Source organism: Gracilinanus agilis, chromosome 3, assembly GCF_016433145.1.
Source record: "Gracilinanus agilis isolate LMUSP501 chromosome 3, AgileGrace, whole genome shotgun sequence".
Taxonomy (NCBI): domain Eukaryota; kingdom Metazoa; phylum Chordata; class Mammalia; order Didelphimorphia; family Didelphidae; genus Gracilinanus; species Gracilinanus agilis.
In genome coordinates, this window is record NC_058132.1 from 520,265,115 (window position 1) to 520,337,203 (window position 72,089).

The 72,089-nt window shown below is 35.2% G+C and overlaps 1 protein-coding gene and 1 pseudogene across 1 annotated transcript; one reads left to right on the plus strand and one right to left on the minus strand.

The window, feature by feature from the left end:
- Nucleotides 1-13,369: 13,369 nt before the first annotated feature.
- On the minus strand, nucleotides 13,370-22,081 carry LOC123241801 (annotated as a pseudogene).
- An 839-nt stretch (nucleotides 22,082-22,920) lies between these two features.
- SLC10A2 (solute carrier family 10 member 2) lies at nucleotides 22,921-45,507 on the plus strand. Its single transcript, XM_044667180.1, has 6 exons — nucleotides 22,921-23,294; nucleotides 32,708-32,826; nucleotides 37,329-37,417; nucleotides 40,216-40,391; nucleotides 41,792-41,949; nucleotides 45,380-45,507. Exons 1-6 carry the CDS (start codon nucleotides 22,921-22,923, stop codon nucleotides 45,505-45,507), a joined length of 1,044 nt encoding a protein of 347 aa, XP_044523115.1.
- The last annotated feature ends 26,582 nt before the right edge of the window (nucleotides 45,508-72,089 follow it).

The window sequence follows — 72,089 nt, forward strand, 5'->3', positions numbered from 1 at the left end:
GAAGATGAATGGGATGAACTCATCCATAAAATGGAAGCAACTAGCAGAAAGGATTAAAAATTAGAAACCAACAATATTCTGTTTGCAAGAAATACACTTGAAACAGAGAGACACAGAGCTTAAAGGTAAGGGATTAGAGCAGATTCTAATATGTTTCAGCTGAAGTAAAAACAAATGGAGATAGCAATAATGATCTCAGACAAAATTAAAGCAAAAATAGATGCAATTAAAAGAGATAAGCAGGAAAACTACATTTTACTAGAAGGTACCACAGACAATGAAGCAATCTGAATACTAAACATATATGCACAAAATGGTTTAGGATCCAAATTCTTAAAGGAACCATTAAATAAGTTGCAGGAGAAAATAGAATAATAATACTAGTGGGGGAACCTCAACTTTCCCCTCTCAGGAATAAGTAAATCTAATTGAAAAAATTAAGAAGAAAGAAATTAAGGAAATGAATAGATTTTTGGGAAATTTAGATATGATAGACATATAAAGTAAATTGAATGAGAATAGAAAAGAATGTACCTAAAGTGATCAGAGGAAAACGGAAAGAATTATTGCATTGATGGCAAACCTTTTAAAAGCCAAATGCCTGAACTGCAACTCTCATGCCACATGTAAGCCACCCTGACCCCATCCTGCCTTACCCCAGACAGAGAGAGGAAGGAAGAAGCTATAGAGCTCCTGGGCAGAGGGGTGGGTCATGTGAGAAATGTCCTCAGGCACAAGTAGAGAAACAGAAGAGAGCAGCCCCCTCCAGCATGTATATCATAGGTTCACCAACAAAGAACTATCAGTTGTAAAATATTTCTAACAGCTCTCTTAGTGGTGGCAAAAAGACTGGACATTAAAGGGAATCAATTGAGGAATGACTAAACAAGTTGCAGCATATAACTGTGATTGAACACTAACTGAGCCATAAGAAATGATGAGCAGATTAATTTGGAAAAAACAAGGAAAGACCTCCTTGAAATTATGAAGAGTAAAATGAGCCAGACCAAGAGAACATTATATACAGCAACAGCAATATTGTTTGAGGAATGACTTCTGTATGTCCACCTTGGAAAAGGTGATACTGAGAATGAGGAATAAATAATAAACTGAGGACTCACTCACTCTTCACAATGGAAGGACAGACAGGGGAACACAGGTAAACCAAATGGGGATATGAGTTTCAGGAATATCAGTTGACTTGTAACTGACAAACTGCCAACCAGGGAAAAACCAATGTAGTAGGTTCTTATAACTAAGAGGAGACAGGAAGAGCTAACAAAATTGTGTTTAATGGTAATGACTGAGGGAAGTAGGGAGAGAGGTGTTTCTATGCTAACAGACTAACCTAAAAGTTAACTAAAGTTTTGACTAACTGAGCAATTCACTACCTAGACTAAGAGGGCTGAAGAGAGTTTCTCACAGTACAAGTTCAGAGATGCTCCAAGCTGGTCACAGATGTAACAGGAACAAGTTGAAAAGTAGCCAGTTAATCCAAAACAGACTCCAGAGGGTAAGGTAGATTGACCTGTTGTCCACCAACAGATAACCCAGTCCTATCCTCAACCTAGGTCACGATGTTTCCTTGCAGAATCTCCTTCTCAGTGGTATCCCACACTGACAGCTCCTTGGGTATATGGCAAAACCTGGACCACACAGCCAACACACCTCCTTTCCTCCAGCTTGGTCAAACTCCCACTCCTTCTTTTCAAAATCCCAGCTTCATTCCATTATGGAACCCTCAGGTCTTTAGACACAGCCTGGGTGCTACTGCTTAATCTCCCCATTACAACCTCCGGAGAAAAAACTGATGAATAGAAATATGACATAGTTTAATACATAAATGTAACATTGTCAAATGATGTCTTCTCTAAATGAGGGAGGGGAGAGAAAGAGGGAGTTAATTGGGCATTTTAATGAAACAAATACATAAATTTTCATTAAAAATAAAAATAAAATAATCATTAATTAATAAAAGCATTAGTAAAATGGATTTTAAAGACATTTGATTATACTATAAAAAGAAAACAATACACCCTTTCATTAGCAGTACATAGCACCTACACAAAAATTGACCAAGTATTAAGGTATTAAAACCTCATAACCAACTGCAGAAGGGAGAAATAGTAAATGTATCTTTTTCTATTAATAATGCAATAAATATTATATTTAATAAAGGAACATGGAAACATAGATTTTTAAAAACTGGAAACTAAATGATTTCACCTTAAAGAATGAGTGGGCCAAAGAACAAATCACAGAAACAATCATTAATTTCAGTAAAAATAATAACAGCAATGAGACGACATACCAAAATTTATTATATTAAAATTAAAGCTGTACTTAGGGAAAATTTTCTGTCTCTAAATGCTTACATCAATAAAATAAAGGAAAGATAAATGAATTGAACATGTAACTAAAAAAAGAAATAGAAAAAAGAACAAATCAAAAACTGCCAGTTACACATCAAATTGGAAATCCTGAAAATCAATAAAAGAGATTAACTACACTGAAAGTAAATAAATCATGACACTAATAACTAAAATTAGGAGCTGGTTTTGTGAGGGGAAACAATATAATTGATAAAGGGGAAAACAATAGAATTGATGAAGGATTGGTTAGTTTGATTTTTAAAAAAGAAATTTAAAAAAACCAAATTACCAGAATCAAAAATGTATAAGGTAAATTCACTACCAATGAATAGGAAATTAAAGCAGTTATTAGGAGCTATTTTGCCTAATTATATGCCAATAAATATAACAACTTGAGTAAAATTAATAAATATTTACAAAAGTATAAATAGCCCAGATTAATAGAAGAGACTACTTCAAGAATCTTATCTTAGAAAAAGAAATTGAACAAGCCATCAATGAGGGCCCTAAGAAAAAAATCCCCAAGACCAGAAGCATTCATAAGTGATTTCTACCAAAATTTTAAAAAACAATTAATTCTAATACTATATAAGCTATTTGGGAAAATACAGAAAGAAGCAGTCCTTCCTAATTCTTTTTTTCACGCAAATATGGTGCTAATACCTAAACCAGGAAGAGCAAAATCAGAGAAAGAAAACTATGAACCAATTTTGCTAATGAATACGGATACAAAAAATTTTAACAAAATGCTATGAAGTTGGTTATAGCAATATATCACAATGATCACACTATCACCTGGAGGGATTTATACCAGGAACACAAGGCTGATTCAGTATTAAGAAAATTATCAGCATGATTGACTATATCAATAATAAAATAGTCATATGATTGCCTCAATATATGGACAAAAATCTCTTAACAACATACAATACTCATTCCTATTAAAAACACTAGAAATCATGGGAATAAATCAAGCTTTTCTTTAAAATGATAAATAATATCTATCTAAAACTATCAGTAAACATTATATATAATGGAGGTAAGCTAGAAACCTTCTTATAAGATCAGAAGTGAAGCAAGAATACCCATTATGAACATTATTATTTAATATTGTTCTAGAAATGCTAGCTAGAGCAATGAGAAGAAAAAGAAATTAAAGGATTTAGAATAGGCAATGGGGGAAACTATTATTCTTTGCAGAAAATATGTTGGTATACTTAGAGAATCCTAGAAAAATTGACTAAAAGACTAATTGAAATAATAACGAGCAATGTGGCAAGATATAAAATAAATCTCCATAATTCACCAGCATTTTTATTTAATAACAAAAAAGTCCAGCAAAATGTAACTAAAAAGGGAAATTCCATTTAAAATAATTTTAGAAAATATAAAATACTTGGGATCTATCTGCCAAAGCAAATTCAGTAACTATAGCAACAAAATTGTAAAACACTTTTCACACAAATAAAATCAGATCTAAACAATTAGAGAAATAGTAATTGCTTATCGGTAAGCCAAGCCAATATAATAAAAATTACAGTTCTTACCTAAATTAATTCACATATTAAGGGCCATTCCAAACTGCTTTGGCAGTTTTTGGAAATTTTCCATAAATGTAGGAAAAATATAATAACAGAATTCATCTAGAAGAACAAAAGATTAAGAATATCAAGAGAAGCAATTTTTAAAATCTGAAGGAAAGTAACCTAGCAGAACCAGAGTTCAAACCACAGTACAAACTGGTAATCATCAAAACAGTCTGGTACTGGCTAAGAAGTGGAGTGGTGAATCAGTGGAATAGTTTAGATACACAATGCATGGTAGCAAATGATCACAGCAATGTAGTATTGATCAACCCAAATTTCCAAGATTTTGAGATAAGAAATCACTCTTTGAAAAAATTGCTGGAAAAAAATGGAGAGTAGTTTGGCAGAAACTAGATAAACACCATCATCTTATATCATATACCAAGAAGAGGTCAAAATGAAGTGCATAATTTAGATATAAACAATGATATCATAAGCAAATTAAGGGAGCATGGAATATTTTACTTCTGACATCAATAGATAAAAGAAGAATTTATGACCAAAAAAGAGGTAGGGAAAACTACTGAATTTAAAATTGATAATTTTCATTATGTCAAATTATTAAAATTTTGCACAAACTAAGCTAATTTATTCTGAGATTAGAAAAGCAGCAAAAAATTGGAGACTAACATTTACAACTTTCTATGATGAAGGTCTCATTTCTTAAATATAGAGAGAACTGACAAATTTATAAGAGTATTAGTCATTGATACATGGTAAAAGGATAGGAACAAGCAGTTTTCAAATGAAGAAATCAAAGCTATCTATCTATACTCATGGAAAAATGCTCAAAGTTGCTACATATTAGAGAAATGTATATTAAAATCACTCCAAAGTACCACCTCACATCTATTAAACTGGCTAACGTGAAAAAAAAAAAAGAAGAAAAACAATAAATGTTGGAGGGGATATGAGAAAATTGGTACACAAAGGCACTACTGGGAGCAGGGGTTGTAACAAAGTTCAACCTAAGTGATTCTGGATAGAAATTTGGAACAATGCCCAATGGCCTATGAAACTATATATATCCTTTGATCCAATAATTCCACTACTATGTTTGTATTCCAAAAAGATCAAAGAAAAAGGAACAAGACCTATATGTACAACAATATTTATAGCATCTCTTTCTATGGTGGCAAAGAAATGCAAATTTAGGAGATGACCATCATTTTGGGAATGGCTGAACAAGTTGTGGCATGTGATTATGATGGAATATTACTATAGCAATAAAAATAATGAATAGGATGATTGCAGAGAACCTCAGAATGCTTATATGAATTGATGCAAAGTGAAGTGAGCAAAACCTGGAGAACATTGTACACAGTAACAGCAATGTTGTACAGCAATCTCTTGTGAATGACAGCTCTTCTGTGTTGTTTGGAACCCTTGGGGTCCCATTTAAAGTATTTTACAAACTTCCTGTGGACATGTGGGGGACTTTGAGACTACATTTTCCATGATCCAATGGGTTTCCGGTTTCTGATGTGATTATGTCAAACAACAGGAACCAAAGTAGAGTGTGACTTAAATTTAGGGGTGGAGCTGAGGCTCACTCTCTCTGGTGTATGAGACTGACAAGATGGGAGAAGGTACTGGAGGCAGGATTTTTTAAATAGCCAGGCACATGGTCCGATTTATTCTATCAAAATAGGCCCAAATAAAATATTAGTTTTCCTCATAATATCAGCCTTTATCATTTTTAATCCTTACACTTCTCAGCAACAAAATGAATCAAGACAATTCTGAAGAACTTACAATGAAAATTCTTATCTAGCTCCAGAGAAGAAACTGATGGGGTCTGAATGTGGATAAAAGTATACTTTTATTTTACTTTATTTTTCTTGGTGGTTTTTTTTTGGTCTGTGATTTTTGAGGTTTTTTTTTTAAATGGCTGCTATAGAAATATGTTTTGCTTGACTGAACATATATAATGTATAACAAATTGTATTTCAAGGAAAGGGAGGACAGGAAAGGGGGAGAGAGAATTTGAAACAATTTTTAAATGAATATTTTTATATTATGTGTTTTATATGTAATTGGAAAAAAAATAAAATTAAAAAAAAATTTAAGTCCTAAACTCCCTATTACTTCCAGAATCCAATCCAAAATGTTTTGTCAAAGTCCTTAACCTAATCTCCTATCTTTCAAGTCTTCTTACATCTTCAGATCACTCTTCCTCCTCAGCTCTATGTATGTACTTCCCTGACTTCCTTTAAATTCTGACTAAAATCTGATCTTTTAGTGAAATCCTTCTCCAACCCCTCTTAATTCTAGTTCCTTCCTTCTATGCATTATTTCCATGTATACTGTATATAGCTTACTTTGTATATATTTGTGTACTGTCTACCTCATTAGATTGTAAGCTCCTTGGTAACAGGGACTATATTTTGCTTCTTTATGTATCCCTTCCCCCGCCCCAAGTGCTTAGCATAGTGCCTAACACATAGTAAGCACTTTATAAATGTTTCTTGATTGATTGGTTGACTGATTGATTGACAGAATCAGTGTGTCTGGAAAACAGATTAAATTTGTATGTATAAACAAAATGATTGAACTTGTTTGGATGAATATTGCCTTGAGGACACCCAAAGTGAAATATGTTGTCAAACATAATCTATACTAACTCACTTGATCACTCAAATACATATTCCAAAGATCAACAATTTCAATGGCATAGCTACTATCTCTGTCAGTGCAGCCTGTGACCCCTTCATGACTTGGTTAATAAATGGCCTGCTAGAGTTGCCACGGCCCAAAATATTTGACACTCTGGTGATGAAACCCTTCAAACTTATGTAGACATATAGTCTCTTAATGATCCATACTTGAAGTGTCTGTAGAGTGGTTAGATTTTCCAGAATTCACACTATCCTTTGAGAACTCAAGAACACTTTCATGCCATATTTAACACCAGAGATAAGCTTTAGTGGGGGGTGGTAGACATATGTCTGAAGAAAAATGAAATAAATAATTTATATGAAAAACTACCACAGATGAATCAGACTTGTCATGAGTTGTGACCTTTTTTTAATTCTTTCCATAAGAAAGGAGAAAACCTGAGGCAGCAAATGGAGAGGCATTCAGGAGAGATCGTTGCCAGGAGCCCCTCAGAGAAATAAGGGTCACCATCAGGGTCCATCGAGTCAATGTAAATGGCAAAGCCTTACATTGATCCCTATTGTCTGAAAATCAGGCCACAGGATTGATGGATACCCAATCAGACCCCTCTGGGTGACTCTCCTGATTAATACTTTTTATTATTAAAATTACTACAATCTATATTTTTAGGATAGCCTCAAGTTTTGTAGTATAGGTAGGAAATCATTTTATAGAGATCTATTTATAGAATTCCCATTATAAAATTCTCCTTAATACTCTATAATAAACAAGCATTTAATGAGTTAATAATTCATACCCTCAAAGATGCTTTAATGTTTTCCTCTCTTTCTCTGTCTCGAGAGTAGGAAGGACACAGCATGGCAAAATCAAAACGTAATACACTCTCACTTCATTTTCTCACACTGAATTTAACCCTATGAAATCAAAACATTCTTATACTTTACTACTTTCCCACGTTAGAGTTGTCCCCCTGAATTTGGGAGTTCTCACGCTCTAATCCACTTTTGAAATATGTTGAAGGTTCTTTTATAAAAATAAAACTTAGATAAGGTAGCGTTTTGGTAGCCTTGGGGCATGTTTAGTCTCAGTGTAATCTACACATAGGATTTTGTAGAAATTTGTTAGATGTGCCAGTTTAACCAGTATAACCTTTAGTTTTTCTCTGTTTTGAATCTGAAATGTAAATTTTCCCAGCATTTGTGTGACTGTGAGAGAAAGGTATAAAAATAAAGATTTCATTAAAGAGAACAGCTTCTGGAAAACCCCCTGTCACCAACTCTCTTTCTTCCTCCCTCTTGACTAAACCATCATACCTCTCAAGATAACTGGAAACTGCTGGCTGGCTTCCAGCAGATCGTAGTCTTAGACAAGGAAAGATGTAAAGAATCTTGGACTAGGATGTCTGGTGATCTTGAGATAAATAACAAAGCACAATTCCAAACAAGGTAGGCTGATTTAGGCTAAAACTGTGCAGCTAGGTAAGTTCTTCTTGTTGCCCTGTTTCTCTGACCATGGCCACCATTGCTCAGATGCCTCCTGGCTCTGCTCTCGGAGACCCCTTCTCCCACTGGCAAGCTCTTCCTGGAACCTCCATTTCCAGAGAAAGATTCCAGACAATCTATTCCCTCGTTCCCTAGAAATTGCCCCAATTCCTTTGCTTGAGTATCTTCTTCCTTCCCTCCAACCCACCCTAGTTTCATCTCTACTTTTATTAGAATATAAGTTCCTTGAGAGCAAGAACTGCCTTTCTTTTTATTTGTATTTTTCTCTAATGCTTGGCATAGTGCCTGTAAGGCATAAGTAAGACACATAGTAACTTAACTGATTGACTGTTGCCTCAAGCTTCTTTTTCTACATTCTCCCTTTATATGGAGTCTATTCCTACCTTTTGCTTTATATTTTTTCTCCCAGAAAAAGCTCTGAAGTCAATAATAATCTATATTCTAGTAGGAATTTAGGCCCTGTTCCCTCTATCAATTACATTTTTTAAAACAATATCCCTAAAGACTTTGTATATTAAAGTTTATTTTATTTATTATTATTAAATATTTTATTTAATATATTAAACATTTTATTATTTATTTTATTACTTATTTTGTTTTTATTGAATTTTATTTATCTATTGTTATTGAATATTTTATTGAATGTTACTAAATATTTTTGTTATTTATTGTTTGTATTCTTTAATTATTTATTAATTTATATTATGTTTTACATTTATATACATTATATAAATAAATTTTATTTATTATTAAATAATTTCAATGGATGATAAAAGAACTTTTTTCATGTAAAAATGAGCCATTCTCTGACAATCCTCAATTCCTACAAGCAACTGTAAGCTAAGATCTATACCTGGAGTCAGAATTGGAAACAGCAAAATTTAACAACTTTAATGAATAATGCAGAACTCAAATTCTGGAGATACAATGATAGACTAAACAAGAATCTAAAATCCCAAAATAGGTACTCAAAATCTCAAAAGTTATTCTCAGAAGTCCATAACTGTTACAAGTATTTCAAAAATTCCAACAAACAATATAGAATGTTAAAGAAGCATGAAAAGGGTTGTACCTTTATAGTAAAATCATGTTTAAAAGTTTCAAATTAACCATAAAAATAATAGTCTTTATGTTTCATAGGAAAGTTATGTCCAGGAAGTGATCCAAGATTGGCAAATGAAGAAAAAAAACACTTGATTAAAAAATTTAATATCGGCTTATCTCTGAGAGTCTTCAGAAACTTTGGAGTTAATTTCTGGATAATAAAAAAAAATCTACTGAGACATAGGCTAGCCTCAGGCAAAATAGTGAAATAAGCAAAGTTTGCCTTTCACTTTCTGCTTCTATTCTATTTTTCATTTATTAAGGGCTTTGGAAGATAACTGATATGCATGCCAATATCTTATTTTTAACAAATGGATAATGTGATATTTCTCTCAGTTATATTCGCATTTATACTTTTTTTAAAAGAATGCTCAATAAAACAAATTCCTTGTTTTGCATTAACATCCCCACACCTATTCCTTAAAAAAAAAGGAAAAATGAATCCTTAATAGTGGAGATTTCAGAAATTTCTCGATATGACACGACAATTCTAAGCTATAATCATGAAAAATTCAGTACAAGCTACCATGGCAGCACAGTGGGAAAAATAATTTTAGTTAGAATGCTCTCTAACAGAGTACTTCTAATGATATTAATGTAGACAATTGCCTAATGAAGATAATTTCTAATGTGGATTGACAGAAAAAAGTCAAATTGTTTTTATTTCATTTAACCTTAATAATCAGTTCATTTTTTTAGATAGCAAATATCTACTCTCCAAATTGATATGGAAGGACAAGATCTCTAAATTTCCATTTTCAAATGGAGGATGTCTAGCCCAACTTGGACCTTAATATAAATAAAAGGTAGTCATTCAACCTCTATTTAAGGATATACAATGATAGAATACTCATGACTTCCCAAGGCAGTCCTTTCTACTATTAAAAGATAATTTAGACGGGTGACTGGGATTTGACTGAACCCATTCTAGGGTGGTGATGATCTCAGGCTGTCACTGGTAATTTCCTCTTGAGACTTCAACAGATGTTATATCAGAGTCTAGGACCACAGATGTTTATCAGGAACTGGCTGGTTTCTCACAGGAACAGATTGAAGATCAATAGTAGGAGAGAGCTTGGGTTTAGGAACTGTTTACTATTCCCAAGTCCAAACCCAACTCCTTGATGAGTTACCTTCTTCAGAATCCTAACCCAGGATTCTGAGAACTTGTACTTCCTGGTTTCTTCCATTCCATCAACTTCTGTATCTCCACTCTGGTTCATTATCTTCTTCCCAAATTCCTATCTATCAGTTGTCCCCTTTCACAAATATGAACCTCCTAGGCTCATATTTGTGAGCTTTGATACTTACCTTTAAGTTTTATTCTATTATCTAACCCTCAAAATAATAAACAACCTCTACACTTCCTATGCTATATTCTATTTTAACTATTCCCAATTTTGGACATCCCCCAGGAAAGAAAATAAGGGTAGGGTTTACAAAATAATTACAAAGTTTCAACAAAACTAAACCTTTGCATATTCCAACCAATGTAGCAAACATAAATATATCCTTTCAGTATTACAAAATTCAACCTCATAAAATACCATAACACTAGAACAATTATTTCTAAATCAATTTCCATCAACTCCTATAATACTAAGCTAATACTCTAGAACAACATTTTAAAACCAAAATTTTCCAATAAAAACAATTTTAGCCTTACCTTTTACAACAAACCTCATTTAAGGAAAAAAACGTCCTGCAACTGCAGTTTAAAATTCTAATCTGAACGATTCAAACAGCATATTTCCTATACTAATTTTTAAACCTATATTTAAACTGTTACATTAACCTCAGAACTAAACTTTCTATCTTCTTCTATATCTAGTCTTTATACATGTTACATAATTATAAAAATATTTACATAAGTACAATTCTATACTACAAGTATGTATAAATATATACATATATTTACATGTATCTACAAAATATCTCTTACTTTCATTATTTTTAATCCTATCTATGTCCTGATATTAATCCAATAGAAAATCTAGAGATCCTTCCATTCAATTGATACTTTATGGATCTAATTCTAACTTATGTTAGAATTATGTACTTATCCAGAAATTTCTTTTCCATCATAAAGACTCCCATTTATCTACATGGGGTCAGCAAAATATATCTTTTGTTAAATATGTGTCCTAGTCATATGTCATGTTACAAGTGCATACTTACTGTGTCTTCGCATGTTCCCCTTATGAATGTGGCTGTTGATCTCTTTTTTCTTCCCTGTATGTGCATGTTGGATGCTACTAAAATACAAACATGTGTTTATGTTTTTCCCGCACACTTTTTCTCACATAATCTTTTATACAATCTGATCCTCTTCTTACATACAAAATTCACAGTTTTAACTGTTTTTGCTGTCCTTTCAGCTCCAAAATCTCTGTTCTCTTTCTGTTCTTGAGTCTTTTCTTCAAGCTTTCCCTCTGGACTTGTATATCTTCTACTCCTTGGTCCTCTCCTTATGCACTTTCTGACTGTTGTCTATACTTGACTGATGTCTACACTTGACTGATGTTTCTCAGCTTTTGTCTTCTTCTGGATAAATTTCAGGAACTTAGCCTATCTATCTCCTAATTCTACTTCTGCTTAAGTTCTATTTTCATTTTCATTATTCTGATCACTATCTTTACTCTGATTTTTCCCATTTCTGTGAGCTTTTTGTATTTTTATATTGGAACAGTGAAGCCCATGCATCCTTTCCCAAAACTTTTGCAGATGATGAATTACTGAGCAAAGCTTCACACAGACCCAACCATTTCTCTTCTGTAGCTGATAGTCTATTAAAATTCTTAAGGGATCTGGGTAGCTCAGTGGATTGAGAGTCAGGCCTAGAGATGGGAGGTCCTAGGTTCAAATCTGGCCTCAGACACTTCCCAGCTGTGTGACCCTGGGCAAGTCATTTGATCTCCATTGCCCACCTTCCACCAAGGAGCCAATACACAGAAGTTAAAGGTTTTTTTTTTAATAAACAAACAAACAAATAAAAAAAATTTTTAAAGATTCTTAAGAAAAACTGAATCCCCAGACTTTATATTATATAGGGAATAATCAAGTGGTGTGGTTTGCTGGATTACTTCCATTTCGTAGAGTTCTCTAAGTCTCTTTGTAATGATTGTATATATGCTGCAAATTGACAATCACCTTCCAATATAGAAATAAAACTAGGCTGACCATTTTGGCTTGTAATGGGGCATGGCAATATATAATTTCCAATGGAGAAATATCCAAATCCCCACTTGGCCTTGTTCGGATATAGAAAGGAAGTATTTCAGTCCATTTTAAATGTCTCTGAACAGACTTTACCAATCAATGTCTTGATCTCCCTGTTTAACCTTTCCACCTGTTCAGAGTTCTGTGAATGGTAAGGAGTATGAAAACTGGCTTTGATTCCCAAATTTTCATATATTTGTTTTAAAATGGACTGTGAGAAATGTATCCCACAGTCTGAATCCACAAAAGATTGTAATTCAAGCCTTGAGGTATTATCTCCTTCAATAGTACTTTTACTGTAAGCACTGCATTGTTATTTGCAGGAAATGCTTTTGGCCACCTTGTCAACCTGTCTATGAAGACTAGACAATATTTAAACCTCCCAGCTTCAGGCATTTTAATAAAATCAATTTGTTTGCTCTCAAATGGAGTATAAGCTAATGATCTGTTCCCTAGACCTATCTTCTTAAATATTCCCTGATTAAATCTCATAAAAATATCACACTTTCCACAGAATCTATTCGCAACTGTTGTAATATCAGGGGCTACCCAAAAATCTCTGAATTTTGTATCCACCATAGCTTGTGTACCAAAGTGTCTTTTACCATGAATAGAGTTACACACATGATAAGAACACATCTTTGGCAAGCTGGGCTTTCCTGTGTCCAAAAACCATATCCCTCCAATCTTCTTAGCACCAAACCTCTTTATCCATGTCTGAACTTCAGAATCATTGTAAACTTTGGTTAGATCTGCTTCTTCAATGATGAAGAGACTCATAACAGGCACAGATGCTCTTTGGACAGCAAATTTGGCTGTCACACCTGCCCTATGATTTCCCTTGGAAACAGAGTCCATCCCATTGCTATGTGCACAACAGTGGATCACAGAACCTCTTTAGGGAGGTAGATTGCCTCTAAGAGTTCTGCAGTCACTTTGGCATAGGTTATTTCTTTCCCTGCACTCATTAAAAAAACCCCTGTGTTTCCAGATTTTTATTGGGTTTGAAGGTATTTTGGGCCATGTCTTTGCCACTTCTCCATGCTTGATCATAAACATTATAAATTTCATACTCTCTGCAGCAAAATTACTGTCCATTACCCTTAGTCTGGTTGAATAGTCTCTGGTCATACTGAACTTCATTGGAAGTCCAAGGATAGGGCACACCAAGAGCAATGACTTCACTGATATCTTGATTATCATTTCTGTGGAGTTCTGACCTCTTATCAGGAGCTGCTCTGGAAATATTCCTGTCATGCTACCTTTATTTGCATCTTTCATGTCTCATTCATCCTGTTCCCAAGCCTCTCCATCCTCTTTTTCTACATGGGTCTTGATTCTAGCTCTCCTCTCCTGAGCTTTCTGGGCCATTTCTCAAAGCGTCTCTATACGTTTCTCCATTTCTTTTTGGACCACCATCTTTCTCTCTCCACATGAACATGCATCTCTACTGCCTCATAAGCCTTTCTATCAGTGATGTAGAGAGCTTCAGCAAGTTTGTCAAAGTTTTCATTAATGTGAATTGTTTGCAGTCCTCTCCCATCAGCCCAGACGTTTGTCTAATGGAATAGTATAGCCCTTTGCTTTTTTCCAGTTTGAAAGACAAGGAGGAATTTTCCACTCTTGCTGCTCCTTCACAGTCATATTTTGGCTAGAAGAATGCATGACAGGTGCAGGAGGAAAAGAAGGTCCACAAGGAATTTTTTATTAATCTTGAATATTGGAGACTCCACTGGATTTTTTTGCATTTCCACCATTCAAATAACTCTTTGCTTAGATTCGGAATTGAAAGCCAGTCCTTGCTGAGATGATGTTAGTTTATCTGCAGCTCGAACTGGAGCTAAGTTTATCTGCAGCTTGAACTGGCATAGCAGCAGCAATCTTCTGAGACATAGATTTCTCTAGGGCTACTCATGTCTTTTCTGTAAACTCTTTTAATGGCTTCTTCATCAGGTCTTTGTAGGTCTGGGTCATCTGCATTCATAACTTCTTTGGGAACCAGGTCATTATACTGAGGTTAGTGGAGACCCTTTCTGACCATATTCTCCTCCCCCCCACCCAAATAATTGGAAAATAATCACAAAAACTTGTCTGTCAGGAGGAAATTTTTTATTATGGAAGTCTGAATATGAGGATAAAGCAAAAGCTTAGGCAGAAAACAATAGGAATGCCCAGTTTGGAATTACCTATGACATGCTTACTGGGCAAGGGGTTTATGCTACAGTTCAAAATCAGTTGGTTTATAATTCACTAGCATACCAGCAAATTAAAGTCATAGCACTGAAGACCTAGTATAGACTTCCCACCACTCAGGAGCTCAGCAAGATCAGACAAGGAACGGAGAAACCTTTCTAAGAATTTGTCTCCTGGTCTTCAAAGATTCTTGAATTATCAAAATTCTCTAGAATTATTCAGTACCCTGAAGCAGTTTTTAGTCAGACAACTTGCCTTTGAACACACTAATTCAGTTTGTAAGGCAGCCATCCAACCATACTGAGATAAAGCCTCCTTACATGGATATATAAAGCTTTGTGTAGACATAGGACCCTCACATATCCAAGGTGCAAAATATATACCACGAATGTTAGATTCACATATTATTGGTAAAATTTAATCAGTTATGGGGGCAGCTGGGTAGCTCAGTGTATTGAGAGCCAGGCCTAGAGATGGGAGGTCCTAGGTTCAAATCTGGCCTCAGCCACTTCCCATCTGTGTGACCCAGGGCAAGTCACTTGACCCCCATTGCCTACCCTTACCACTCTTCTGCCTTGGAGCCAATACGCAGTACTGACTGCAAGACAGAAGGTAAGAGTTTTAAAAAATTTAATCAGTTATGTAGAAATGTTTCCTAAATGTTGAAAGTAACATCTTAATTGTGCAAGACTTAGAAAATCCCAGAATAAGATATACTTTGTACCTTGTTACCATCTATCCAGCTCTTGCTCACAAACTAGTACACTCTGAAGTTTGCAGCTCAAACTTCCCTAGCTAGTCAAAGCCATAAATCTAACTCAGTGCTTACCCAAGAGTAAAAAAAGTTCTTTAAACAACTTTGAGTTCAACCTTCCATTAAACAAACTGGTGTTAGTGAAAACTTAATTCAAAATTATTAAAACAATACAACTGGCATTTCCAAACTAGGTTCTTTTAGATAGAGACTGGACCATGAGAAAATCATCTACCAAAAGTGAATCATCCACATCGCCCCAGTTCAGCAGGAAGCTGTTTTGAGAGGCCAAAAACACTGCCCACTTTTCCCAAAACTCATGGCCCTTTCTTTAAAAAGCTCAACTAAACAATCCATCATAGTTTACCCATTAAAATACACACTCAAAAAAAGGGGGAGGACAGAGGGAATTAACCAACATTATAGTCCAAAAGAACAATAAAACTATATAACATGACAATCGAACCTTTGCTATTGGGTTGAGTTTTTGCATTTATTTACACAGGAAATGAACACCTATAGCAGAGAACCTTTCAGGAATAGCTGAATATGAAAGACCCAGATGACCACTCTGAAAACCCGAGTCACCAAAGCCCATAACTTGAAAACAAACCAAAAGAATAGCTCGTGTCAATACTAAACCCAGCCCAATTATTATTATTGTTGCTGCTCAGCTATCTTGAAAAATGTAACTTATAATAAGGTATGGCCTTGTATTCTGATATTAGGTATAATTATTTCTGTATAAAATGTAACTTTTCAAAGTGTATTTTCCCTTCTATTATCTCTATAACTGATCACAATTGTTCCATATGTTATGCTCCCAAACCTTGGGACTTAGACAAAAGTTAATCTCACACCTGTTTTCCTGGAAGATGGAGCAGCATAATCAACCCACATTTCATTCACAATTTAAAAGACTTAGCACAAACATCTTACACCAAACACTTATTGCAGATTTTAGTAGGAAGAAAAGTTACATACCAGACCCTTGTTTGTTACCCCATAACAGAACATAATCCTTAGCAGCATAATAGCATGGACACTTAGAAAATTTAAAAAAAATTTGACTGATAAGTAAAGGAGAAGTTAATATTCGCTTGGCTTATGGAACAAAGAATGGGATATTAACAGAATTGGACTAATGAGAACAGCTTTTTCAGCTGTGGTAGATGATGCTTGTTATAAAGGCAAAAGGACCTTGATGGAAATGACCTCAATGGAAATCATAACAAGCCTAACACTCTAAGGCAGTGATTCCCAAAGTGGGTGCCACTGCCCCCAGGTGGGTGCTATAGTGATCCAGGGGGGCGGTGATGGCCACAGGTGCATTTATCTTTCCTATTAATTGCTATTAAAATTTTTTAAAAATTAATTTCCAGGGGCGCTAAGTAATATTTTTTCTCGAAAGGGGGCAGTAGGCCAAAAAAGTTTGGGAACCATTGCTCTAAGGCTATGCAAAAAGCACAAAGGAAAAGTCTTGTTGGGGAGACAATCTTAGTAACCTTAGGATTGGACCACCTGATTTGAGGCCAAAAATTCCTGAGTAAAAGTCATCTCAGCTCCTACATTGAAACCGTGGAGAAATAAAAAATCTCCTTTCCTTCATCTGCCTATGACAAATCACTATGATTAGCATGAACAGCATCCCCTGAAACACACTCTGAAAAAGGTCCTAGTAAAAAAAGAAATTTCAAAAGCCCCAATTAGCCTTACACAATTCCTACAAATCATACACTCACTTACATTGCTTTCATTTGTTAAATTTATATTTTAAAAGAGCAGATGTAGTCCCCAGAAGTGAGAGTGGACCCCAGTAAAATCAAAGCCATGGTCTGGCCAGAATCAATCACTCAGCCCTCCTCATATGGGGCCCCAACAACCCCTCCTTTCTAACTCCCCCCCTCTGCTGTACTTGGTAATAACTGGCTATTCTTGACAAACCCATTGAAGCAAATATTTCCCTGAGAATCTGGGCTAGATGGTTACATATTCACCTCTTATTTATCATACTATAGAAAACTGTCTAAGCTTCAGTGAAGTAAACTAAGTCATTGTACTAACATTGAAAATCATTACTAACTATTGTCCATGTAAAAAGATTACCTAATCCTTTAGCTTATTTAACATTGTCCTTGGGCCACTTGCTTGCCGTCAGCCCTCCTGACTCTATCTGCATTACCCTTCGGGATCCCCAGCCAGGTGGTCCCCAGTGATCTCTGACATGAACTTTTATAGCTAACTCATGTATTCATTTAGAACGTATCTTGGTAGAAAGGATAGAAGCTATACTAATCTAAATCTAATTTCTTCCATACCACTATCCATCTCCTATGCAAAGCAGAATTTAAAACAGAACCTAGAATTTCTTTCATGACACTTTTGGGATAAGTTAATCATTTATGGTGACTACTGGCTATAAATTTGAAAGCTGGCAGCTGATGCTAGGCAACACTCATCTTCTTATCTCTTGATGGAGAGAGAGGAAGGAGAAGAAAAGAAAGTAATGATCAAATAAAAGGCCCTATCCTTAGGTGGCTCCATTGGGTAGATGTAGGTGTAGTCAAGGAGAATTTATTTCTGCATCTTTTCTTAAAATAAAGAGGAAGGAAAAGAAGTCAATACTAGCTACCAGTCTTGCCTACATAGCACCAATTGCCTACCTCACCTATAAACATCCTTTTATTGGATATATCTCAATGTTCTAATTCAGTGAGAATTTAAATATTTGCTCTGTTATTCAATTTGCTATTTCTTCTAAATTTCATTTATGTGAAAATTCTCATAAGCATACTATTATACTTATCTAAGTCACTGAGAGGGGAAAAGTATAGAACAACACAGAACTAAAAAAAAACCTTGCCCAGTCTGTCATGGCCATAACTCTGTATGGAATAATTCTGACTTCTCTCTATCATCCATTATCATCATTTTTTATCCCAAGGCATGCCCCCATTTATCTTTTTATCTTACTCTTACCACCAACCCTCTAGCCTTAGCTTATTCTGAAATTAAACTCTCATACACTATTCCTACAGAACCAATTTTTAAATTCATCCTGTTCCCTGTATTTTGATTATTTTTCTCAATATGACTCTAAAATTCCAAACTATAATCATCAAAATAATTGGGTAGTGATTAAGAAAATAGGCTGATTTGCAGAAAAGATTAAGTATATAATATAGAGTAGCAAATGACCATAATTGATTAGTATTTGATAAACTCCTCAAACCCTAGAAATTGTGGTAGGAATTTACTATATGATCAATAAACAGCTGAGAAAACTCGAACGTCTGTCAGAAATTAGGTAAAAATCAGCAACTCATACTTGTTTAGCAAAACAAACTCCAAATAGGTGTATGACTTAGACATAATGGAAAACGTCATAAACAAATTAGAAGAGCAAGGAATAAATTAACTTTTAGATTTATGGATAGTAAAAGAGTTCAAGATCAAATAAAGGATAACAAATCCCTAGAAGGTAAAAAGAACAATTTTGATTATATGAAAAGAAAACATTTTCACACAAATAAAACCAGTGCAGCTAAAGTTAAAAGAGAAGCAGGTAACTAAGGGGAAATATTTGAAGAAGGTTCCTTTGATAAAGGTATAATTTCTAACATTAAATAGAGAGAACTGATTCAAATTGATAAGAATAAGATCTGTTCTCTAACTCATGAATGCCCAAAGGATAGGATATGGCCAGGCAGTTTTCAAAGTGAAAAATCTTTCCAAGAGCTAAATCCAAAAAATTCTCTAAACCACTTGCAATTAGAGAAATTAAAACTGATACAGTTCTGAGATTTTTGCCTCACACTCAATGAGATAGCACAGTTGAGGGAAAAGGAAAATGACAACTGACAGAGGGCCTGTGGGAAAACAAATACACTAATAGTTGGTTGGGAGAGTTGTGAACTAACCTAGCCATTCTGGAAAGCATTTTAGGTCTATGAACAAGAAGTTACCAAATTTTGCTTTGATATTTCAGTACTATGCTCCCAAGGGAATAAAGAAAGAAAGAAAGCATCCATATGTATAAAAATTCTTCATCTATCTTTTCCTTCTGCAAGGGTGGTCTATCACACATCCTCTCCACAATATCACTTTTATTTTCCCTTCTCTGTCTCTCAGTTCTTCTTGTCTGGTAAATGTATGGCTATCTTGTTATAATTCTGTGAGAAATTCACAACAAATCATACCAAGTTGCATTTCAGCAATTTCTTCCTCCAAAACAGGCCATACCACAACATTTGACCTCAGCAAGGCAATGATGAGTACAAATACACAGATTTTTTTTGCGAAGATTTCCCACACTTAGGGGCACCACAGGAATAGGGAAAAGTTTAGGTAATATGAAGATGGAAAGAAAGTGTTTATACGTATTGAACCTATCATGTGTCTACTCACTTATATACCCATTTCTCCTAATTTTGGATGTAATTAAAGTGATTTTTAAATATGTTATATACTCCAAAAATTGTGGTTTAAAGACAGAATCTGAAATGCAACTGCTGATGTGGTGTTAATTAATTTTAATTCACTCCAATACTTGGATTTAGACCCTCTTGGGTTCCATGTGCAAATTTATGTAAAAACAATGTGAAAATTAGGAATACATTGTACTTGAAGTTTTTTTTTAATAGCATTCAGTGTAGTAAAAGCAGACTGCTCATTTGCAAGTTGTACATATGCAAAACATTCTTTCTCTAAAAAGTTGAGAGTGTTCCTTAGCAAATCATCTATAGTAGGAACAGTTTCATGATGACCCTTGCTTTAAGATCTCAGAAGTGTGAACAGCAATGGAGAGCTGACTAGGATACTAATCCGAGGTACCTATCAGCTAGCATGGTGTCACACAGTAGGAAATTCAGTAATTACTATCAAGTGTCTGATTTAAAATAGAGTTATTAAACCATCTCCTAAGGGAACATTTGTTTTAGAATCCTGTTCTACCCTGGGGAGACAGTATAGCATAGAGAAAGGAGAGAAGGAGGACTGACTGGACAGGGATAACAGACTGGAACTAACAAACTGGGGAAACACAAACCCCACCAAAGTACAAGGAATGGTAAATTATGGATTGGCAGTTGATACCAACTGCCACCATAAATCCACCTAGTCTGGGAGTCTATGAAACTAACAAGTGACTAGACTGGGACCAAAGAATTATAAAATACAGGTTTAATACCGACTATAGGGTTAGAGATGGTGGGAGAGGTCAAATATGACCTAAAACACTAAGGATCAAATGGAATCTCACGTAGATGGTCAACAGGTCTTGATCAGTTATAGTCCAAGTATACTCCAAAAGCACAGGCACCAGCCGAATAACTCTTCAGAGGAAATCAGGGAGTTTGACTTTGCTTGTCCACCAAGCAAGTCAGAAATCTCAACCTCTACTCCTTGATCCTGCTGGTTGTAAGGTCTCAGGTGTTGCTTAGAGATACCCAAATCCACAGGTCTCTCAGGCCAGTGCTTTCCCAACTCCTTCAAAACCCCAACTGACTTTTTGAGAGAGTCCACTGTGTTCCAAGTTGGAATCTCATCTCCTGTCTAAGCTTCCAAAATGCTTTAAAACCTATTTCCCTTTTACAGAATAGAAAGTGGGTCTCAAAACTAGAAAAACCAGGGTGGGTTCAAGTTTCACCTCAGACACATACTAGATGTGACCTTGGCTAAATCACTTCTCTTCTCAGTGCTATAGGCATCTCTCTGAGATTATAACTTGCAGAGAAAGTACTAACTTTCATTGGCAGGAATTTCCTCATCTGAGAGTTCTATATACCAGTGAAATCATAGGTCCAGTCTCTCTATTCCTTATTCTTCCTGGTAACATTAGGACTTCGGCATTGACTTTTGTACATTATGTTTTAGGAAGAACAGTGACAAATTAGAGCATATCTAGCAGCAGCTGAGCATAATTACAAAAGAACTAAAGACCAAGGACTTCAAGAATAGAATGAAGAAAATAAGAGTGTTTAATTCAGAGAAAATTAAGGTGAAACGTTGCAACTATGTTGGGGCATCCCAGAGTTTCCTCAAACTCAACGAATTCTAAAATGAGCTGATCTGTCATCCCTAACCTCTGTCTGATTGTCACTATTTCTACCAGCAGCACCACCCATTCACTAAATAACCTGTGCTTGAAACTTTGGTGTTATCTTTGGCTCTTCTCTTTCCTTCATATCTCATAGCTAATCAGTTACCAAGCCCTTTCTTTTCTCCCTCAATAGTGTCTGTCACTTTGCCTCTGCCTCTCTATTCCCATTGATAATACACCAGTAAAATGCTTCCTTATCAATTTCCTAGCCTACTGCAATAGTCTCATAACAGTTCTTCCTACCTCCCCTCTTTTCTTTCTCCAATCTTAATAAATTTCCAATGCCTTAATCTGGCATTTGAGCTTTCCACAATATTGCAATATCCTACCCTTCTAGCCTTCACATATTACTGCTCTTCATGTACTCTGGTCAACTTGCATTACTGCCTCTGAATATACTATTTACCAGTTACCATACCTTTGTTTACATTGTTAATTCTTCCTTAAATATATTTTTTCCTCTTTTTTGCCTACTCTATTTATGACAACCTTTAAAAATCTCCAATGCCTTCTTCCTGATCCTTACAGTCAATTGTGACCTTATTTGCTTTAAATCTTTCATATAGCTGGGTTTCCTACCAATAACTCACCTGGCATGCATTACTGCAAGATGTAATGATTTCTATGTACATACTAACTCTCAAGAGACTATGTTTCACCAGGCAAGGATGGTGCCTAATTTTAACTTTGTTTCTCATCTTTCACCTCGCATAGTACTCAGTATACAATAGGTGCTTAAAGAATGTTTGTTAAATCTGAATTTGAATTCTTTATTGCCTTTTTCAATTATCCACACTTTCTCTATGACTCCCTAAAAACCAGAATCTGTTAAACTGAATCTCTTAACACTTGCCATTAATGTAATTACCATGATACATAATTCCACTATGTCCATAATCCAGAGTAGATCTCAGAAATCGGATTATTTTCACTATATTCACTGTCATATCTTCATCAGGGCTGTCACAGTCCTTAGGTTGCAGAAAAATGGGGCCAGCAAGTTTCCAGGACTTAGATGTACAAAAACAATCTGTGGTGAATTCCTTTCCAGTGTAACAGATAAAAAAGAAACTAAACCCACTGAGCAAAACTTTCTACCATTAAACATTAACATGACTTTTTTTTATATATGACATAGTTCAATCTCATCTCAATAAATGATTAATTGAAATTCTGTCTATAACCAATAATTTTTCTGGAATTTTATGATTCATAATTTGTGCTGTGTCATAATAAGTTAAATCTTGAAACTGGTATCCATGAAGTTCAGGTATTTATTGTTTTTTATTGCTTCTTAGGGAGGTGTGTTCTGTTTTGTTTTTTCTTATAGGATGCCAAGTGATTCGTGTTAAGAAAGGTTTAAAAGTTTGACGTGGTTGCAGTAGGCACTCCTTTTGCTTCAGTGTACAGCAAGGACTACATTCAGGAAACCCAGCTACTGAAGACTTAATCACCAACCACCAGAACAAAAATGGATTCTACTGATTGCTTTCCTAATGCCACCATTTGTACTGGTACATCCTGTGTGTTGATTGACTCTGATTTCAACAGAACTCTGAGTGTTGTCCTAAGTACTGTTCTTACCATCTTGTTGGCCTTAGTGATGTTTTCCATGGGTTGCAATGTAGAAATCATGAAATTCCTGAATAACTTAAAGAGACCATGGGGTATATTTGTGGGCTTCCTTTGTCAGTTTGGAATTATGCCTCTCATGGGCTTTATCCTATCAGTGGCCTTTAACATCCTCCCTATCCAGGCTGTTGGAGTGCTCATCATGGGCTGTTGCCCAGGAGGAACAGCTTCCAATATTTTGGCTTACTGGTGTGATGGTGACATGGACCTGAGGTAAGAGAATCCAATTGTTAGTTTGTTGAAATCACATTGGATTTATCCTTTTAGAAGTCTGTATGTAATATGCTGAACTTGGAATGAATCTACTACTGATCTAACCAATGATTAAAAAATCAAACAAGGAAGGACACATGTATTTCCTTGTGCTGCTGACAGGCACCTTGGCTTCAGGAGCTGCTTTTATTGTTGTCATTATATTAAACCTGCTGTCAATGGTGGAGATTCAATCAATTGCTATTTATCACTGGGAGGGAAATCTCTATTTTCTGAAGGGAAAAACCTCTTCCAAACCACAAGCTATAGTCAGCAAAACCTTAAAATACCAAAGAATGGTGAGAAATCATGGTGGTAGTAGTAAGGAATGAAATGTGTGGTCACAACTAGCTGTTAAGAAACAAAATGTGATGAGGCAGTAGACTCACTCCTCTGGGTTAATTAAGCTTATCTTTGGAGGTAAACGTCAAGGCAAAAATGTGCTTTCTTTTCTTTGGGGTGAGGGACTGGAGGAACTACAAGCTGCTTCTTTCTATTTTAATTGTGATTACTTTATTCTAAAATAAACAGAAAATGATTTCCCAGCTTCCCACAGAGTTATATAAATTGCAATATTTGTTCAATTCATCATATTCCAGTCTGAACTAGCACTGAAAAAAAAACTAATAGAAATAAGATGTGGCAGTAGAGTGAATAGATCAGGAATTTTAATGTCAAAAGCATTTGAATAGGAAAAAATTTATTTTTCTGTGTCTCACAACATGCCATTCCCTGTGAAAGGCATGCATTTATACATAATATCCAGGTGTTAAAGTAATGCAAGCTTATTAATACCATATACTAGGCAATCAGCCCTGTTAATCACCAGCTACTGTACTCAGGAGAAGATTGAGAAATGTATAGATTAGATATAAAAAGGCAGAAACTGCTGAGTATATATACCTGTATGTGCCAAGGACATCATGTCAAGTAAAGGAGAAACTGAGAGCTAATTCTACAAGCTTTATCTTCTCTCCACTCAGCTCTATCATCCCTCTCTCCTTTGGATGAGATCTTTGGATGAGAAATAAGTCTAATTCTTCAGGCCCCTCCTTTCTTCTCCAATAAGAAAATACGATGTCTACCTTTCATAGTAAGATTTCGTAAAAATAACAAGGGATAGTAATTATGTTCAACTTCTATGCATGTTTAGTTTGCATGTGAAGGTGTTATATTGAAAGATCTATGGACCAGTCTGGCGTGATCACCAATCAAGGTTATCTTAACAGATCGAGCCTGACTAGATTATATTTGCATGAATATGAATATTTAGAACAAATACAACTGTTCTCCCTCAGACTGGTAATATTTCAGTGAAATAACATAATTTCCCAATACAAGCATTTACCATTTCTTTAGAAAGGAAAAACATGTCTCATTTTTACATCTGCCTTTGAAAATAAATATAATATTTAGAATACTTTTTTGAATAATTATTGAAATGGAGATTCCTTTCTGACAACTATTTAGCACAATCTTTTCAAATGTCTCTGAGATAGTTGCATATTCTTAATAAAATCACTTCATTTCCTAGAAGGAAGGGAGAATATTAATGTAAAAATTTTAAATATTTTTTAAATTATAGGATCTCTTGTGTTAACATGTTCTAGCAAGTATATTTAGCAAAAGTTTTCAAAATGGGTAAATAAGAAGAAATCTATGAAAAATTAAGATGTTTCTAATAAGTACCTAATAGCTAGGATATGCCAGTTATCTACCACAAATAAGTAAAACCAATGGTTATTCCCCAGAGAATGGATGAAAGAGCAAAGATATGCCTAGTTAGTGCTAATGCACATGCTAAACCCTGGAGACACAAATATATTTTATTGAGGAAACAGTGCACAGGGTAGAGTGGTAATAAGACCGGGGTACTTTGTCTTTGTGGCCAAAAGAGGGAAAAAATTCTCAAAAGAATTATAAACTTAGGGGGCAGCTGGGTAGCTCAGTGGATTGAGAGTCGGGCCTAGAGACAGGAGGTCCTAGGTTCAAATCTGGCCTCAGACACTTCCCAGCTGTGTGACCCTGGGCAAGTCACTTGACCCTCATTGCCCACCCTTACCACTCTTCCACCTAGGAGCCAGTATACAGAAGTTAAGGGTTAAAAAAAAAAGAAAGAGAAGAATTATAAACTTAGAAACTCCTATATACACCAAAATCTTCATAGTAGCACTTCTGGTGGTAGCAAAGAATTGGAAATGAAGAAGATGTCTGTTAATCAAGGAGAAGCCAAACAAAGTGTTACACATAAATGTAATGGCATATGATTGTGCTTAAGAGAGAATGAATATGAAGAATACAGAGAAGCATGGCAAGACATACAAGGTAATATGGAAACAAGTAAGTAGAATTGGGAAAATGATAGAGGCAGTGAATATAACAATATAAATAGAAACAATTAGGAATAATCACAACAACAAAAGAAATGTGGCTTAATTAAATTAATTACAATTAGCAAGCTTAGCTTCAAAGAAGAAATATGTGAGAGTACCTTACCCTTCTTCTTTGCAGGCATGAGGGAAAAGACATCCATTAGTATGAAACACCACATATTCTGTTACATTCCGTTAATGTGTTAGTTAATTTTGCTGAACTGTTTTTTCCTCCTCTTTTTCTTTTCTATTCTTTTACACAAGGAATGACTTGCTGGGGAGGTAAAGGGTGTGATATATTTCAGTAATGAGGGTGATAAGAAAACAATCAATATTTTAAAAGAAAGTATAGAATGGTTTATGTAACATGTTCTAGCAAGTACATGCTTTCTACATCTAGTAAAAATTTTAAAAATGGAAAATGAAATAAATCTGTGAAACTGTGGGGAGAAAAACAGCTTAAACCATTTCTCCATTTGTGTAAGCCTCTCAAGTAATCAGAATGAGCACTGGAACAATAATGAGAAATGAGGTGCTAGACAATTTAATTTGAATTATAGACACAGTATTCACTGGAAAACTGCCCTAGTCTCCCAAAGAGGTTAATAGCATTTCAAGATGGAAATGACATTAGTGAACATTTGGTCCAACAGTCTCATTTTACACATGAGGAAACTGAGGCCCAGAAGCAGAAGTAATTTGACTAAGGCTCCACAACCAATCAGCACTGGGCTTAGTTTGAATTCAAATTCCCTGACTCCAGATCAAGCCCTTTTGGTACTATACAATACTATGAGTACTATACTAATACGGATGAGACCATATTAGAATTTGTCACCTATCTGGAACTCAGCCAAGAGGAAACTTGGTCTACACAGAAATGAATTTCCTCATCTATAAAATAAGGGGGCTGGACTAAGTGATCTCTAAGGTCACTTCCAGGTCCAAAGCCTATCTCCCTATGATCCTAATATAACCAAGAACCAGGAAGTAAGCTTAAACCATTTCAGTACAGCCAAAATAAGTAAAGTCCACACAGTATAGCTTATGCACTTGATTCATAGGAAAGCCCCTTACAATTTCACTCAGGGCCTAATTTCTCTTATTTTATACATAATACTAAAGAGTGATCATCTGGTTTCCTCAAAATCTAAAATGTGTCCATTAAAAGAGTGAAAAAAGACCAACCACACCTAGGTATCTTGCTAATAATAAGAAGTAAAAACCCCAAATTGAGGAAACTAGTCAGAAAATCATAAAAAGGAGACGAAAAAACAGAAGATTCAATAATTACTTACTTCTATATAGACCTTTCAGCTTTATGAAACACTTTCCTCCCTCGTAACAACAGAATAAAGTAAGAATGCAAAGTATTATTATATTTAATATATATTGGTAACTCTTTTGCATTCAGGGCAACTGAGGCTAAGAGACATAACTAATAAGTGCTTGGGCTTCAATTAAACCCCATCACCAGCATTCTTTCTCCTCTGGGGCACTATGTAGGAGTAACCTTAAGCTATCCAGAAAACTCGTTCTCTAAGGGAAATGGAAAATTGAGTTTTTACTGTCACTCATTCAGAAATAAAATTCACCTTAGAATTTCATATTTCTGTATTCAAGCCATCACCACTGTGACCTTGTGCTTCCTGCTACTTTATACTCCCATTCCTCTCCTCCTGACTTGCAGTTTGTGACAGGAAATGCAAAGATCAAGTCAAAAGGTTGTTGCTCCCGAAACCATGGATGCATGGTAGTCATTTGAAACCTTCACCTCTACTTCTGCCTCAAGTGCCTTTTCCAAAGCCTAAGATTTAGAGCAACTGTTTGAAAAATATGCCTGCAGATGATAGAATACAGTGACTTATATGATTTAGAGATGACTTCAGGAAATGGCAAACTATTAGGGATTTCATCCAATGGAAACTGTTTCAAGGAGATTTAAAGTAGCTGGAGATAGCATTAATTAGCATTGAGCAACATAGTCTCATTTAGGTAAAAAGCAAATTGAAACTTTAGCCCAATACATGTCATCAAAAATCCCAAAGATTTCTCAGCATCGTAGACATGTAACATAAAGGACTCGATTACTCCTGAAATACATTATTTAATATTCTTTCTTCTAGCTCACAGTCCAGAGGAGCTCTATTATTACATAGAATGCTCCATAGTTTAGAAGCAAAAGCAAGTCAATTAATACCAATTTGGGATGGCATGGCAATATTTTTTTTTTGCTTCTCTAATTCTCAGAAGAAACTACTACCACTTTTTTTCCTTCCCTCACATTTACACCTATGACCAATCATATGTCTTCTCTGCTTTTCTAGGGGTTGAGGTCCTGAATAAGATGGCATAGATGCAAAGAGTACAGAAGTTTCATTACCCTTAGTTTGCAGAATAGAAAGGCTTAAATACCAATTTGTCACTTTCTACATTTGACAAATACTATTTTTCCTCTTTATTGCATTTCTCTTTTGGATAATTCTGTTTTTGTAACCTTTCCTTTGAAACCCAACTTTGATTTACTCTTCCCCTTCCTTCCATTGACCAATCCATTAATTTCTATTATTTTCTACTATTCTCCCCCCTTCTTTGGGGATTCTGTATTCTGTTTCATTTTCTGTTCATCATCAATACTGTTGTTTTAATCCTTTAGAACCTTCTCTCCAACCTCAATGCTGTCAATTTTTGTCACTTTTATTTGTATAAATGTCCATCAATCAACCAATTAATAAGCATTCATTAAGTATTTCTGTTGTACCAAGCACCATATAAGCACTAAGGATATGAAGGAAAAGCAAAAACATTTCTTTCCCTCAAAGAGCTTCCATTCTAATTCCAATTCTAAAATCTAAAAATAACATATGTAAATCAGTACATACAAGATAAATACAAAGTTGTTCAATGGTGGCCTTAGAAAGGAGGAAACTAGCAATTTCATTCTAACTCTTGGCACTGACTGATTTTCCTCATGCCTCATATTGTCTTCAATTTTTCATTTTCATTTCCCATTATTTTATTCCCCTTTTCATTTTCATAGTTCTTTTTTTCTTTCTTCAGGTCTCCCTAGTCTACATATTCTGCCATCCTTTCTTAACTGCTATTCTCATCCAAACACAATGAGCACTATCTTCATCTTCGGCATCCCTTCTTCTTCAACACTAACAGATCTCCATATCCCTCTTCACTTATATTTTTCCATAGACATGCTAGCTGACAGTTAATAGAGCTATAGTGTAAGTTTTGGGTTTTTTTTCTCTTTTCTTCTAGCTCTCACTTTCAGAGGTAGCTTTGAGCTGTCAAACCCCTATTCTTGCATCTATTCAAATTCTTTTCTAAAATTATGAATTCTTCTCTTATCATTCAAGCAAGCCCTCTTCTCCTTAAAGTTCTTCAGTCGTGCCTTGTGGATTTCTGCAACAATTCTATTCAATATATTATCTATACAATTTTCTGTCATTTTCTTTTCCTCCAATATCCATCCTAACCTATCTTCTTCACTTTCTCAAAGACTATCACATATTTGATGACTTCTCCCACTCTCATATCTTCCTTCCCACAGATTTGCAATGTATCACTCTCCTCTTGAAGTCCTTCTCCACTTTTTCCATAAACTTTAATAACAATTCAAAATTGAAGACATCTGAAAATAAAGGAGAAAAAAGAATAAGCAAAGAGATAGAAAAATCTAAAAGTTCCTTATTTCATTTTTTTTCATATTACATATCTAAATGGAGTTATCCTTCTACTACAATAGACTACCTCACTCAAGGAAACAATTACCAGTGCTGGGTTTTTTTCTAGAATATAACCAGTAATTAAAATTATTCTTAACTGAAGCCAATGAAAGAATTAGGAAGAAAGCTATTACTAAAAATGAATGAATAACAGAGAGATCCGCCTTCCTGAGCAATCTTTTACCTTTATCCTCCCCCATTCCCTGAGGTTAGAAGGACTAGAATTGGGAGATATGTATAAGGACCTCCCAGATGAGGAAACTCCCTCTACCAATCCAATTTGCACCTTCTCTGAGACTTACATTCTTAGAACATAGCCTAGAACCATGCTGGTGAATCTATGGTACACATGCCTGAACATGCCAGAGAGGGCTGCTCTTCCCCCTTTCCACATGTGCCTGAGGATCACATGACCTGCCTCTCTGCCCAGCAACCCAATTGGAGAGCTATGTGCTTCCTCCCTCCCCTGTTTGGGGTAAGGTGGAGATCTCACATAAGGCATGAGAGTTGCAGTTTGGGCACTTGGTCTCTAAAAGGTTCACCATCACTGACCTAGAATATTGTAGAGCTAAATGACTTGTCTAGCACCACTTCACCAGCATATATCAGAAGTGGTTTTTGAACTCAAGTTTTTATGGTCAGCTCCTTATTCACTGTTCCAAGTTGGCTGGCTGTCAGTCTGTCTGTATGTCTGTCTGTCTTTCTATCTCTAAGAAACTCATATTTCTGTTGAGCTATCTATAGATAAGTGAATTAAATCTAAAATACATATCTTTACTTAAAAGAAGTCTCATTTTGCTTACCTTAATGGGAAACTATAGGAGACTTTCACTTTAGAATTTGTTTCTTTTTGCTGATTTAGGCACATTTATATTTTTTCTTCACATATTAACAGAGAGAGCTTTCTGTATCTACCCATATTTTGTTATCTTCTTGTAGTAATTGAGGAAGGGAGCATTTTGTCATTCCTATCATTCATGGAATACTTGCCACGATTAGAGACTCTGTTCCAAGTAGAATGAACCATTGACTTGAAGCCAAAAGAACTGTAAACATCAGCTCCAATCCTTACTAGCTATATGACCCTGGGTCAGTCACATAACCACTCTGAATTTCATTTTCCTCATCTGTAAAGTTATTATTATAATACTTGTAATCACTATTTCATGAAGTTGTTGTGAGAAAAGTATTTTGTAAACCTTAAATTCCATGTGAATATGAATTAGTAGTAGTATACAACATTACTATAATGAAATATCTGAACCTAGATATCTGTGATAACAGTTGTGAAAGTTTAGCCTTTAGTTATAGTGTACTAGAGGTGGTGTGACAATAATGCAGTAACACAGCTCTCATGGCAAGTTTTCAAGGTTCAGTCACACATGCACATTTTCTTTCGGTTAACCTTATAAGGTGTGCTGAGATTTGAGGTGTTCCAGAAAAAAACCCTTAGGCCAAAATTATTTCCCTCACTACCCACCAAGTTGCCTGGAATTCTATCAATAAAGATTTATTTATTTGGTCTTTGAAGGGATTTAGGTCTTCTTAGAATCATGAATGTTATTCAATATCCTCTATTTAAAATACAAATGCCCCTGGCAGAGGTAACACTAAACCATTACTCCTGGAAATGTGTGTTTTACATTTCTGTGCCAGCACCAAAATGCAGCTGTTTTCAAGATAGTAAATGGGGAGCAACAGAGGAGAGCTGTCCACAGCTGAAGCTTATTCAGAAAATCCAGAGAATTAGCCAACTAGGGCTCTAAGTACAGCAGCAGAGATCTTCATATTCAACAGAGACAAATTGGTTTCATACTTCTTTGAATGAACTCAACCCAACTGGGACAACAATTTTTTTCTTAACTATAGACCACATTTTCCTATTTTGGCCTCTCAATCCTATTAACCTTAGAGATCTTGGGCATGCCAATTGCCTCCAGCTCTTGCCAGCTTCCAACCTTGGATAACTAAATATTTACTTTAATGTCCTCCTCTTGCTCCCTGTGCCTCAATGAGACATTTCCAATACAGACCAAGCTTGTGTAGGCAAAGTCAATCACACCCTGGATGCCACTATGATTAACTATAGTCCCTGACTAAATCTGCCACTGGTCTTACCCCTAGAATAAGACTGGAAAGCAATACAAATACAGTATGTGCCTTTGCTCAGAGACATTATGCTTCTATGCCAGACATCAATAATCTGAAACTTCATCTTTTTAAGAAGTTTATTATAATTATAATTTAATTATTTTAGGAAAGAACAATAGTACAATAGAACTTAGAGATTGAAAGGACATTAGTGATTAGTTTAACTGCCACTCTTATTTTTTCAGAAAAGACAATAAGGCCAAGTTAAATGAAATAGCACAAAAAATCCCATATGGACATAGAAAGAGCCTTAGATTTGGCATCAGAACACCAAGGACTGAATCCTGGCTCTACTACTGTCGACCTTGTATAATTTTGAGCACCAGGTTACTTAGTCTTTGAGACTTCATTTCCTCATTTATAAAATTGAGAAATTGGACTTGATTATCTCTAAATTCCTTTCCAGCTAAGGCTGTAATTAACAATTATTTCTTTCTACTCTTAATTAACTGGAAATTTTAATATATATATAAATATAAACATATAAGTTATTCATATATTATATATTTACATAATTAAGTATATGGAATAATTATACAATACATTTCTATAATGAATTATATACTAATTAATGATATCACATATTAATATAATAATATGTATTTATATATATAATGCCCCTTCAGAAAATACTTCCTTGGAGGCTTATTCTCTTCTGAGCTAGGTAGGAAAGAGGCAAGAGATGTCCCTAGAAAGCCCCTTTGATACCAGTGTGAAATGATCCAATACTGAACTACCTCAAAGATCTTGGATATCAACCACAACAATTTTACTGCCCTAAGACAGATTCCAAGTAATAGGGGCTGAGAGACTGTGAACACTTGTTCGAGGGTAATGATCTTTGATCTCACGAGAGTTAAAATGATAATAGCTAAAGTCCTTAGCAGCACAAGAGAGTAAGACATGCTCCTGTGGGAGAGCAATAGATTAAAGATAAGGAGTGGCATGAAAAGAAGGCAGGAGGATACCAAGGAACTACATGATGCTACTGCTATTGATAATCTCATGTTGGATATTATACTATGAATTTGCAGTGTGGGGGGACAATTACACTTGGAAAAAAAGGTAAAAAATTTTTTTAATTAAATAAATAAATTTGTCCATTTCTTCACAGTATCAGCATGACAACATGTTCCACACTGCTTGCCTTGGGAATGATGCCTCTTTGTCTCTTTCTTTATACAAAAATGTGGATAGATACTGGGACAATTAAAATTCCCTATGACAGTTTAGGTGAGTTGTTTTTTTATGCTATACTTTAACATTTTTTCTTATCTTCTATCTGTTTTCTACATCCCTAATTTTTCTGGGTTCATTCTAGTGTTCATTTTTATTAATTATGGGCTATTCATGACTTTTAAAATATTCCTAATAGAGAGAGGAGGCAGCGAGATGGTGCAATGGTTAGAACAGTGGGCCTAAAGTCAGGAAGATCTGAGTTCAAATGTAGCCTCAGACACTTACTAGCTGTGTGACCCTTGAAAAATCACTTAACCTCTATTTGCTTCAATTTATCATCTGTAAAATGGGGAAAAACTGAAGAAGAAATGGCAAACCACTCCTGTATCTTTGCCAAAAAGACCTCATGGACCCATGGGGTCGTGAAGAAGTGTCAGAAATGACTGAGAAACTATAAAAAGAGAAAGGATAATATATACTCCTAATATGCATACATATACATAAATATAAATGCACATGCATATACATATATACATATATCTGGTATAGAAGAAAGAACAGAGAACTAGATTCTAATCTTGCCTCCCACTAACTTCAGCTATGATCATCAACATGTCAATCACTTAACCAAACCTGGTTTTATGTAGAGTTAAGTGAGCAGTACCAGTTGTTAAATTTTCAGTGTGATCATTTACACCTCAGAAATCAACAATTGTTACAAATTAGGGCTTAGTTTATTGTTGTATTTATTATATAGACTTAAGAAAGTGTTAATAAAGTAGAATGAACTCAAAAGTATCTGAGTATTCATCCCTCTCCTTCTCAGCTTAATTAATATACATTTACCTGGGTACCCAGAAATAGATTTAATCAGTAGCATAGTACTTTTTGGTATGTTGCACATGATTTTAAATGTATGGATTTTTTTAAATAGGGAAAACACCTTTTATTTCAAAATTAGTAATATTTAGCAATAAAGCTTAAAATTAGAATGTCTAACAGAGATGGCACAAGGCTCAAACCCACACTAGTGTATAAGTAAATAATATCTGATCCTTTTTTAAGGGTAAATTATGATAGAAAGAGAAGAGATCATGAAGATACTAGTCATATAAAAGAGGACAGAACTATTTTAGAAGGGAGAATAGAAATTAGGGCTTCTAAAGAATTTTTCTAGGTCCAAAGCTATATTTAATGTCCCAAATTTTTGTTCCACCAGCCAGAAAATAGTAACAATAGACTACTCAATTTTCCAAAATAAAGACCCTTAAAACTGAAGATATGGAAAGTTGATAACATGAAAGTACCTTTAAAATGTTTAAGGTCCTAGAAGTATACAAAGTTTTATTATTTCTTAATTTCTGTCATCTAAGACCTTCCACAAACATATAAGAATCCTGGACAATTCATCAAATGAAATGAATGAGAACTCTGATGTTCTTTCAATCTCAGTCCAGAAACTGCTCTGGAATTTTCATAATGTTCTCTTGAGGTGGAAGAAGATAGTAAGGGAAGGTAACATCATGAATAGAAATATCTTTCACTCTGAATACACAGCACCTGTGACATGTGTAAACTGCCACTATTTGGCTTCAACTGGTCAAAGAACTGTATTAATAAGCTAAATGTTGTGGGTTCAATTTTTCACTGAGTTCATTAGCCTTGGTATGTTTCATAGTAGATGCTTTCTTTCACCAGAGAGGCAAGGTAAGAGGGCATGCATGAGTTAGTAAAAGAATCACTACTGTAAGTAAATACAATTAAATGGCATACCTTAACAAGTAAATAGTATGATAGTAGTCTCCTCCTTGTAAATAAAGAACTTTGAATGAAAGCTTCTATATGAGATATGTGTGTATTCTCTATGGTGCCCAGCACATTTAGACCCTTAACAAATATTATATAACCTATATCTGATAAAATTGGAATTTAAGAGAGGGCAACCTATAGAAGTGCCATCACAGAAAACCACTGACAGTTATACTTTGCCCCCTTTCTATTCTTTCTCTCTTCTTCCTCCTCCCCAATTACTTTTCTTTTTTTTTATCTTTTTTTTGCCATAGATCCTTTTTATCCTTATTAATTACCTGGCTTAAATCTGACATTGTACCTACTTAGCTCTATTTTGAGAAACATGGGACTAAATAAGTGACTAACCCATTTAATCAAAAAAGATAAAAGTCATAAAAAAGGTGATTTCTTTTCCTTTTGTACTGAAGTAAATCTATTCTATCTCAACTCTGCTTATTTTAATTAATGTTCCCAGCCTTAGATAGCTTAGAATCTGCTTCCAAGCCTGAGTACAATTTCGTTAATGCATTTCAAGAGCATTTAAAATATTTTAAAAGAAATTGAACACCAAAAGGAAGAAAGGAGGAAAAGAGAGAAGGAAAGGAGAAATAAAGGGAAAGAGAGAGAAGAGGAAAGAAAGAATAAGAGAGAGAAGAAAAATAAAGAAGATAGAGAGAAATAGAGAAAAAGAGATAGAAAGGGGAAAGGCAGAAGGAAAAAGAGAGAGAGAAAGACAGAAAGTAGAGAGAAAGCAGGAGAGAGAGATAGAAAAAAAGGAGAAAGAGTGAGGGGGGATGGCTAGAAAATGAGAGAGCATGAACTCAAGATGCTTTGAGAAGGTAGAAGCTGTGGCTGCTATAATAGAAGCATCGACTGGACAAATGGCTGTTGAATAATATGGGGAAACAAACCATATGTCACAGGAACAGCAGTAAATTGAACACAGTGAAATTGAAGTATACCTCTGTTATCTGGCTGGGTGAGCACGTAGCTGCAAAGAATTGTAATTACTTGAGAAGTTGCCAAATAGATTATCTCAAGGAAAATTTAAAGCATGCTTTCCTTCTCTTCTTTCACCTCTAGGCCATGGATTTGAATGAAGCTGAGTCAGTGGTGCCCTAAAAGTCATTAGCATGTGAGGGTCTTCAGAGTGCCTTGTGAACTCAGGCTAATTTTGAATGCATTTATTTCTCTACCTCCAGGAAAAAGGCCCTCATCCTACATTAGCTGCTAGTGCATACTCATAAAAACAAAGAAGCAAAGAAAAGAATTTGTGAAGCATGGTCTAGTGAAAAGGGCATCCAAGTTGGACTTATGCAGAACTAGATTTAAATCCTGCCTCAGAGTAGCTGTGTGAAACTGGGGGTAGAGGTGGGGTCACAATCTTTCCATGTCTCATCTGTATAAGAGGAGGAAAAGGCCATTAAAGACCCTTCCTTTAAATCAGCTTTAAATCAAGGATCCTCTGACTGTTCATTCTACAAAATTAAGTTCTGAATCAAAAAAAAAAAAAAAACCCTCCCACTTCTCTCTTGTTTTAAAAATGGCAAGAGCCATTTGCTAAAAAAGCATTTGTATAACTGAAACCAAACCCAAGGCAGTACTAAGGATGATAATATTAAAACATAGAAAAGAAATTTAGTAATTTCATTAAATATCTAAAGGAAGAATATTTATATACCCAACATGACTTATTCAATTCTTCTCATGTCCAGCAACAGAGTGGTTTAGTGATTTGCCTACAACAAAAGGAGGAGGAGGAGGAGGAGGAGGAGTGGTAATAGTGGTGATAGAAGTAGTAATAGTGGTAGTGATAGTAGAAGTAATAATAGTCCTAGTGCTGATAGCAGTGGTAGAAGTAGTAATAGTAGTAATAGCAATAGTAATAATGGTAGTAGTAGAAATAGTAGTAATAGTAACACTCGTAGTCATAGTAGTAGTCATAGCAGTTGTAGTAGAAGTAGTGGTTGTTGTTGTTGAAACACTTTTATAAAGTATAATTTTTTAATATTTTAAATATTTTATAATATTTTAAAATATTCTAAAGTATTCTAAAATATTAACAGAGTGGTTAGTAATTTGCCCAAGGCAAAAATAGTAGTAGTAGTAGTAGTAGTAGTAGTAGTAGTAGTAGTAGTAGTAGTAGTAGTAGTAGTAGTAGTAGTAGTAGTAGTAGTAGTAGTAGTAGTAGTAGTAGTAGTAGTAGTAGTAATAGTAATAGTGGTGATAGAAATAGTAATAGTGGTAGTAATAGTAGAAGTAATAATAGTCATAGTAGTGAGAGTAGTAGTAGAAGTAGTAATAGTAGTAAAAGCAATAGTAATATTTTAAAATATTTTTTAAATATTCTCTCATTTAATATTCACAAAAACCTTGGGAAATAGGTGCCATTATTATCCCCATTTTACAAATGAGGAAACAGAGACAGCCTGAGATCAAATGAATTCCCTAGTAAGTGTCTAAGGTCATATTTGAATTCAGGTCCTTCTTATTGTAGACACAGCACTCTATCTTCTCTGCCAGCTAATCCACACATTCAGTATACACCAATAAGACAGTTCTTCCTGATTCAGAATGAGGTTTTTTTACCTACTATTTACCACTGCTATCAAAGAATCATAGATTTATTATTGGAGAGGACCTGATCTGTAGAGGAGAGGGCCCAGAGTCTTTTAAGTCCTTGCAAGATGTTATTCCTCTTATTTTAACTTTTTCTTTCTTTGGTATCTTTGCTCTCAATAAAGTTTCCCTTTTATTATTTCTAGGTATTTCTTTAGTTGCTCTCATTATCCCTATTTCTGCGGGAATATATGTCAATCACAAATGGCCAGAGAAAGCCAAGGCCATACTTAAGGTAAGAGACTTATGCAGCATTGCCCACCCAGATAAATGAACAAACATCATGATAGAAATATTTTTTTTTCCTTAGTGACACTAAAATATTTTTTATCGTGTCATATGTTTTTCTCCTGGGGCTGTCTGGAAACTTCCCAGACTATATTTCCATGTACACTATTCTTCTATCAACAAAACCAAAGTACATTTCTATCCCTATACATGAGGAAGTTGTCCTGAATTGTGCAAAATGGTGCTTGGCATTTTATCCTCCTTAAACTATAATATCCTTCTAATATCCTTTATGAAATCTCTTGGTATCTTATTGTGCTTTTTACTCTCTGAGTATTTGGAACCAAAATCTCAACCATTGGATAAGCAAAAAAGTGAATGGATGGACAATGAAAAATTCTTCTCCAGCCAAGTTCCTTATATTCATTAAATCCTTATAAAGTATAGATAATAATACAAAATTGCAACAAAAATCCCTTACAAACTTTTATGGTTTTCAAAGCACTTTCACATACATTACTTCATCTCACCCTCAGAATGTGAATATTATAATCTAATTTTGCAGGTGAAAAAAAATTAGATTTAACATAGACTAAAGAACTCTGAAAAAAGTTATGTAGTTAGGAAGTGGTGGAATGAAGACTAGTACCTAAACATCTTACATTTAATCCACTATGGCTTTCACCAAATCTTTCAATGTTTAACATTTTTTGAAGACTGTTGAAAAAAGTTAAATATATCTTTCCTGTTATTAAGGAAATGCTCAAAATATAGCAAGAATTTCGAAGAATGTCCTAAAGTCCATTGGGTTTCTTCTAGAGTTAGAGTTTTCCATTGCTGAAGATCTTGAAATAAAAGTTGATTGAAAGTTCATTCAAATTATAGAAAGGATTCATACTTTGAACCATAGTTAAGCTAGATTATTTCTGAGTTCCTTTCCAACACTGTAATTTTGTGATATTGAGAAGGTTAGCATTAATTATCATTCTCAATCACATGACCTATTAAGTGGGATGTGTACCCTTCTGTAGTGGAAAATCTTTAAATCTCCCTGTTAGGAACCCTCTTGTGCTCTAAGGACTGACTTTATGAGGCTGACACACCCAAAAGCTTGCTACAAACAGGGAGACCAATAGCCCATCCTTCCCCTGTATCTGCTGGAACTCCAGAACAAAGCAGGTGGCTCCACTTCATAGGGCACTGTTACTTCCCATGCTGTGACCTGGCAAATCCATGATGGATTGGTGTTTTGGACTTACACTGTCTGTACCACACTAAGAACTGTACAAGCCTAAAGCCGCCTCCCCATCACCTCCCTTTGAACAATGCCACAACAGGATGAAGCCTCTTGAAACGATACTGTAACCGGATGCAGGGCTGCTCCCCCTTTTCCATCCAATCATGTAATTCCCTGTTCTTGTATGTTTCTCCAACCATTAAACCCTCTCATACCTGTATGTGCCCCCTGCATAAGCCTATAAAATGCCCAGAGCCCCCCAAACTCGGGGCCCAGAACTTTGAAGAATGATCCCATGTGGGTCCACATGCATAATAATAAATCCTTCCTTCCTTACTCTGGAGTGACAATCATGGTTTCCTGTTTGGCTAAACAGAAAATTCTGTAATATTGCTATTAGCTATATTGAGACCTTGTTAGTGTTTCTCCAGTTTTTCTGATTTGATTTGAGAACCACATGAGGACACAAGATGAAAAAAGGAAGCAGTGAGATACTAGAAAGAGCACTGGACTTGGAGTTCAAAGAGCTTTCTTTGAATTCTGGCTCAGTCCTCTTACTATCTGTGTGATCTCAACCTTAATCTCTCTGAGCCTTGATTTCCACATGAGAGGGTCATTCTAGGTAGCTTCTATGGTCCCCTTCAGAAGTAAATGCTGTATAATTTCTTGATCCTATGGATACCATAGTTAAAAATCTATAAACAAGGAAAACCTAGCAGAGTTCTTTAGTTCTTTGGCAAAGGTAGGAGAAAAGCGAAACAACACCAAAATAGTAGAAGGGGAAAAGATGAGAAAAAAGGGAAGCTACAATACACTAACTGAGTAATCATCTCTAGACTGATTGTATATGAACCATATATCTATTATCACAGAATCATAGAGTCTCAGAGTCTAGCCCAGCTCCCTATCTCTAGTATTACTCTATTCTCTGGTTCTCTCATGAAAAATATGGAACTCGCTCCAGAATCTTGAATGGCACAATATAAGATAGTGACTTTGCTTGATACCTATAAAGGTGGGGTATGGGGACCACAACTGTTCAGGACTAGAATTTTGAGTCTGGGCTTAATTTCTGTTGCCCCAGAAATAGAGGTTTTTATTAGAACAGTGTTGTATAGGTTACAAAGCACTGTGTCCACATGATCATGTTTAATTTTCACAATCATCCTGGCAACATTTCTTTCTCCCAAAGACATTGTATTTGAAACTTTGGAAACTTATTCATACCAGTTCTGTATTTGATTTTCTCATGCTCCAAGGATTTCTTCAACATTTATTAAAATTCTTAAAATTTTAAAGATAGGTTGTACAACTATTATTATCCCCATATTATGGATGGAAAACAATGAGGTAAATACTTGTCTATTAGAGAAAAGAGCTAGTACCCAGTGCCAGCACTCCTATTTCTAAGTCTAGGACTCTTTGCCACTTAATATTGCAACACTCCGCCTCTAGTAAACAACTAGGAAGGATTTTTCCTTAAGACTTTTATTTTGACAAGTTATGTATATGGCTATTTACATTGATTACATCCTTTTCATTGAATGTGTTTTTCCTTTCTCTTTCAGATTGGTTCCATTACAGGTGTAATTCTCATAGTGGTCATTGCTGTGACTGGAGGCATATTGTACCAGGGTTCCTGGACTATTAATCCTAAACTATGGATTATAGGAACAATATTTCCAATGGCTGGGTACTTACTGGGCTTCTTCTTGGGAAGGATAGCTGGTCTTTCCTGGCACAGGTACATTCAGTTTGGTGTATGATTTTTGGTGATAACTGGTAAAATTAGTCTATAGTTCAAAATATATTGATCCCTTCTTCCAAATCACTACCCCCAAGGAAAAAAATCATTATATGTTCATTGATTATACCATAATATGTACATGACAGAGAAAAGAAATGCTAACTCATACTGTTTTGGCTCCTTTTCTTTTAGATTGTTTAACACACTGTGCAAAGTCAGACTCTTACATTTCTAAGTGTCCTCACTCTCCAGCCATGACTTGACAAAAAGCCAATTAAAGAAACACTATAATAACTAAAGGCTTTTCTAGCCAAAAAGAGGTCATAGAAGTATCATCATTAAAAGGTGCTGAATATTGGAACTCAGGGTGACATTTGAGGGTCTAATGTTGGCTCACAGAGAGGAAGAAATATTTCTTCTAGTCCTTTGTCTGAACTAGGAAAGTATAAAGAAGCTTTCAGAGTTGGTGGATAGTCAAGGCTAAAATAATTAGAAAGAGATTACTGAAAAAACAATAACTAGTATCTTCATAGTGCTTTAAGAATTGCAAAGAGCATTACACATATTAATTCATTTCATCAGCTACGTAGTAGGTAGGTGTGTTATTATTATACCCATTTTACAGGAAAATTAGGAAACTAAGACAGATAGAGTTTAAGTGACTCTCCCCAACCTACAGAACTATTAAATGTTTGAGTCAGGATTTGAACTCAGGTCTTATCGACTCTGGATCCAGCATTCTATCCATTGTACCACAGAGAAGCAAACAGGAAATCTTCCGATAAACTTTTTTCACTCTTCAACAATAGAATAAAGATTTAGATATCACAAAGAGCACAACCCTCACCATTATCAATCCAAGACCCACACCTGACAAATACAATTTCATATAACCAGAATGGCAACATCAATTAGTTGACATGTCTGTACTGAGCACTTATGTGCCCTCCACAATCACTGAGAACATAATTGACAGAAATAAGCATGTCTATGCCATTTGGAAATGCCCAGACAAGTGTATACATATTTTTCATCTATATGTATGGTACTTCTAGAAAGGTGTCCACATAATGAAACAAGGACTAACCATGGGGTCAGAAAGATGGGTTTAAATCCTGCCTCTGGCATATATGAGAAAATACCTTTGAGAAAATAATTTCTTCTCAGTGCCCCAGTCAACTCTCTAAGACTATAAATTGCAGTGATTAAAAGGGATTCCTCATCCAGAGTTCCCTTCATCAATGAAATCACAGGTTTGGTAAATATAATTCCATAAATATTTGTGTGTGTTTACACAGATGCATATACATTTATGTATATATGTGTGCACAATTCAGATTTCATAGTACTTTGAAAACTAAGATATCCTCTGGACATTTATTTTAATTTACCTTTAGATGCCGTACAGTGGCTTTGGAAACAGGAATGCAGAACACTCAGCTGTGTTCAACAATAGTACAACTCTCCTTCAGCCCTGAAGAGCTTGATCTGATGTTTACCTTTCCACTCATCTACAGTATTTTCCAGTTCGTAATGGCAGGACTCTTCATAGGAAGTAAGTAATCATACTGCATCCTCATATTCTTCTTTCCAGAGTCTTAGAATTGCTAAAATGAGCATTCCTTGGTGTTTGGCAGTGAGTTTTGCAAATAAATACAAAGGGAATTTGGGGGAACAACCCATAATATTATTATAATTTTCTAATTATAGATGAAAAGTTCCCAACTTCAATGGTTTCCAGTAGGAATTCTTCTGCATATGAAATATAAATTTAGGAAAGTCATGCTGTTCATAAGATTACATAAGGGTTCATCTAAGTATGTAATGAGAAAGGAACTTTACTCATTGTTTTTTGTTAAATCCAAGATCCCCACATAAATAATTGTCTAGGTTATTTTATCTGGAAGCAGAGGCTGTCCCTACAAATAAAGACTGAAGAATGGATCAAAACAATTAGGTACCCCCCAAATCCAAAAGCAATCCAGAAGTAGTCCAAAGGATGTGTTTTACCTGAAAAAATTCAAACACTTCCTTTGATTGTCTATTATATCTTGGCATATGTAAGTAGGTGCAAAGCTTCAGTGGTGTGGTGGATAGATGCTGGGATGAGAGTCTGGAAGACTCATCTTCCTAAGGTCAAATCTGACTCAGATACTGACTAGCTGAGTGACCTTGGACAAGCCATTTAACCCTGTTTCCTTCAGTTTCCTTATCAGTAATATGATCTGGAGATGCAAATAGCAAACTATTCTAGTATTTTTGCCAGGAAAACCCCCAAAAGGGTCATGAAGAGTTAGACATGACTGAACAACAACAACAACAACAACAACAACAACAACAACAACAACAAAATTTTTTATCTTTTTTCATGTCCACCCCAGCTGGCCTTATCCCAAATAACAACTTTATTTTTCCCCTTATTATTTTCAAAGTAGTGATTTTGTGCTTCACTTTCATATCTTTTTAAATTTCATTTTCTATTAAAGAAACAGGAATTTTTAAAGCTTTTCAGCTTTTAATGGGGGATAGGGAAAATTAAAAGACAATAATAATGCAGCTGTTAGGCTATGAAAAGCATTTTAAGGACTCTAGCTATGACTTGCTTTCAAAAACCAAAGTGGGGGCAGCTAGGTAGCTCGGTGGATTGAGAGCCATGTCTACAGACAGGAGGTCCTGGGTTTGAATCTGACCTCAAACACTTCCTAGCTGTGTGACCCTGGGCAAGTCACTTAACCCCCATTGCCTAGCCCTTACCACTCTTCTACCTTAGAAGCAATACACAGTATTGATTCTAAAACAGAAGGTAAGGGTTGAAAAAAAAAAAAGCCCTGGATCCAGTGTATCTTATATTTGCCTATGGCTTATAATCACATCATGGTCTGCCCTCTAGTATCTAATTCTCCCAGAATGCAATCTCATTTGAACATGGGTCTGCTTTTCAAATTGCATGTCTATGAGTCAGTAACATTGAAAAAAGAGATTTAGTGTAGTAGAAAGAAGGATGGAAGGAAATAGGCATTTATCATACATCTACTGAGGGTCAGACACTATTCACTTAACAAGATGATCTCATTTGATCCTCACAACTGCCCTCGAAGGTAAGTTTTATTTTTAAATCCAATTTATAGTTGATAAAACCCATCAAGGTTGAGAAAAATGAGGCAAAGGTTAAATGATTTTCCTGAGTCAAATATCTAAGGAGGATTCCCGTCTAGGAATATTCAAATTTCAGATCTTGCTGACTCCAGAACCAGCACTCTATCCACTGCACCATTTAGCCACAGAATGGGAATCTAAGGACCTGAGTTCAGTTTCTGGCCCTGGGTAATCTCAGTCAGCTCAAGGATTTTAGTGGGCAACAAACTCAAAATGAGTCAATACTGCACCATAGAAACCAAAAGAGTTGTCTTGTCTTCTGCTATAACCTTTTTTATTGTACTTGCATCTCCAGGGTTTAGTGAGATGCCTGATAGATAGTAAGAATATAAAAATATTCTATAGTTTATTTTTATAGCTACCTAGCTAGCTAATCTACTATTATTGTGACTGAGAAGCCACACTACATTCTTGAAAGCCCTGCTGGAAAATCCAATCTTATGCAGGTCCTTCTAAGCTAACAAAGCATTTAATACAGGCTTGAAGACTTGTCTAACTACAGAAAGAATCACCTCTAAGAAACTGGCTCCTGTAGGATGGATATTTTTTACCTCAACAAATCATGAAACTAAAGCATGAAGAGATTAAGATATATGTTGGTAGAAGCAGTAGCACACTAATGAAATCATGGATCTTTTGACATACATAGAGGAGGAAATTAACAATTTGTTAATTTTTAAATGCATATTTTACTCTCTTTTTACTGAGGAGGAAACTAAAACTTAGTTCAAAGGTCAAATTTCTCCACAGTCTCACAAGCTAGTAATTGCAGGAAGCAAGAATTGAACCTGAAGCTTCCTGATGCCAGGTCTAAAACTTTATCTGCTATGCTACCCTCTTAATAGAAAAATCACTGAATTGGTAAATCTGAAGAGCTGAATTCTAGTCAGCTTTTGTTTTTTTCACTTCAATTTCCTTCTGACAATTAGATGGTGTAAGATTTAAATAAATGTCCCATACTCCAAGTATTAATTTAATAAAGTTTATTATAAAGGAATAAAAAGGTAATTATCTAACAAAATATAAGACCATGTGAGTAGATTCTCCTGCCACTCACCTCACACCACCTCCACCAATCAGGATCACAGGAAGAGAGAGTGAGGGGCAGGGCTACACCAAATTTACATCCTCCCTATGTCATCACATAATGTGAGAAGGAACATGGGAGGCTGAGAATTGGAGTTCGAGGGTACAGAAATTAATTACACGATGTTTAGATTAAGTGATCACTTAAGGTCCCTTCTAAGTCTAGTATTCTCTGATATACTCATTTTAGGAAGTCTGACTTCTTCCTCTATTACCCTGGAACACTGGGCAAGTCAAATTACAATGCTTTCTTTCCCTGCTCAGTTCCTTAGCATAAGATGAATCATTACAGTCTCACAAATGTTCAAGGTTTTTGTTTGGGTGTTTGGTTCCTGTTTTTGCAGAAAAATCCAGGGAATTATTATTCTTTATAACCAACAAAGTTATCATAGAAGAAAATTATTTTCTTGTTTACAACTATACATGAAAATTGAGCCAAAGGTAGGCAAAGAATAGCCCATTCATTCTCATATGTCATACAATAGTTCTGTATTGGGTCTTACAGAAATTCAGGACACCCATGAGTGAGCTTCATCTTTAATATACTCTCAGAGGTAATTGATCTCTCCAAGTATTCCCATTTCTTTAGAATATTCAGTGATCTTTCAGAAAGCAAAGTGTTTTATAAATGAAAGTCATGTTCATGATCATGTTCTGATGTATTTTGTAGCCTATCATCAATGTTGGGTTTTTGTTAGAAATCTTGAACATATATGTATGTATTATTTTGTTTTGTTTTCTAGGCTACTATCTATACAAGAAATGTTTTAGCAAAACTAGGATAGAACTTGAAGAGGACAAGAACAGTAAAGCAGAGCCTCAACCATCCCATTATAGAGAGAATGGAGGATTTAATCAGCATGAAGACTAGACTCCCATAAAAACAAGAGATTTCAACAAAAAAAAGTTTTGATTTGGTAAACCATTTGACCAAGAAAAAAGTCAAAAGATGAGTTTAGGCTTCTGATCGAAGCCACATATTGAATTCCAAGATAACTGACATGGTAGTCCTGTTTTGATGTTACACAGATTTGTCGAGAACAAACTGATTTTTAATTCTGCCAAGAACAAATATTCAAGGGTCACCATGAACACCTTATAACAATTGTGCTAGATACTCCTTCTGTGGTACTCTTTAAGTTTATCACCCTGAGATGAGAACCTGACATTTTGTACATAAATACAGGTGTGATTCATTGTTGCTGGAAAACTAAAATGTGCTACAATATTTATCTGATTGAGGATTGAAAGTTCCTGTGACATTTTTAAACCATTATTATTCAAAGCTTTTGGATCCTATGCATTAAGATTACCTGCCGGAGAACACCACAGGACAATATCTGATTTTCTTTCTGAAGAGTGGAAAAAAGAAAAGAAAAAAAATGTAAAAGCCTGTTCCAAGAATGATACCTTAACATCATAGCCGACTGGGAACAAAATCAATTTGATTATTGAATGTCTACAAGGACATAGAGTTAGAGATACCCTCCTTACTCAGCATGGACACTCTTCATCCTTTATCCACTTCAAAAATCTAATGTTCTATATAGCATGTTTCAGGCAACTAACAAAAATAAACTATATATATACTTCATTTAGTATACATTATAGAATTTTGCACATTATATGTGATAAATGTCTTTTCATTCATTCACTTTTCATAGAGCTTTCTGAAGTTTTTTTTGAGAACCTTCTCCAAGTAAAGTACTTTCTTCCTTTTCTGTCACTATAGGAAAAGTCACAAAGATTATATGTCAGTCAAATGATCAATACTGATAAAGTATACACTATGTTGAGAGCATATTGAAGACTAATGCTCAGGGGAAGGAAAGGAAGCAGGAGAAGCAAGGAAAACAGACAGCAGTGACTGCCCTATGAACGATGTCTAATGAATGGTAATAGGGCAAACACAAACTAGAAAATATAAGGAACAGAAACTTTCCAAATATGGATGTGGAACATTACAGGTTTACAGATGTAAGTAGTAGCAATGACAGGTAACTAGAGTGATTCAGATCAGAAGGAGCCTAATGGGGAGGTGAGCCCTGAATACTGTGGGAGGTCAAAGACATGTTATAATTATTAAGAGCAGGACAAATCTTGGCAGAGGAAAGGGAGTACTGAAGGAGTAAGTAAGTAGATTTGTCTGGAATAAGCGGAGAAGATGAAACAGGATATAATAGGTCATTGAGATGCTGGAGGGTTCAATTGGTAGAAACTTGAATCTATAATTGGATTCAACTTCCTCTTTCAACAGCAGAATTTGCCCACATTACTAACTCATTTATTAGTACTCTTATTCCACTGTTAACAAGGATAATTTTGTAGTAAAAAAAATTTCATAGTAAAAAAAATTGCTCTCAACTTTTGAATGATCAGCGCTTAGACTGAATTCCTGCATATGGTTCCTGATTAGTATAGCTCCAAAGTAAGAAGACTATATAAGCTCTCAATTTCCAAACGAGGACATTCTGATCAAAACATTACCAAGTTGTATTTACTAGTCCAATGAATTGCACATCAATATTTAGTTAATTCCCAGAATTTCTGCCTTGAGTGAAGACAAATAATAAGGACTAAGAGGGGAGGGTGGTTTTAAAAATTATTTTAAGTTAATAGGTTGAGTTTTTTGTTTGTTTGCGTGTTTGTTTTTAAGAAAATAGGTGGGGAGAGAAGAACAGAAATTTTCTCCTAGTGAAACTTCAAAGAATTGAGCTTTACCTATGAGAAAAGAAGTATCTCAAACCTTATGGCTAGACTTCTATACTTTCCTCATCAAACAGATGACAAACAAGTGCTCTAAGACTTACAGTTGTGAATTCACATTAAGAATTTCTAACACAAGGAAAGTTCAAGGATTGGATATCAACATTGCAATGAGCAAGCAGCATTATTTCTTCCTGTTGTTAAAAATTAAAAAATAAAGAAAAATACCTTTCTACATAATGTGAACTTAGTACTTTGTGGATTGTTTTGTCATTTGCTTTTTTTTTTCTTCAAAATTTTCTTAAGAGGGAAAAAAGCTATCTTTGAAATGATAGATCTCTATTTTTAAATGAATTTAAGAATCAAATTAAAATGTATATTTTGCTGCTTCTGTATCACATTAAATTAATATGTTATTGTAAAGTCAAATAAGTTAACTTAATTTTTTTAACTTGTTCTATTTAAATCATTTCAAAGTGTGATTTCTTTGATCCTAAAGTTTAGCCCAGTGAGCAAAAATAGTGACTACTGTTACATTGTTCTTCAATAAGTTTTTAAATGATTAACTAGTGTGATCGATTAATTAGTACCACAAAATATTATCTCCCTGATTATCAAGAGGACTGATAAAAGAATTATAATGTTTTAGAATGTTTGTTTCTGCATTCATCAATTTTATGATTAATAACTATGATAGTTATGATACGAAGTTGTTATAAATTATGCTTTGAAAGAAGTCAAATTTCATTTGTAGGCAGTTTTTCAACAGCAATTCAGAGGAGGGACAATAATCTGATTTTGTAGATAAAGAAATGACGATCATAAAGCCAGGTCACTGATCAAATCCTCTGTACCAACCACAAGGAAACACTAAGAGAAAACAGTCAATTAGATAGATAGATAGATAGATAGATAGATAGATAGATAGATAGATAGATAGATAGATAGATAGATAAATTAGTTCGTGTGTGTTTATATATGTATATATATATATATATATATTTTTTTTTGGTATGTGTGTGTAAATAGTCGTAAAATATGTTTGCATCTCCCCAGATCACTGGCCTTCTTAAGATTTTGTTTTATGCAATGAAAGTAACCAAATTTCCCATACTCAACCATAATATTGCCCCTTTGAGAACATATCAGTCAGTATTGCCTTCAAAATCTAACATGTACAAATCCAAGTCAGTGGGGGAAAGAAATGGAAAATTGAGAAAGGAAACTTAAAGACAAAAAAAAAAAGATAATTTTTTATTTCTACCTTCCAAAGGAAAAAAACAAATGAAAAAAGATCTCAAGTCTGTAGCAAAGATTTCACGGGTTTAAAAATAAACAAGATTTGTCATAATTTAATTCAGTCTGCCCTGCTTATTTCCGTAAATACTTGGGATTACCTGTTCTGTGCCTAGTAATGTGAATTATTATTACTGTTTTCAAAGCTCTTTACTCACCAAGTCCCTGTGAGGCAAGAAGTGCAAGTCTTATTATACCTACTTTACAGCTGAGGAGTATGAATAATTAGAAATAGAAGAATTACTGATCAAAGCAATAGAGATATTGCTTCTGCTGCAGAAGGAATTTGGACTTCTAAAACCCAAGTGCAGTATACAATTTTTAAGCCAAATCACCTCATTTGGAATACAGGTAAGCACATAATTTTCCAGGTACACTGCTGAGAATAGAGGAATTTAAATAAATACTTTTAGTCTTTAGATAATGCTGGTGCCCAATCAAACCCAAGCTTTCATTTAAGCTCAACATTTTGATTAAGACTTATCCAAAGGTGATCATCTATATGACATGACATGAAAGGTAATACTCATATTGCAGCTGAAAGTTAATGCATTAAACTCACATCGTGTCTTAGGATTTGCTAAGCACTTGACACATATTTTGAAAAGCAGTTTTATGTAGAAAGAGCAGGCTCAAAGCCAGAAAGACCTGAAGTCTAGTCTTGCCTGTGCTTCAGAATGGCTCTTTGTCTCTTAGAAAGGCCTCTAATCTCTTACTCAGCTCAAGGCCAAAGGTGTCAAACACTACAGCAGACTCCACAGTGCAACAGGAACCAGATTAAAATGCAATTGGGAAATATTTAACAAAATAAATAAAACTACTATGAAACACAGATAATACTACATTTTTCAAACTGTCAATATGAAGTCCATTAGGCATCTTTTCATAGGAATTAGTGACTTCATTTTCAATTTGAGTTTGACACCACTGCTCTGGGCAATTCTTTAAAGCAATAAATTACAGAGAGGGAGCCATTGGTAGATGAAGTTTCCTCACCCAGAAGTTTTCCACATAAATGAAATCACAGATCCCAGTCTTATCCTTAAAAATGATATTTTTTTTATTCACAAGCTGCGGAAGATCACAGTTAGGCATCCCTATCCCAGGATATCACTATGATCAAATATATACCCTTGCAAACTGCTTTGCTCTAAATACAGTACCACTGACCTTTTTTTTTTTTTTAGTCCTGACATTCCCACCATTCTTTTTATTCCTCTGAGTAAGATAATAAAAACACAGTAGATCATCCCTAAAAGGCCCATATGGCATGCTGCAAAAAGTTATGGAGTCCAAAGACCTAAGGTTGAATTTATACTCATTTATCTCCCTCTGTGACCTTGGCCAAATCACTTGACCTCTTTGTGCCTGAATTTCCTCATCTGTTGAAAGAAGAGATTGGGTTAATTGATATCTAAGGTCTCTTTATCTAAATCCTTTAAACTAAAGGTACTTTTCATGGAAGGAAGAATGAAAGGATTGAGGGGGTGGGGGCACAAATCCCATTGCACCATCTCCTTACTTCCTCTCCCCCATAAATATTTATTTAACAAGTAACTCTCTACTCAATACACTTCGAAGTTTAATCTCCATTATTAATATTTTCTCCATCACTTTACATCTAACTAACAAACAAAGCAATAAACTGAGCCCTAATTTACAGAATTTGCCCATTTCCAAGGCCTGCACATAAACAAGAATGTTTCTACAAAGGAAAAAAAAAAGCAGGTTAAAATTAGTATCCTGGGTATTCCAAAGGGAAATATAAGTCACAAAAGAGCAACAAGCAGCCCTAGGCTTGTTGAAACTTTGCATCAGTGAGTTTTTTGTGTTTTGCTTTTGTCAACTTGTTTGTTTTTGTTTTCTTTTGAGAAATGTTTAATTAAATGGTATAGATGAGTCTCAAGTATTTTTGGCCCCACCTTCTTCTCTCTTCTTACATGTCTCTAAATCTCACTCACTGCCCAGCAAATGGCAAGACTGAGGGTGATCATTCATTGTACCATAGAGATACTTTTGGCCTTTTCCTCACCATCAGGTAGTATGAGTAAGTGAAACATGGTAGAAGCCCTCCAAAGTGGCCACTGAGCCATCTAGTGCATTACTATAGGACTGAAGGAGGAGTTTAGGGCACTTCTTATATGAGCTGATAATAAAACGGTCTCAGTAGAAGGGCTAAACCAGGTTCAGGGTAATGGGCAGACCTCAAACCTGTCAGTCAGTTAGGAAGATTCTGCCCCCAAGCACGTGAAGACTTCCCCTGGTACAATGGGCAAATGGGAACAATTTGTTCCATTGGCTATAAAGGTGGCTAAAGCCAATGCTGTGCAGTGCTAGAATTTGGTCATACATCAAAGATGCCAAGGTCATCCAGAGCACCCTGGGCCAGAACAAATCAAGTTGATTTTTGTCTTGCCACTGGACATTAATAAATCTGGAATAGAATGCGGCTGACAACTCTACCTCACTTAAATCTAATTCATGCCTAATTCAAGACATAATCTTGTGATGTCATTGGTCTTTTTAGGGTATGGAGAAAGAACTACAATATTACCTTGAGAATACCTAGTTCAACCATGGAATTTACATTGAGAAGGGAAGTTAACGGTCATCTAGTCCAGAAATATCAAACCTGAAGACTGATGGCTTCTATAAAATCTCCAAATGAGGCCACAACCATATTAGAATGTAATTGGAAATTTTTCAATAAAATAAAAATACAACAAAGAAAATTTTAATTTGAGGTTTTCTAAGTCAAGATGTAGGATTAGTGCAGGCAGGTTCTCTTTCTTTTTAGTTTGACACCATTTGTTTTAGTCCAACCTACACTTGGAAAAAGATCCTGCACTACAATGAACCCAAGAAGTTATCCAATATCTACTTCAACATCTACAATGAGGATGAAGCTCCTACATCCATGGACAATCCATTCCACTTTTGGAAAGATTTAATTGTTAGGAAGTTTTCTTCTTGATATCAAGTTAAATTTAGATTTTCTGATTTCTACTTTTTGCTAACAGTTTTGCCCTTTGGGACCAAATAGGATTAGAGATAAGAAATGAACCTGTGATTTCACTAATATAGGGAATTGGAAGAAGAAGGAATATTCTCTGGCAATATAAGTCAGCACCCCAGAGAATTAAAAACTTTAATGCCTTTCCCAGTGTCCCACAGCTGGAATATATCAGAGGAAGCACTTGAATTCAGGTCATCTTGGCTCCAAGACACCTGGCTCTCCATCTTCTCCTATATATCAGTTATTTAATGACGCGTTCCCTGAATTCTCTCTATTTCTTGTTAAACATAACTTGTTCCTTCAACTTGTCCTCATATGGCATGGACTCAAACACACATTCTAGTTGCCCTTTTGGATACTCTTCAGCTTGCCAAATGTCACTCTTAAAACGTGGGACTGAACAAAATGCCAATGTAATGAAGGGAGTCTACAGAAGGACTATCTTATTATTCCTGGAAGCAATGATTCTCTTAATGAAGATAAAGATAGATTTATATTTTGGGACAATCATGTTATACTATTCATGTTTTGCTCATAATTCACTAAAGCTTCTATATCTAATTGTGCCCCTCTCCCATCTCATATTTGTAAAGCCTATTGTTTTCATCCAAAATGAAGGATATTACATTTATGTCTATTAAATTTCAACTTAATAGATTCAGCCTAGCGTTCTAACCCATCAAATCTTTTACAGCCTGATTATCATCAAGTGTGTCAGCTGTCCCTCCTAGCTTTGTGTCATCTGCAACTTTGATAGACATGCCATCAATGTCTTAACCAAAACACTGATAAAAATGTAAAATAGCACTTGGCCAAACACAGAATTAATTGTTAGGAAATTTTCTTCCTAATATCAAGCCTAAATTTCGGCTTTGTGGTTTCTACCCTTTGCTATTAGTTCTGCCCTTTAGGAACATTTTAGGGCATTTTCCTGGTGATCTCCTACCAGGTTGATATCATAGAGTTAATTGTAGATGTTGTACAGCCATTTTGGTCATGTCCAACTCTTTGTATCCCCACTTGGGGTTTCCTAGAAAAGATACTGGAGAGGTTCACCATTTCCTTCTCCAGCTCATTTTACAGATGAGGAAAATAAGACAAACAAGGTTAAGTGACTTGCTCAGGGTCACACAGCTAGTAAGCATCCAAGGGCAAATTTGAATTCTAGAATATGATTCTTCCTGATTTCAGGCCTGGTTCTCTATGCACTACCTACTTTAATAAAGTTAATTAATTAATTCATGGCTATTCAATGAGTTCTAAATCCATCTAATGTTACCAAGATTTAGGCCACATGTCTCCAGCTTTCCCATAAGAATAATAAGTGATACTTTATCAAGTGCTCTATTGAAATCTAGGTATAATGTAACCACTCTATTCCCCATAAGGAAATAAGATTATTCAGCCATGACTTGTTCTTGATGAAACCACATTTGCTCTTCAAAATCACTTCTTCCTTTTCCATTATTTCACTATCTTCTTTATAATAAAGCAATCTAGAGCTTTTGCAGGAATTGAAGTCCAGCTTGCTGACCTATAATTTGCTTTCTTCTTGATTTGTTTTGAAATTTTTTGAAATTCAGGACATTTGCCTTTGTCCAGTCCCATAGTTATGTTGTCTATTCTCCATGACCTTTCTTTAAAAAAAAAAACCTTACCTTCCACCTTAGAATCAATACTACGTATTTGTTGTAAGGCAGAAGAGTGGTAAGGGCTAGGCAATTGGAGTCAAGTGACTTGTCCAAGGTCACACAACTAGGAAGTGTCTGAGGCCAGATTTGAACCCAGGACCTCCCATCTCTGGGTCTGGTTCTCAATCCACTGAGCCACCTACCTTCCCCCTCTACATGACTTTTCAAATATCACTGGAAGTTACTCAGCAATCACATCCTTCAGGCCTTTCAGTGCCTCCAAGATGTAGTTCATCTAGACCAGATGGCATGAATTCACCAAAAAAAGAGTTAAGTACTCTCTAAGATCTCCGAAATTATCTTAGGTATCAACTCCCTATTATTCTTTTTCATTCTATCCATTACAATTCAAAAATAGAGAAGCTCCAGGGGATACCTGGGGTTTAAGTAGGTAATTTTAAGGGTGAAAAAAGAAAAGGAAAAAAAAAACCTGAAAAGTCAGAAGGATAGGTGGGGGCCTGATGGAAGCACATGTACATAGAATAGAAGATATTCATTTCCTACTAGGTATTTCCAGGTTAATGTTAGCAATATTTCACTTAGAACTTTGCATGATTATGCCTTTTGATTAATTCTTCCCACACCACATGAATTTCTTTTTAAAGGATAATTGCACTATTTATCTGCCTATAATGATAGTTGAGACCTGCCATATTGTAATTAGATAGGGAATGAAGGACAGAAAATAAAAATTCCAATTATATAATACTAAAGTGTAAAAATATTTCTTACAGCTTTCAAATACATATTTATTAGGGTAGGTTTACAACTGCATGCCTAGTCATTTTACCACTCAGACCATTCCAAGCCTACTGTGTAAATATGCATTAGGCTCATTCTAAGTCACTTATAACAAGGGACTAACAACACTAAAACAGACTTTGTTACAGGAAGTTTATTTTATTTTTCTTTTGTTTTGGGTCTAGGCCTATTATTTCATCAGTGTATGAAACTGTTGGAGAGGAAACTGTACGCCAATGGAGCCTGATAACCCATCTGTTTCTTAAAAGGCTTAGAAAAGTTAAATGATTTGTGCAGGGTCATACAAGCAGTGTCAGACAATACTTGAAGTCTGGCCTCAGTTTCCTCATCTGTAAAATGAGGTGGTCGGATTAGATGGCCTTTAAGGGTCTTTCCAGCTCTAGATTGATAATCCAATGACCCATACTCTCTATGGGTCCTGGGTCTTCATGACTCCATGACAGCTCTCTGTCTACACTTCACCATCCTGCCTCTCTTCATTTTTCTTACCAAAAATATTCATTTGATAAATCAAACCGAGTCATTGATGAATGCATTTGAATGCTATATTTATCCAATAGATCCTGGTGACTGTGGGTAGCTCTTCAAATGGTTTGATAAATACAATACAAAAGATGCCCATTATGACTCAGTTGATTGAGTCAGGGGACTTAGACTTGAATCTAGATCTGCTATTTATTGCCCAAATGATACTAAGAAAGTCATTTCATTAGACCTCAATTTCCTCATCTAAAAATGAATGTGATCAACTAAATTCTGGGCAGCTAGGGGTTTCATAGAAAGAATGCCAAGCCTGAAGTCAGGAAGACATCTTCCTGAGTTCAAATGTGGCCTCAGATACTAGCTAACTATGGGACGCCGGACAAGTTATTTAGCCCTGTTTGCCTCAGTTTCCTCATCTGTAAATGAGCTGGAGAAGGAAATGGCAAACCACTCAGGTATCCTTGCCAAGAAAATCTCAAATAGGGTCACCAAGAGCCCATCACAGCTGAAGTGACTGAACAACAAAATTACTTACTAGATCCTAAATCCTATGATCTTATATCAGGAATGCTTATATGTTGTGTGTCGATTCAAATTCCTTAAACATAGTGATTTCATGTGAAAAAACATAGTGAAATCAAAGATGATTTCAAACTAAACAAAAATAGTTTAGAAATCTTGTGTGATAAATGGATTATATTGAATCACTAGCCTTATAGAGAGTTTTGGTCAATAAATATACCATTTATGTAGTCTTTTAGTGCTATTTAGGCCCCCATCTCTTGGCACAAATTTCCAGGCAGCATTATTCTCTTCCTTAACCACATCTATCTGCCTCTTTGTTTCTCTAATTCTACCTCAAATGTCACCTTATTAGTGAAGATTTTCCTTATCTTTCCAAGTAATAGTTACCTCTCCCTTGTCTGAACTTATAAAATGCCTTTTTTTAATTTCTCTTGTCCATTTATTTTAAGCTGTTTTCTGTGGACATGCAATTTATCTTATTAGAATGTAAATTCCTTGAGGAGAAAAATGATGTTTGATTTTTTTTTACTGGTTCCTCCAGTAACTTGCATATAATGGAGCATCTGATGAATCTATAATCTCACTGCTCTGGGCACTTCCTTTAATCATGCAAATCACAACCCATTCTTGGTTTCCACTTCTGTGCAATTTCTTGAGCATGAACTTCCATAAATGCTCCATAGAAGATTTACCGAATATTCAAAAGGTCTCAGGCCAGATCCTTTAGTGTTCCGTTGGTACCAATATACGATTTGGACAGTCCATCTTTTTTCCCCTCATTCTTGCCACATGACTTATGCATCTTCTTTTCCAGACTTCCAATCATTTGATATCTTATACATCACTTATTTCACGAAAGGTATCATTTCCCTTTGGGTAAATTGCATTTTTTTATTCTGTGGGGACTCTGATGTTTCATTATTCATTATATATTATTCTATATATATATATTCAATAAATATTTCAGCATTCATTATATATCATCCATATAAAATATAGAAAATTATATATTTTTTAAATATAGGTTTATATTAGGGAGAAGCTTAAAATCACTGAAAGTGCCATAACTTTACCAAATGTAATACTGAGTATTCTTCTGCTCTTATTCAACTCTGGGCCCAGCTCATAGTCTATTTTCAGGATCTGTCCTAAATATAGATTTTGATAAACAAACTTTAGAAGTTATCTTCCTAAATGTACTTTAGTCTGAGTAATGGTAACCCTTTATTTTCTTGGTTTTTTATCTGTGTGGATAGATAAACCAAACCCTTTAGGTGGATTACAGATTTCATTTATCATATAGTCAATGTAAAATTAAGGAACCCGATGTAATTAACTGAATGTTATCTTCAGATTGGAACATTTTAAAATCTTCATAATCTCTATGGAAACCCTCTAATTTGGACACTGCTAAATAACATTCTTTTTTTTTCTTTTTTGTTTTTTAAACTTTATTTTATTTTTTAATTTTTTTCCCATGGTTACATGATTCTTGTTGTCTCCCTCCCTTCCTCCTGGAGTTGACAAGTAATCCCACTGGGCTAAAATATATTATTAGATAACATTCTTGAGTATAATGCAAACAACATTAGTAAACACATCTGCCTATGTGTTTTATGCCTTTTTTGATGCTAATCAATCTGGATTAATTATGATTAGGTATGGTGCTGAGGGCTTTGGCTAGAAATACACAGGAAAAAACAATCCTTACTCTCAAGGAGCTTGCATTCCCCTAGGGAAGATATCAAGCATATGTAAACATACATACATATGTGTGTATATAACATAGATGTTTTCATCACATATGTGTGCATATACAATGTGTTCCAAAAGTGTCCATGAAATTTTAAGCTTTAATAGCTTAAAAACTACACAACTTGTGGTTCTATGTATATATGTGTGTTTGTGTGTATATATAATATATATATATATTTATATTCTCTTCCTCCCTCCTTCTAAAATGTACTAAAGTACATTTAGGAGGATAGTTTCTAAAGTTTGTTTATCAGAATCTATATTTAGGACAGATCCTGAAAATAGACTATGAGCTGGGCCCAGAATTGAATAAGAGTGAAGAATACACAGTATTACATTTGGAAAAATGTATAGCACTTTCAGTGATTTCAAGCTTCTCCCTAATATAAACCTCTATTTTAAACCTTCTCTCTCTTTCTGTGTGTATGTGGTGACAGAGAGAGAGAGAGAGAGAGAGAGAGAGAGAGAGAGAGAGAGAGAGAAAGAGAGAGAAAGCAAATAATTAGAGTAAAGTTAAGAAACACACTAGCAGATTAGCAGAAGGAAGAATCATAAAAATCCTCATGTATAATGTCGTGTCTGAGATATATTTTGAAGGAAGACAATGACTCTATGAGACAAAAATACCAAGTATTTTCTTGGCATGGGTTGAAGGGAACTCTCTCAATACAAAGAAACAGAGAAAAGAGATGGGTGCCATAGACACAATGGAGACCTTGGGAAAGAACAAAAAATTATAAATTTAGGACTAAAAGGGACCTTAGAGTTCATGCCTTGTCAGGCTTTTACCAAGTATTGGATAATTACATTCCAAAATTCCATTCTTCTGGTTTTAAGGTTGGAAAACTGAGGTCCATAGAGAAGTGAATAACCCAAGGCTATGATGGTCATAACTGGAAAATCTGAGATTTTAAACTCAGGTTCTCTGACTCCAAATCCAAAAGACTCTTCCCATTGCAGGAAGCTACCTCCTCTGTGATGGCTTGCTAGTGTAATATATGTATGTGTTGTTAAAAGACGTGTTCTAAAAGTAATATAATATTACAAGTATGCATATATACATGTACACATATGCAAACATATGTGGATACATATATAATGAGCCTCAGCTTATGTGAAATTAAATTTGTGAAGGATATATATAGACTATAAAACAAGGATCGCCAATAAACTATTTTTATTGTAAAAAAATCTTTTATTTAGAAGACTTTTCTATCATCAAAAACCTTTTTACACAGAGGTGAGGCATTTATGTACTAGGAATATTTCTTTTTATTGATATTTTCATATAGCCATCCTGAGTGTAGTTTCCTTTTCAAAGTATCTTTGTTTATTACATACTATAAATTTTTTAGACAATCCAGATATAAGATTAATTCTAGCAGTTAGAATCTATTCATCAAGCTGTTTACTCAAGGTAATATAGCTTAAGTGCCTTCCTCCATCTCTCCACCCCTTACTCTCTTTCTCCTCCCTTTCCTCCCTTGCCTCATCATTTCCCCTTCTGTCAAGGACTTGGTGATTTTTATAGACTTGCAAGGAAACTCTAAACTCAATTTGATGACCCAGTGTATAATTCACACACCTAAAGGTTATGTCCATTCCCAATAAATCACATTATCTTCTTGTTTATTACATTTTTATTGTCATTGGAGTCATAAAAGCACAAAAAATGTTCTCATTCAAGTAAGGTATTCTAAATGGTATAGGCAAAAGGACATGGGTTCAAATCCCACCTCCAGTACTTATTACCTGTGTCAACTTGGATAAATTATTTAACAGCACAAGGTCTGTTTCTTCATCTGTAAAACGAGGTCATTGGACTTGTAGCAATGAAATTATCTAGAGAGACTTATTTTTCTTCATTTTAAAATAATCAGTTAATTGACCAGTCAAGACATCCTAATGACTCTCTGGACAACAATAAGACAAATGGAAATTATATCTACAAATCCTGTCAAGGATAAGATCATTGAGCACTTGAAGGTTTATTGTTCAGTTTAGTGCAGTGATGGTGAACCTATGGCATGTGTGCCAAAGATGGCACACAAAGCATTCTCTGTGGGCATGCATGCCACCCTCCCCTCTCAGCCCCCCACCTCTCACACTTTGCTACTCAGACTCTGGTGGAGCTTCCCCCCATCTCCATCTCCACCATGCCTGACAACATTTTTTCACATTCCCCATCCCTCTTCCCAGCATCCTAATGGGGGCTTACAGGGGGTTAGTTGGATAACTCACAGGCAGCAGAGCTGGAGAGGAGCAGAGCACTCAGGCCATTCCCCTCCCTTTCTTCACCTGTGCTGAAGACATTTTTTCACTTCATTTGCCCCTCCACCCAGCAGCCCAATGGGAACACTTCCTCCTTTCTCTGTCTGGGGTAATGGGGGGGGGAACTAACCTGGTACTGGGGTGGGGGAAGGGGAAGGAAGGGAAGGGCACTGCAGACAGTCTCTAAAAGGTTCATCATCATTGATCTAGGACAAACCTGGGGTGATCTAGGGGTGCCTGAGGGTTTCATAAAAAAAGGTTTTTATAACAAATACGAAGCTCTAGAACATTTGATACCCTATCATTTCTGAAAATATGTATATTCTTGGCTTTAATGGTATTGTATTTTCCATCTTCTACCTCTTACCTATCACTCTCCCATTTAACAGTCTTAACTAATAAACATTCATTTAACATTTTGTCTATGAAGATAACTATGCGAGAAGTACTTAGTGAAACTCAGAGTTTGGATAAGAATCAGTCTGAGTCATCAAGCACCTTTGTGTCATAAATCTTACCCAAATAATCTTCATATTAGATAATATAATGAGAAATGAGCATAGGATTTAGAAAAGAGGAGACCTTAAAGATCATCAAAAATGACCTTTTATTTTACAGATAATAAAATAGCAGGAGTCCTGTAGAAGTGGAGTAACTTGTCCAATTAGGGTGTGATGGCCTTGACAGCAGGTTGTCTTCTCTCCATTTGTAAATCCTAGTGCTTAGTGTAATGATTTGCACGTAATGCTTAGTGAATGCTTTTTCAAATTTATCCATTCATTCATGAAGGTAATAAGTAGTACTGTGTGACCTTAAATGAATGAATGAGTTAGAAAGGAATCATTAAGCACTAACTTTATGCACAGCATAGTGCAAAGCACCAGGTATCACAATAAAAAAAAGGCAAGACAGACCCTGCTCTCAAGTCCATCACAACCTAACTGGACTTGTCTCTCCACTACTATGAGACTCATGTCATTTTGGTCACTCAAGCCCAGGACTTCTAATTTCAAAACCAGTGTTATTTCCACCAAATCATGCTGCCAATGCCTTTGCATCAGAAAAATACCAGCAAGGTGCTAGGTTAAGACTTGGAGGTAAAGTCATTATCAACTAGAACAAGGAGGAAAGGCTTTATAGAAGAGGTAGAAATCCCCCTGGAATTTATAGGGTTAGCAAGAATTCAATAGGTGGAAGTAGGAAAAGGATCTCAGCACAGCAACCACCATGAAGAAAGTCTAGGTCAAAAAACAGTGCATAGTCCATACAGGAACTGGCAATGATTCGGTATGGCTGAAATGTGGAAGCTATATAAAAATGGAAAAGTAAGATTAGTCCAGATCCCATAGCATCTTGAATTCCAGCCTCCGGAGTGAGTACTTGGCTCAGGTAGTCATAGAGAGATGTTGAAAGGTTTTGAGTAGAGGAGTGACAAGAAAATCCATGAGAGAGTAAAATAAGGCTGATAATATGACAAATATGGTTAGCTGGAGTAAGAGAATCTTCTCCTGCCTCAAATTTCTCCTCACCCTAATTTATTCTACATCACACTAATTTTATCCTGTCACACCTTGTCTCCTGTACTTCTAATGATTCTCCACTTCCTACTGAATAAAATCTAGATTTATCTGGGCATTCAGACTTCTGTAAAATCTAGACCATTCTTAGAAACTCACCCTTATCTACCTCTATTATCTAACACACACAAAACAACCCCTGCTCCAAGTTGGTTGGTCTATTCGTATTATCTAATCACACCATGCTCAGGTTTCCCAGTAAGTCATTATTCCCTTCAGTAGAATCTCTCTTTCCTAACTTTTCTACCTATCCAGATCCTACCTATATGTTTGGACCCAATTCAAATTGTATGCTTGCCATTCCTCAGCTGTCCCTGTCTATATTGATTTCTTTTCCTTATACCTATCATGGTCTACATCTCTAATTTTAGTGATAAATCACATACTGCCATAAATATTTTAGCTATTTCATGTATGTATGCATGTATGTACATATGTATATATGTGTTATTATACTGCTAGAGCAGCTAATCCTAGTAAATAGATTTGTGGGGAGGAAGTAGCTTTGCCTTCCTTGACCACTAAATATTGTTTGACTTTCTGGATACTTCATTTTGCATATAAACTTCCAGTTAAGAGGTGATTGTGTACTATACTATATTGGGAACTATATTGTATTATAGTTATTCGTGCATGTCATATACTCCCTAGTCACCTCTATTCTCCAAGATGTCAAGTAATATGCCATATCTAAACTTTATATCTTACCCAGAACCTTATACACAGAAGGATCATGGGACCATAGACAGTGAGTTGGAAGGGGCTTTGGAGGCTATCTAGTCTAATATTTCATTTTACCAAAGAGGAAACTGAGGTCCACAGAGCTGATGCCCAAGGTTATATAGGAAAAAAAGAAACAGCTGAGATTCAAACCCAGGTCCTCTGACTCTAAATACTAGACCCTTTAGGCAATTTATTGAATTGAACTAAATTGAATGAAACAAAAAATGAAGACTGTTTTGGTCAGTAAACACTCTACATGTTTTTAGCCCAATGCTTGGTCTATATCAGTGGTTCCCAAACTTTTTTGGTCTACCGCCCCCTTTCCAAAAAATATTACTTAGCCCCTTGGAAATTATTTTTTTATTTTAATAGCAATTAATAGGAAAGATAAATGCACCTGTGGTCATCACCGCTTCCCTAGATCACTGCAGCACCCACCAGGGGGCAGTAGTATCCACTTTGGGAATCACTGGTCTATATCAAAGACTTAAATGCTGTGTTCATTAATTCATTCCTTCATCCACATTTATCAACATAGAAAAAGATAGCTAAAAAAATCTTTTAACGAGTCCTTTCAATTCAAATGTTTATCCAGAAATCTATTATAACATGCAATAAGAAGCCAAAAGTTAGAAATCAGAAGATATTTTTATTCTTAATTAAATAATTGAATTAAGAGTCAACTAAGATGCAAAAAAATATCCATACACTGTTTTCTACACATAAACTTTGCAGGTCCAATGAAATTCTATTTCATTTCAATGTTTTCTATGCAATTAGAAAGACCAATCTGCTCCACCTGCTTTGAAAAAATATAGGGGAATAATGATGTCAAATAAAAGACAATAAATTGAGATGGAAATCAGATCCTGGGAAAAGTACCGTATAATTTTATTAAGAATAGTCATTTCTGCAACTCATAAGCTAAAAACAGCCCTGTCAGAAAAGTTTCAAAGATAAGAAAAATAAAGATAAGCGTTTTCAGCTTTCAAAGGGATTGTGGGCATGCAGTCAAATATTTAAAAATTTAAAAAGAAAATAATTCACATTCCCCCTCCCCCCTTCAGTACTATCTTTTTATATGTGGAAATGATTCTCCAATATTAATTCCTAGGCATTTCAATTAATTATATTAAGATTCCTATTTCCATTTGCTGCTTAGTCATAAAATCATAGCATATCAGTAAGAGTAACAAAAAGAAATATCAGCAAATTGGCCAAGCCAATCTTAGGGAAAACTATGAAGTTGACAATTTGTCTTCAACTTTCCCTGCCTTTAGCCCACTCCTTCCCACCAAGTACATACCCCAAACCTTTAAGTTTACAGCCTTTCTCTCTCATTGTTCCCACATATAAACCCTACAGCTTATTCAAGTTTATCTCTTCATTTGTTTCCTAAAACATTCCTAATATATTACCTTAAACACACACATCTGCTCACTTCATTTCCCCTGCCCAGAAGAGTTGCCTTCTTCCAACAATCAAACAGATATTAAGTCCCTATTTTTGTATATTCAAGAAACAATGCTAATTTGTGGGGTTTAAAGCCGAAAAGAAAAAAGAAACAATATTGTATTTCAAGGAACTTATGCTGAGAGAATGGAGTAAATGTTTACACAAATAAGGAAACAGAAGATAATTGGACAGGCAGAGAGTACTAACATCTAGGAGATAGGAAAGTTTTTTTAATAGGAGGTGTCAGAGGACATAAAACCTTAGATCTAGGGTTGAAAGGGACTTTAGTGCCAGTTAGTTCATCTTCCTTACTTTACAGATGGAAAAATTGAGGCCGAGGGAGGTTAAATGACATGCCCAGACACAAAAATAATAATCATCCAACATAGGGTTTGAAGTTCTCAGATAACACAGCCAATGCTCAATTCACTGTTCTACACTGCCTTTAAAAAGCTACAGATTATAAGAGGCAAAAGTAAAGAGGCAATATAATCCAGGTGTATGCAAAGACACAGAGGTGAGAAATGAAAAATTAGTTTAAGGGAACAGATCCTCACTGCTATTGAAAGTCTATCTACCCCTCAAGTCCAATCTCCACTGTACAGCCTTTTCTCTTACTTCTGTCCAAAGTAATCAAGTATCTCCTTCTCTGAACTCCTAGAGTCCTTACTGGTTATACAATTCATTCCAATCCTATATCATTCCACAGTTATACTCTTCATTTCACAACCAGCATTTGGTCGTATATTCTTAGATTTTTCTGTATAAGTGTATATGTGCTTTGTCTGCTCAAATGGAAAGCTTGGACAGTCTCATATTTCTTCGTATCCCCTATTATGTTCATGACAATGCTTGCACCAGGTGGCCAAAAAACATTTGTGAATTAATCAAAACATATTCTACACAGTCTTTTTCTTACTTCCTCAACCCAAGTAGCAGTCACATCTGTGGTGAAAGAAGATTCTTTATTTAACATGTCTAAACTGGGGTATTAAACTCACTGTGGAAAATTTACTGACTGCTATAGCTATATTTTTCTACACTTTTTCTTCTAGACTCATAAAAAGCTGTGTATGGAGTCAATAAAAACAAAGCAAAGCAAACATTTGTAATCTATATGTTTGGCCTTAAAGACCAAAATAAATGACACCACAAAAGAGTTTACTGTCAAACATCACTTTGTAGTCCTCGACGGGTGTCCGCCCTGGGTTATGAACGATATGATTAGTTCTACAGACGTTTTTATGGTTCATTGCAATCTTGGTAGAAGTCTTTAACCTTATGACACTTGCTTCAATGAAAAAGCTCAAAAACACCTACAGTTATTTCAAATATAAAGAAACACATTTGCTTTTTCTATTTTGACTCCACTCTGAAGTCTATGAATTTTCTACAAAATCATTTCAGCAGTCAAGTATCAGTCTTATGGTATGTTAAAATTTGCACACCTGAGTGGCTATTGGACTCCCACCTGCCAAAACAATTATAGAAGCAAGAGTTGGTCTGAAATCTCTAGATTTTCTTTTTTTGCTCATTACATACTGCGTACAACTCAAAAGGCATAGAATCATAAACTCTTGAATAGGAAATGTTAAAACTCTTCTAATTCAAACTCTGGACAACTAAAGAGTGGTATATATAACATCGTTAAATGGTATTCATTCAGCCTCTCCCTCATGGCCTCCTGAATTAAGGAAGGTACCACCTTATAAAATAGGGCATTCCATATTCAGAAAGTAATAATTCATAGATTCAACAAGGAGATAAGTTTAAATAATGCATAGGTCCTACCTTCAGTAGACCGAAAAGTTTTAGGTCTACTAATGAGATTAAACATTTTCACATAACTATCTCTATCTATCTATCTATCTATCTATCTATCTATCTATCTATCTATCTATCTATCTACCTATCTATCTATCATCTATCTATCTATCTCTTTATATAGAGATATAGATATAGTTATAAAATATTACCTGATAAGTTCACTTGAGAGTTGAGAAATTTTAGGAAGTTCTTCCTTGTAATGAAGCAACATCTGCCATCTTGTAATTTCCATCCATTTGGCCAATGTTCTCTTTGAAACTTTGCACAGTAATTCTAGGCTCAAATGTGAGTAGGCAGTGAAAAAACAATGACATTGCCTCCTGGGCTTAGTGTTTATTTAAGAGACAAATTCGTAGCTAAATGATATGATGATGATGATGATGACAGAGAGAGAGAGAGAGAGAGAAAGAGAGAGGATAAATAGAACATTCATCAAGGTCTTCCTATATACCAGGAACTGTGCTAAGACCTGAGAATACAAATAAATTAAACAAGGAAGTCCTTGACCTTAAGGAATTTACATCTAATGGGGGAAAACAATAAATAAGGAGAATCCAAAAAAGAAAGTAGGAAGCACCATGGTATGAAGATGGCCAGGAATGTCACTTTGGCAATTATGTGGAAGATGGGTTGGAAATGGGAGAGATTAGAGACAGGGTTATCAATTAGGAGGCTATAGCAATAGTCCAAGTGAAAGATGATAAGGGCCTAAAATAAGATTCTGGTCACATAGATGAAGAGGAGGTTATAGATATGAAACATTATAGAGACATAATCACCAAGATTTGGCAATTGATTGGATATGTGGGGTAAGCCAACATGAGGAGTGAAAGATGACTCTCAAGATAGAAACATGGATGCCTAGAAATAAGGAAATTTTGTGGAAAGGAATGTGTTTGTTTTTAAAGTAGAGTAGTTGGGACTAGAGTGGGGAGAGAGAATAAGTAGTTCTAGTCCAATTGGAATAGTGCAATAGGTGAGCTCAGTGGAGAGACTAGGGTTGGGTAAATAAATATATCTGTATATGTATATATATAGTGAAAATCTCCAAAATAAAGATGAGATATTGCTTATGTCTGCTTTTCTCCATCAGTGTAAAGATGGCAACCATGTTCTTTTTACAGGAACCGTTATTTATTTATATGTGCCCTAATGTACAATTATTCAGTCAACTTTTTTTAAACAAAATACAAAATGCATATGCCTCTGTTAAATGTCTTCTTGTAATCTACATTAGTGATAGAAGTAACAGTAAAAAAAGAAAATATAATAGAATCGTCAAAATATCACAATATATACAGTTATCCTAACACCCTACTCTATCTGAGCCTTCATTGCCAAATTTCAGTTGTGAATCTCATGCTACCAAGGCTTAGAGATAATGATAGCTAAAAAATACATACACATATGTAATATATATGTGTACACATGTACATGTACATATACAAATGTACACATATACATATATGAATACTGTATATGTATGTGAGGTTTTTTAAGTCGTTCATAGCCCAGGGGATACTCGTTCTCCCAAAAGACTCTGGCTCTGAACTCTACAGCCCCAGATTAATAATAGGTGCAATCTGACTTGAAAGAAAGAAAATCAAATCTTTCTTATACCATTTCTACCTCAGAGTTCCAGAAAAAAAATCCAAACCAAAGTTGCTATTCTTCCCTGAAAACTCACACACCCTTTTCCATAATTTACACATTAATATATAGACACCTAAGTATCATTTTTAAATTTCTTCCCAGTTATTTTTTCCTATAAAATTTTAAGTACACACACACGTACACACGCACACATATATAGATACTGTAAGAATTCCAAATCTGAGGAGCAACAAATCTTTAACATAAAAGAACTTCCTAATCATGTTTGAGTATGTAAAAAACATATTCATGCCTAGCAGGAGAACATATTCTTTTTGGAATAAGTTCATTACCTTCTCTGGGAGTTCCTACTTTTTAGTTTTTCTTTTATGATTCCTATGTAAGAAGACCAGATTTGTGAAATGGAAAAAGGAGACATTGTAGTTCTAGAAGATTGGGCTGACCATTAAACTCAAAGTATTTGCTGGGACAATGCCACCAAAATGATCTGATCACTCGCCACCCCCCACCCCAAGGGTACCAGAAGAAAACTCAATACCAAGTTCATTAAAACCCCTCATTAACTACCATTAACATGATGAGACCATTCCCTACCTAGCCTCATTTTGTACTTATGCTCTGCTAAAGTAAAGCCAATCAAATCATTGTGCATTGTGGCAACATGTCTCCCAGCTACATATCAGCACACAGGTATGCACACCATTCTATAGACACACACATTTTAAGTGCCTTCCTTAGCTTCTTTTTGCTAACTTAGCCATCTCTTTCAAACCCACACAAGTCACCTCTTCCTTGAAGTCCTCCATGACTAGCATGAGCTAATTCAGTAAATTCAGTGCATAAAATAATGGTCACTATAGTGACAAGCACCAAGTATAGCCTCAATAAAAACTCTGATGTAGTGCCTTGCATTGTTATATGTTTAATAAGTGACTATTGGTTTTATAACTATTTGTTGAATGGGCAAATGAATAAATAAATAAAATAACCTTCCCTCTTCCCATAAACTAAATGGGATTTCGACAAACATTTATTAAATACCTACTGTGGACAAAATACCTGATTAGGCTATAGGAATGTAATCCCTTAAAGAGTTTACATCTATCCAGAGTGTAGAGTTGACAGACTCGATATAAGTACAAATAAAGAAATTCACAGTACAGTAGGACTCTTTTTATGTGAACTCAACACATAAAAATTCAGGTATACATGATTGGCCATCAAAAATGAAGAAATAAAGGCAGAAAAATAAACAAAATAAAATGTTTAATGTTTGTTTATGTGCTAAATCCACACCATTTTTCCAAATGGTGTAAAGTCTCACAGCAGTTTGTCCAATCATTTGCACTCCAAGAAGTGTTATTGAGAGTCGTTACATTGTTTTGCACCAAACGTTAGCTCCCATATCAGTCTCTGGTGAGAGTTCTTGCTTGTAACAAGTTGTCGTGTCCCTGTCAGAGCAATGCTTCTCTTTGTTTCATTAACATGATTTATTTCATAATAATGGCCCCCAAATACAAGAGTATTGATGCTGGTAACTGAGAAATCTAAGAAAGTCATAAATGCCTAAGCGTGTTTATATAGAACAATACTTATTAAATAATATTTCAATAGTTATTTAATTATTTAATTAAGAATTATTTAGTATTTAGTATTATTATTTAGTATTATTTTAAATTATTTAATGCACAATTTTCAGCTTATTCAAAGTGTCTTGGAACATATTGGATGCATAAAAAGGGGTCCAATCGTCATAGACAGAGGGAAAATGTCTCAGTGGTTAAAGGATGGTAAAAGGAATTGGAGAAACGGAAAAAGAGTAAGCTAAAGAAAGATAAGAATTCTGAGAGAAGAGGTGAGGAAGAAGTGAATTACAAGAATTAGGCTGGATTCAGCAAATGGACAGAGATGGGAAATAGCTAATGACCTACTTGGTTGGAATGTTGAGAGCATGAGGGAGGTTCATGCCACCTCTCTAGGTCTCTATCCACTGAGCTGCTGGCTGCCCCTGTTAAAACTACATTTTACTTTTTTTTTTTAAACCCTTACCTTCCATCTTAGAATCATACTGTGTATTGGCTCCAAGGCAGAAGAGTGGTAAGGGCTAGGCAATGGGGGTCAAATGACTTGCCCAGGGTCACACAGCTGGGAAGTGTCTGAGGCCATATTTGAACCCAGGTTCTCCTGACTCTGAACCTTGCTCTCAATCCACTGAGCCACCCAGCTGCCACCTAAAACTACATTTTGAAAGGGCTTTCATGTTTACAAAGAATTATCTTCACATCATTTATCTGTGAGAATCAGAACAAATATTATTATATCAATTTTACTGATAAGACTCAAAGAGATGAAGTATGTCAAAGTCTGCATGTGCTTGACTTGAAACCCATCTTCTTGGCCCCATTTGGAATTTTCTTGGCAAAGATACTAGAATGGCTTTAACCTTTTCCTTCTCCAGCTCATTTTACAGATGAGGAAACTGAGGCAAATAGGATTAAATGACTTGCCCAAGTTCATACTTCAATCAGTTTCATATTCTGGAAGAGGAGTCTTCTTGATTCCAGAATAGGTACTCCATCAGCTTTGCCGCTTAGCTGCCTCTAATAATATAATAAGTCCTTTCTGTAGAGTGCTTTACAGTATGCAAAACACTTTCACATATATTTTATCATTTGTGAGACATTATAACAGAGGAAATTTGGGGGTTTGGAATTAGGAGACTTGAGCTAGTCAATAATGGATTTGATAAGAACTCATTGGATGTCATACAGAGACAAAAATAAGAGTTCCTGCTCTCAAGGCATTTCATTCTAGCAAAGGAGGAAATTATGCATATGTGTAAATATACAGATATATACAAAATAAATAGGAATTATAAATAATAAATGAAATATTTATTATAAATAATAATATTGTTGAAGAAAATGGGCATATTTATTTTGCAATAGGAAAGAATCAGATAGGACAAGCTAGCTGTTAGAACCATAGAGAAATGGATAAAGGTTACAAAAAAGCTCATTGACGTTTGAGGTCAGGACATGCACTTCCTAACATTTAAAACTGTCCAGAAATGGAATGGCCTGCCTCCAAAGGAGGTAAATTATCCCTTCTTGGAGGTCATCCAGGCGACATGGTCCCTTGACAGGTATGCTACAATGGAGATTCCTTTCGTGTATGGGGTAGACTAGATGGCTTCTGAGGTTCCTTGTAACTCTCAAATTCTGTGATTTGGGGAAATATAATGTAATTTGGGGGGGGGGGGAGGAAACTAACAGTTCAAGGGATCGAGAAAGGCTTAAAGTGATTAAAGTCACAGTTCTTTCTTTAACTAGCCATTACCCAATGGACAAGTCACTTAACATCCATAAATCTGTTTTCTATTTTTTCTTTTTTCCAGACTACATATTGATATGATTTTTAATAATTGTTGTCTGACATTTTGTAATTTCTGTTTACTCCCTCCCTCCCACACTTCCCTCTTCCCCAAGATGGCAAGAAATATGATATAGATTGTACCTACATTATCATATAATATACATTTCCATGTTCATTCTCATGATGTGAAAGAAGACATGTATTACTTACACTAGAGAAAAATTCAAGGAAGAAATAAAGTGAAGAATGAAATGCTTCAGTCTGCATTCAGATTGTCAATCTACTATGATAGTGGACCTCAGTTTTCTAATCTCTAAAATAGGGATAACGATTTTTATACCACTTGCCTCATAGGGTTTATTGTGGGGCATGGGGTGTTCAGGAAAAACTAGCACCTCTGGTGTGAGGGGGCTGCTGATTCACCTTTGGTACCCATCTCTCACCTCGCTCTCCTCTGTGACTCTAAGAAGCTGCAGCATGCTCAGCAGCTTCACCCCAATAAAATGCTTTTGACAGACTGCTAAACCAGATTGAGGTTAGTCAATGGACCTCAAACCCTTTAGTGAATTTGGAGAATGTGTATCCCAAGCATGTGAAGACTTACCCAAGAGGAAAAGGCTGATGAGAACAATTTGTCCCATCGGCCATGAAGGTGGCTAAAGCAGATGCTGTGAAGCACTTAGAGCTTGGTCAGAAATTGAAGACTCTAAGGTCATCCACTGAACCCCAAGTCATTGCCAGTTATCTTGACTTATGTCTTGCTATTTGCCATTTCAGTGATTCTGAAAGACAGAGTAAGGCTTCACTTAAATCCAATTTAGTGCAAAGTCAAGACATCATCCTCAAGATGCCACTGGTCATCTTCAAAAACAAAGAATCACTAGCAACAACAAGGTATTGGACAAATCATTTATCCACTCTCTGCCTCAGTTTCCTCATTTATAAAATGAGGATTTGAGATTAGAGGGCTTCTAAGGTTCCTTCCAGCTCTAACTATATGGCCTCATGCCCCCAGTTTTAAAATGAAGAGATTTAGGATCAGTAGGATTAAATTATTTCCACAGACTTGACTTGTAAAACCACAAATTAACATTATCTATGTCCTACAATATTTTTGCTCTGTGAAAATTTCCCAATTACATTTTAATCTGGTCCAATTAACACTTCTGCACTATACCAAATGTAAGCTATTCTTACTAATTCTCCCAATAATTCTTTAAGTTTGTCAGAGCAGATATTATTGTTTTCATTTTATAATTGAAAAAAACTGAGAATCAGAGAGATTAACTGAATTGTCCAGATCACACAATTAGCAAACTGGGACCTGAACTCTGGTTTTCTGATTTAAGTCCATCTCTCCACCATACTACAATTTTCAATGTCTTCTCACATTTCTTATTGCTGTCATAAATGTTCAACTGTGTGTATATGTATGTATGCTCACACTAACACATATACATATAGGACATAGAGTATTCTGTAATATTACATATATATTAATTATGTATTCACATCTTGCAGCTGGACTTTGATGAGTGAGAATGATGATTTTGTGTAACTCTACCTCTAAAATCCAATTCATGTGCAAATCAAGGCATTACTCACTCTGATGTCATTGGTCTCCAAAAAAAGGATGATGAACAATAAATAACATGCATGTATTATAAGTTACATGCGTATCTCCATGTTCCTATTTAAGGGTGAGTTTGTGATATCAATATACAGGTATATAAGTGTGAAATTGCATTTGGTTAGATAATTTCACCAACCATATGTTAAAATAACTCTTCAAGGACGCTGGCTTCAGACTCACAAAACTTAAGTCATGGATGCAGCAACAGACCAGAAAGAATGCCGCGTGCCCCTCTTGGTCTAATGACATTGTTATATCAGCACATTCTATTCTTTTTCATATTTTGTTTTTTGTCTTACATACTAATTGGGTCTGATAATCTAAACCACATCTGATCAAAAACATTCTATATATACTAAAAAAGGAAAGTTGAGGGGAGAAGTTCAGCCATTTAAAGGTGTTATATCTCCAGTTGGAGCCAAGCTCCTAAAGGGTTAGTATTTAAATGGCCAAGCTAAATAAGACACAATTGGTGCTAACTTAGCTTTCAAGAGTTCCCAAGTGTGGTTTTATGAGTGCCTGGAGGGATGAGTTAGCCCCAATTGTGTCTTGTTTAATTTGGCAGTTCAAATGACTAACCCTTTTCTAACTTGGCTCTGGTTTTAGATCTCACACCTCTACTTGTCTCAACTTTATTTCTAACTTGGCTTTTTCTTTGCATGTTAAATGTTTTTGATTAGGTATCACTCTAAAAGAATTTATAAGTGGTTTCTTTGCAATAGTGTCTGGATTGATCAAGGTCAG

What these genes read in the sequence shown, in the direction of transcription:
- SLC10A2 (XM_044667180.1), top strand. Translation starts at nt 22,921, where the DNA reads ATGGATTCTACTGATTGCTTTCCTAATGCCACCATTTGTACTGGTACA. An exon ending in GATGGTGACATGGACCTGAG is followed by an intron (nt 23,295 to 32,707) that starts GTAAGAGAATCC and finishes ATTTCTTCACAG; the next exon opens with TATCAGCATGACAACATGTT. An exon ending in GGCAGGACTCTTCATAGGAA is followed by an intron (nt 41,950 to 45,379) that starts GTAAGTAATCAT and finishes TTTGTTTTCTAG; the next exon opens with GCTACTATCTATACAAGAAA.